A 71,815-nucleotide genomic window follows, 5' to 3' on the forward strand; every position below is an offset into this window, starting at 1 on the left:
TCCTACAGCTTTTTTCTAGGGATGTTTCCTCTTCAAAATGCAAGTGAGGGCACGTGGAGCTTGTTTAAGACTTGCTGCTGCACAGAAATTAAAAATAGCTGCACCAAGTTACCTGGGACTAGGAAAAAGGCACAGTGAGGTTTAATGCATTCTTGGGCAGTTGGTTTGTCCCTGTGCCCCTCAAGTGCCCTGAAGCACAAAGAGCTCTGACATTTACACCAGGATCTGGCCAGAACAAAAGTCCAGTCAGTGCTCCCTCAAATGAGCAGAAAATAAAGTAATTTTGCCTCAATTAGAAGCAGTTCAGGCCCTACAGTGTCCTTGGCAGTGAGATGGAGCACTGGCTATGAGCCTAATGGACAAACTAGATCTGATCTCAGCTATAAAAAACAGGAGTAGTCCTAGATTTACATATTTTTTCATGCATTTTATTTGTATGAATAATAAGTAGGTTCATTTATATAAATTACTCAAAGGAGTTTCTGAAGGTCAGAGGAATTTAATCCCAGGTTCTCTTAACTATTTAGTTTATCATCTCTTTGTATTTAAATTTTCAGAAGCTGAAACTTTAATGATGTTATGCAACTGTAAACAGATGAGTTCACCTGATATTGAGGAAGGCAAGGGTGTTAAATAACATAGCTCTTACCCAGGAAGGACCAAAACCTGCTGGCTTATTTTACAGAGCACATTGCCATTTTGCTGAGCATGGATCTACCTTGTTTCATGTGTCAAAGCAATTCAATGGAATTCAAAACAATTCATAGAATCAAAGAATAATTTAGGTCACAAAGGGATTTCTGGAGGTCATCAGTGGAACAGCAATGAAATACTGAATGCAAGGAAACAGTTCAAGCACTTGATATAAATTTCTGGTGTGCAAGGAACTCTGACCTAAACCTGGATTTTTTTTTTGTTTTGTTTTTTTGTTTTTGTTTGTGTGTGTGCATTAATTTTGTCAATAACACATGTTATGGTGCTGGGTGGCATTAGCTATGTGACTGTATTTTTATACAAATCTCAGATGAGTAAAGAGGGCTTTTGTGTGAACTCAGTGTTGTTCCAACCTCTAGCAGAGATTTCAGTAGCCCTAACACACACACAGGGTTCCTGCTGCCATCTGGTCAGGAGCTGTTCCTCGGCTGAGAACTTTGGAGTTTCTGTGAAGTATGCCCAAATTTTTGAGAGGCAGAAAACCTTCAAATCCAGGGCCTGAGGGCATGCTGGACCTATCTTAGCCTGGTGCAGGAGGAAAACATAGTTCAAACACTGGATGTAAATTTCTGGACACTGGAAAAAATATAAATGTATAAATTTCTGGACACTGTTTTGGAAAACTCTGCCAGTCCTGTCCTAGCCAGCATGGGTGACACAGGATCTTTAATGATATGTGAAGCTTTACTTCCTAATGGGATTTTCTGTTGTTTGCTCTGGAGAGCTCAGTTTGATGAGCACTGATCAGGGCAAAGACTGAGAAGGAGGTGAGTGGCCACTGTATCCTCACTAATACCTCATTAAGCAGGATGGTTAATTATACTCTCAGTGCTGCATCTATAAACAGTTTGCTTCTTATCTGCTTAGAGCACATTTAAATCCAGGATGGAAGAGCAGTGACAAGTACAGTCACTAACCTGTGCAATGTGGGGTGGTCAGTGGGAAAAGGCTCATGATCAGTGAAAAACTTGGGGATTGGGCTCTCAGGAGAGCTGTTAGCAGATCTGGGCTCAGTCTTCTTCAAAGTAGTGTCTTTCAAGAAAACAGCTTCAAATGAGTGAGCTTTGGTTTACTGTTGGAGTCCTAGAATTGATAATTTTAGACTTTCTGTGTTGAGAAACAAAGACCCTCAAGAAAACACTACATTTAACCTAAAACTGTAGAAAAAAACTTAAAAAATTGAATGATAGAACTAAGATCCTAAGTGTGTAGTTTCAATAAAAGTAACATGTAATATCATCATGTAGCAAAAACCTTACAGTTTAAAGTTTTAAAATATAATAAGATATATATAAAACTAAAATAGAAGTTTTAGGGTGGTAGCTAATCCTTCTTCTTCACCTTCTTCTTCATAAGTTTAAGCAGTATTTTAGAATTAGACGGGAAAATCCACATTACAAAACAAAAGTAATTAGGTATTAAATTTTAAAAAAATAATTTAAGTGTAATTTCTTGATTAAATAATTTTTCCTTAAAAAACCTTAGAAAGATAGATACGGGGCCATTTTATAACTTGTTAGTAAAATACTGTAAAAATCACAGCTTATAAAACTGTAATATAAATAAGAAATAATAAATATCTAAATCTGAACACAAAATAGTGTCTCAAATATTTTCAATCCCAACCCTGACCCAAAAAAAATGAAAAAAAAAATCCCCCACAGTTTACAAAAGCAGAGAGGCTGCTCTTGGTGCTGCTGAAATGTGCCCTTCCCTCTCTGTCCATGTTCTCCTTCCTCCCTCACGGCTGCAGTGTTCTAGATTGTGACCAAAACTATTTCCAGAATATGCTTTTTGCTGCTTTCTATTAATGTCAAGCAAAGAAATTTGCAAGAACATAAACACCCCAACAAAATTCCATTTCCATATTAGAGGTTTCTTCTCCCTGTTCCATTACACACTTTTCTAATTTGAAGGAGGACGTGACTGATGCCTGGAGAGCAGAGGAACCGCTGTGTCCTTTTGAGGTTTTGTGTTATAAATTATCTTTGCCATCAAGTAAATTAAAATTGTACTGTTCCAGGACCTGAAGGCAGCTTACAAGAAGGAGGGAGAGAGATTATTTACAAGGCCCTGGAGTGACAGGACAAGGGGAAATTGCTTCAAACTGACAGAGAGCTGGTTTGGATTGGATATTAGGAAAAAATCTTTACTGTGAGGGTGGTGAGGCCCTGGCACAGCTGGGGCTGCCCCTGGATCCCTGGCAGTGCCCAAGGCCAGGCTGGACACTGGGGCTGGAGCAGCCTGGCACAGTGGGAGGTGTCCCTGCCATGGCAGGGGTGGCACTGGATGGGCTTTGAGGTCCCTTCCAACGCAAACCATTCTGGGATTCTGTGGTTCCATTGGGAATGACCATGCCCAGCACACTGAAATGCCACTTCTAACCCAGGGGCTGGAATCATTAATTGGCTAATGAAATTGAAAGCATGATAATAGATTTATTACTTAAATTGCTGATTATGCCAATTGACCTTTTACTTAGGTCTTTAGGCCTTCACAAAATCTTCTTTTCCCTGACAGGGAAAAAAAAAAGAAAAAAGCAACAACCCTGTGCTATCAAATCTGTTCATTTGACAGCTGTGGCTGAGAAGCAGAAAACAGCAAATGGAGCAAGCTGAGTGCAGTGAACTCTTCCTTATGGAGTCTCCAGCATGGCATCAACTCAGGCAGTGTGGGCTGAACCCTGAGCTCTCTGCACCTGCAGCAGGAAAAGCAGCCACAGCCTGGCACTTCCATGGAAATTGTTGCAATTAGAGGCTGTTTAGCTGATGGTTTTAATTGCCTTGCTTGCTGACCCACGAGTGTGGCTGCAGGCAGTGTTCCCCTGGAGGGCAAGCACACAGAGGATGAGAGGTGCTGTGCCCTGTCCCTCACTTGCCCACGGTGAGCTTTGATCATCCAGCAGCTGCAAGAGGGCACAAAGGGCACGGGTGCTGCTTGGCAAACCCTGCTCCATGGCAAAGCTAACAAACACCAGCCAAGGAGTGACTGAAGTGTTGTAATGTGGGTAACCACAGCTTGTGGCTCTTCTTACAGTTTCCATTTCAAAGCACCATCCGCGCCTTCATAATCTTCTGACATTTATTGTATCCACCTCTGCCCTACCAAAAGGGATTAGCAGTGGGAATCAAGTAAACCAAGGCTTTGTAACTTATTAGCTGTAAGCTGCTGAGTGAAGCAATACAGCAAAAGAAAGAAAAGTTCCATGGTTTTAGTGGATGGTTTTCCCAATATGCATTAGAAAGTCTTCATTAATTATTTCTGATTGGGTTCATTGAAATAATTGAATCACCTCTGCAATGCAGGGCAGAATTTGTCAGCAGCCTGGCCAGTGAGGGGAAAGGATATAGATTTCCTTCCTTGTTTCTTCTGCAGAGGCATGTGGCTGGTTCCAGAGCTTGACAGCCAGCTGAGGAGTCGAGGCACCTGCTCTGAGGAATTTGGGCTCCTGATTAAACAAGTAAAGCTCTGAGAGCTGACAACAAATCGAGGGCAGAGGGGGAGAAAGGAAGCATCTGCAAAGAAGGGTGAGAAAGGAAACTTTCTGGAGGGAAATAAAACATGATTGGCATTAGTGCTGCATAGTTCAGCAGTGGTTTTGTTGCAGCAGGAAAGGAGTTGCAGTGAAAAGGTTTCTGAACACTGAAGCAATTTTCTTTGGGCATCTGCTTAGGGGTGACAGGGCTGAGTGGCCTCTGCATTGATACACTCAGGTGGCTCAGTGAACACACAGTGATGAAGGCAAAAGGCTCATCACCCTCTTCCAATGGGTCCATTGTTATGTGGCAAAGGGAGCTTTGCCCCCTCAAAAAAAAAGGAAAAAGCCCAACCTGTCCCTCTGGGTAAAGGACGTTCCCACCTGTGCCCTGTGAGTGATGCTGTGGTCGTTTCACAAGCAGCCCCCGTGTCAGGGACACAAGGAGCACAAACAGAATCCCCAGAGCATCACTTAGGTTGGACAAAGCCTCTAAAATCAGAGCCCAGCCTTTGCCTGAACCCCATCATCTCAGCCTGACCACAGCGCTGAGTGCCACGTCCAGCCATTTCTAGAACCCCTCCAGGGATGGTGATTTTCCCTCCCTGGGCAGCTCTTTTCAATGCTTGACCACCCTTTACAAGAAGAAATTCATCCTGTTGTCCAGCCTGAGCCTCCCCTGGCACAACCTGAGGTCATTTCCTGTTGTCCTGTTGTCTGGGAGAAGGGACCAGCCCTAAATTGCTGCAAACTGTCACCATGATATTTTCTGAAAAATCCCTTCGCCAGGATTTTTCTCCTGAGAAGCTGAAAAGCCTCAGAAAGAAATGTAAACAATGATTATGTGATTGCTTGGAATGTGGTCTGGAGGTTGCTCACCAACAGGTGCATCTTTGATTGGTTCCATGTGAATTGTTTATAATTAATGACCAATCCCAGTCCAGCTGTGTCAGACTCTCTGAGTCTGTCATGGGTTTTTATTATCATTCTTGTCTAGTCTTCTGATGTATCCTTTCTCTTTCTTCAGTATAGTTTTACAATATAATATAATATAATATAATATAATATAATATAATATAATATAATATAATATAATATAATATAATATAATATAATATAATATAATATAATATAATATAATATAATATAATATAATATAATATAATATAATATAATATAATATAATATAATATATCAGCCTTCTGAGAACTTGGAGTCAAATTCTCAACTCTCACCTCGTCCTGGGAACCCTCACAACACCACAACAAACTTCCTGTCAGGGAAATGCAGAGAGTGATGCTGTGGAAGGATTGCATTTAAATCTGGAAGTAATTCTGTCCCAGAATGGATGGGGGTTACTCATCATAATGTGCAACCAGTGGAAGCTACAGAAGGTGCATTAACCACTTAGTTTGTGTTGTCTGTAAAAATAACTTTTAAATCTGTCCCCAAAATAATCCTTCTTACAACCTGGGGAATTCCTACAGCCCTTTGCCAGGAAACAGAACTTTTCTGCAGCTCTCCAAGGGTCTGGCAGCAGCACACAGGGCCCAGGCCCCGCCAGGCAGGCACCAGAGGCCCAGGTGACCACATAGGTATAGAATAAATCACACAGGACTCCATTTTCTTCATGGTGGAGAAAGCCCCTTCTTTATTCACATAACTCCTTTTTATCCAGTTTTACAGACCTTGTGTGGGACTCCAATTGGTCAGTAATTATCTTGCCAGTTACTTTATTGGTTAGCAACAAGTTGTTATTCTGTATTGATTGGTCACTCAAACTCTCAGTGTGTGGTGGTGTTCCCAGGGGTCCCAGGACGAGGGAAGAGATGAGAATCTTGACTCCATGTTTCAGAAGGCTGATTTATTATTTTATGAGATATATTATATTTAAAGAAAATTATATATTAAAACTATACTAAAAGAAGAGAAGAAAGGATTTCATCAGAAGGCTAGCAAGGAAAGGAAGGAATAATAATAAAATCTTGTGACTGACCAAAGTCTGAGACAGCTGGACTGTAATTGGCCATTAATTAGAAACAACCACATGAGACCAATCACAGATCCACCTGTTGCATTCCACAGCAGCAGATAATCATTGGTTACATTTTGTTCCTGAGGCCTCTCAGCTTCTCAGGAGAAAAATCCTAGCAAAAGGATTTTTCATAAAATATGTCCGTGACACTCAGTGTATACTTGTAGGGAAGCTGTTTGTGAAAGATTATTTTCATTTTTCTATCTAACGGTGTAAAACCAGTTTATGCAGGTGCAAGTTGGTTTTTTGCCCAGGAATAGATTGTTATAACAAACTGCTCACAACAGGATTGGTTTCATATGGTAACTTGCAAAAAGCTAGCTTTGATAAGGCCAGCCACTGATTCCAGGAGGGCAGGCTTGATTTTATGATTATGATTTTTCATAAATCATTTCCCTTTCTTTATGATTTTTCTACCTTACTGCAAGCCCCAGGTGCAGAGGGACAGGCAGGTGCAAGGGCAGCGGGCAGGGGATCCAAGCTCCCTGCCAGGCACTGAGCAGAAGCCCTGGCTGAGGATTCTCTCTGCTCTTTCCCCCAGCTCAGCTGGGCTCACAGCAGAGTGAGGGAAGCTTACACAGCATCACCTCAAGCACTGGCAGCAAAGCCTTGGATGTGCAGGGTGGAATTCCCTGCAGAGGAGGATTACAGGGAAGGGTGGCTCCAGGGGCTGCTGGCATTCCCAGGGCCCTGAGGAGCTGCACTGAACACTCTCAAAATTGCATTTACAGCAGCTAAGTCATTTCAGCAGGACCCCAAGGCCTCAGCTCTCAGGTAACAGCTCAGAGCAGTGGAAATGTTTGTGTACCACAGCCACCTCCTCCCTTACCTTGTACTCTGCAGCCTTGCACCTCTCAATGTTCCATCCTCATCAGGACCTGCCTCTTGTAAACATATTTAATACACTCAGCTAACCTTTAAACGTTATGAAAAGAGGTAAAATACAAAAGCCTTGGAAAGAATACATTTATTTGTAACTCTGGATGGTCCTATTGCATAAGAGAGGTATTTTAGTTTTAAAAATAGACTCAACCCCACTGAGATCAGCAAAGGTTTTGCATGAGCAAAGGGAACAGAATTTTGACTTGTCATTTCATACAAAGTTCTAAAATGTCTTCAAATTTGGTTGCACAACAGAGTTTAGAATGTCACAATTCTTTTCAGGATCTCTAGGGAAAGGTAATCATGGAATCTTAGAACAGTTTGAAATGGACCTTAAAGATCACATCTTTCCACCCCCTGCCATGGCAAGGACACCATCCATCATCCCAGGATGCTCCAAACCCTGTCCAACCTGGCCTTGGGCACTGCAGGGATCCAGGGGCAGCCACAGCTGTGCCATGGCCTGCCCACCCTCCCAGGGAAGGGTAAACAATCAATAATTATTATTAGTACCAAGCAGCATCACAGAATCCACGATGTAACCATCAGCTATCATTTTAGGGGGAAGTGGTAGATTTTCTTTTCATCTGTGCAGCAGTTTCAGCTGCTCTCCCAGTCCTTTGCTCCCTTCCACCCAGCACAGCAGTGTGAGCTCTCCTGGTGAGCAGCACTCCCAAACCACTCTCTTGTCTTTGTTTCCTGCTCTGGCAATGGATAAAGGGAGTAGGGGAGAGTAATTGCTCCTCTGCCAGCTCAGATTCCTCTCCAGTGAGTCTTGAAGGCTGGCACAGGCACTGCTTCCCTCTTTGCTGCCTTTTAGTTGTCATTTTGCAAATGGAGACAGGGAAGCAGTGATCAAATTTAAAGTGGTTTCTGAGCTCAGGCAGCATCAGAGGGCTTGGCTGGTAGCTTTAGATCTTCATCAGGATGTTTTTAGAGGATCAGGGAATAGACTTGCAAATTTCCAAGATGAAGATCTCTACAAAAATTGGGGCTAAATTTGCTGTCATTTTAACAGAGCAGCCTCTGGTTTAGAATCATCAGATCACAAAATGGTTTGGGTTAGAAGGCACCTTGAGGATGACCCCATTCCATCCCCTGCCACCATCAGGGACACTTTCCACTGTCCCAAGCTGCTCCAAACCCCATCCAGCCTGGCCTGGGACACTTACAGGGATCCAGGGGCAGCCACAGCTTCTCTGGGCACCCTGTGCCAGTGTTTTGCAGGGTTTGAATGTGTCTAACTGCTTTATACTGGAAAACATCACAACAAAATGCTAATTTTCAAGCAGGAATTGTTTCCCCAACACAATTCCAGTGTGGGTCAGCAATTGTCAGGAAGATCAGGCTTCCCCATAGGTGCTGCAACATGAAAGAGGCAAACCCACAGAGAGCAGTGCTCATCAAGGGGCCGTGTGTCAGTGGGGTGACACTTAAATGGAACCCCATAGCATGGAATAATCCCAGCATCTGGTAGATTGTAGCCCCACATGAATCCTTGCTCTGCTGGGGAAGGAAGATCCATCCTGGCAGCTTCTCTGGAAGAGCTGTGGGGCAGCAGGGCTGAGCACAAGGCTCCATCCTTGCACAGGGGGTGTGAAATGGGTGCTGTTTGCAGAAAACACAGCCCAGGAAAGACCTGAGCCCACAGCATCAGCATCTGCTGGGAAGGGCACTGGGATTAAGGGAATCAGTAGCACAGATGAGCTGATCCAAGGTCAGGGCAGGCCCTGGGCCCATTTGATGGGAAGCTGATGAGTGGGAGGCAGGGCTGAGATGGATCTGGCTGACTTCTCTAATAAAAACCTCTCAGTATTGTTTTCCCTCCATTTTGGCATTCTTCCCCCAAAACAAAACCAAACAAAGCATTTTGCTGGAACATTTTTATTTTTTTAAAAGCACTTGGTGTAAGCCTCATTTGAGGGAGTGATCATAGCACAGGAGAAAATAAACAATATAAATAACATCTGTGTGACACGAGTTCTGCTATCAGAGCTAATGCCAAATGATGCTGGGAACTCCCAAACATTCATTCTCTCAGCTGGAAAGAAGTTGCAATATTCTTCAGAGCCTGCAAATATGCATCATTTAAATAACTGTCTGTGCTAATCTAGCATAAATAATCCATGGGATTATTCCCATTATTTTCAGGATAATGGGAAGGAGTTGATACCAACCTGCACCTCCCAAAGAACAGAGAGCAGGGCGAGGATGGGTAAGAGAAAACTGAACTCAGAAGGGCAGAAATGTCACACAGAGCTCCAAACTGCAGCAATATAGAACATTCCTGTCAAATTCTACCTCCACAACAACATGGAGAACTTTCCTGCTGGCTGAGGAGGTTTGGTGCAGACATATTAATGCAGACCTGGTTTGGCTCTTTGATTTTTTTATTCCCACCATCAGTTCAGGAAGGTCAGCTGAGATGGGCACAGTGCCCTCCTGAATCCTGGTAGATGGGATAATGGGAATAAACAGCCACCAGTGTGTGTTTTATGACATCAACTGGTATTGCTGGAAATATCAGGCAAACTCTCAGGTATGCAAGCCCTTGTTCAGGTCTGAAATAGAAGCAGCAATTTTCAGAGCTAAATACAAGCTGAGAACAAACGCTCAGATGTTAATTAGGTATGTATCAATTAGGCCTTTGTTTAAAGGAAATGTATTTGGGAGCTGCAGAGAAGAAAGGATGGGGAAGAGGGCGGAAAATGAGAGACACAGAAAGTTAAAGTTAAATGAAGCTGCTTGTCACCTGGGGGGAGGAAGAGGCAGGTAGTTTATAGCCTGGGGAACAAGAGTCAATCGTGCTGAGTGGGAGGAGAGTAATCATAAAAGTCACATCTGCCGAGTGCATGCTCCTCCAGATCAAGTGGCTTTATGAATTTCAATGCTCAGCCTCATCTTTAGGAAGGGTTTTGGAGGCTGTTGGGAAAAAAAGTACTGAGATGCCAAAGGTGTTTGGGGAGCTGTGCTCTCCCCCTGGCAGCTGAGGTTGGCTGGGTTTTGTTATAGCTTGAAAATATGAGCCCACTTTGGTCTATCCTGATTGCTCAATTTTACTTACACACTTACCATGAGGCCACTGGATTAATTATATGGTGTTGTTGGGAATGTGGGTGTCACTGTCATAAAAAATCCCTTTGCCAGGATTTCTTCTCCTGGGAAGCTGAGAAGCCTCAGAGAGGAATGAAAACAAGAATTATGTGATTGCTTCTCCTGTGTTTGCTGCTTTGGAATGTGGTCTGGAGATTGTTTACCAACTTGTCAGTGTTTGATTGGTTTCATGTGAATTGTTTTTACTTAATGACCAATCCCCATCAGCTGTGTTGGACTCTGAGGAGTCAGTCATGAGTTTTTCATTATCATTCTTGTTGCACCTTCTGTCTGCATCCTTTCTCTTTCTTTAGTATAGTTTTAGTATAGCATTCTTTAATAAAATATAATATCATAAAATAATAAATCAGCCTTCTGAGAACATGGAGTCAGATTCTCAATTCCTCCGTCCTGGGGACCTCACAAACTCAACATGTGGGTGTGGGATTTAGAGAAACTCAGAGAGAGGGAGAGTGGGCCTAATTTCCCCACTTTGGATGGGGAAAATCTGCTTGGGTAGAGAATGAGGGATGGGAAAATGAGATATCTCTGACACTTTAAGCAGACCATATTCCAGTTTTCCATGAGTTTTTGCTGGGGAATTTGGTAGGAAGCTGTGTTTTTCCTGCCTCATGCAGGATCCTTTGGAGGAAAGGGATGGTGAGCCTTGCAACCAAAGAGCTATTCCCATCTATGTCACTGGGAGGCCCAAATCCTCAAAAATGCTGCATTTTACCTCAGCAGCACCATATATCGTACATTCTACCAAATAAATATTGAAAATTGTGGCTCTGTTCAATCAGATCAGTAAGAAACCAAATGTTCAGTCAATATTGTGAGTACTCTTCAGTAAGAGTTCATTTGTTGATTCCACTCAGCCCACACAAACCTGAGGTGCATTCTGTTGAAACAAGAAACCTCCCTGTGAAGCCAAGTGTTATTTTTAAGTGGTTTTGTATTAAAGGTAGCCTGAGTTTTCTGTGAAACACTAAACTGGTGAGACAAGTTTAGGAAACCTTACTGTGGCATGAAATACTGTTTATCTTCAGTGCATTTTTTCCCTGTGTATACAAGCACGGAATTCAAATGAGAAGATTTTGTAAGGAAACAGGGAAGGGTTTTATATTATCAAACTGTGCACAGTCTGTGAGCTGTAAAAAGCTGGATACTTCTAGATTACTAAAATGTCCCTCAAGTCATAATTATAAATCAATATGCATGCATACAAAAGATTGGTGTCTCCATAAAGTGCCTGAAATTCAATATTTTTTAGTCTACTGTGCCCTCTGAAAGTGCCTGTATAGTTTATATTCCCTGTGAGCTGAAAATTGTCTCTGTATTTTATGTATTGTTATTTGTGGAGCTCTATTTGCAAACATAAGTAACAGCTAGTACTGGAGATGATATACAGGCTGTACAACATGCCCAAACAAACAAATCTGGAAGGAAATAAATGCCCCCAACCATAAATCCCAAGGACGCAATGAGAATTTTTTAACCTCGTCCCTGTGCTGTCAGGAGTGTTCCAGAGCTGTGTGGGATGCATTCCTTGAGCTGGCAGGGAGGGAAAAGAGCTCCAGACTCTGGTTAACGTGCAGTTTCCATGGCTGTGGTACCTGTTTGTGCAAAAAGCTTTGTTTGCTTGAGTGGCCGAGAGGTGCAGTCAGGGGCTGTTAATTCCTCCTGCTGCTGTGGGATGTTCAGGGGCATTTTCCTGGTGGCTCCTGAGGAGAGTGTGGCACCTTGGAGCACTTTTCCAGCTGCCAGGCAGGATGCACAGCTGGAGGGTGACCTGTCTGGGCTGTCCCTGATGTCTGACTGAGGCAGCTCAGAGCTGGCAGCAGGGAAGGGGCTCCCATGTGCTTCCCAGGTTTGGAGCCTCACAGAGAATCCTAAAATGGTTTGGGCTGGAGGGGACCTTAAGGCCCATCCAGTGCCACCCCTGCCATGGCAGGGACACCTTCCACTGTGCCAGGTTGCTCCAAGCCCCAGTGTCCAACCTGGCCTTGGGCACTGCCAGGGATCCAGGGGCAGCCCCAGCTTCTCCATTGCCCCTGCCATTTCTTTATCTGTATCATCAATATTTCTTGCTCTCTTAATCAAGAGTTCCAACCCTCCCATGAAACAATTCCTTCCCAATATCCCATCCAACCCTGCTCTCTGTCAGTTGGAAGCCATTCCTCCTTGTCCTGTCACTACAATTCCTGATGAAGGATCTCTTCCCAGACCCCTTGGGGCCCCTCTTCAGGTACTAAAAGGCTGGTATGAAGTCTCCAACTGATGCCTCAGGTTTGTACTTTTCTATTTTTCACATTCTGTGCTGCTTTAGTGTGTAGGCCTGGGCTTCATATTATGGGATGGTGAGCTCTGTGCACAGAGCAGGGAGACAAAACAATTCCTGCTCCAGCTGGGCACCAAGGACAAATGATCCAAATCTCAGCCCCAGAGCACAAACCCCGTGGGCTGGAGAGAGAAAAACAAGCAGGGTGGGACTGCAGGGGCTAAAGCTGCAATGGGACAATGAACTGCAAGATGCAAATGGAGCAGAACTGATCCCAGGGAGAGACCCCATGCCCAGTTGTCTGTTTTTGTGGCCATTTTTGGTTGTGCTGCCCAAGGTGCATCCATGGAGGCCTCTTAATAAATCCCTGCTTTATTCTTTAGCTCTGCCCAGCCTCTGCTCTTCACAAGGGCATCAGAACCTTCTCTTCTCAGACTGTTCACCCATCAGGAGTGCCAGGGAGCCCTTTGGCCCAGCCACAGCCTGCAAACCAATTTTGGGAGCTCTGCTGGTGTCCTCTGAAGAGCCTGGAGCACCTGGAAGCGCAGCCTGGGAATCTCAGTGGGGACTCCCAAGCACAGAAATCTCCTTGCTGCTGACACAGTCTGTGTCCTCTGGCCCATGGCATCAACACAGAAACGTGTTTGATTAATGTGGAAGGATTCAGATTAAGGGGAGAAAAGGTTTTCTTCAGTCCTAGGTTGGCTGCTTTGCTATGACACCAAATAATATCAAAGCTACACTTGAAAATAAGGGCCTGGAGATAAACAAAGGAGTACAGCTTGAACCCTTTGCAAAATATATCCCAATGAACCAACACTTCCTACTGGGAAACCACTTCTCCGTAGAGTTTAGAGATTATTTTTACTTTTCTGACAACCAGCAGGCCCTGTTAACAATGCACATGAACAGAAAGCCAAAGCTCCTTGAGGAGGTTTTTACCCCCTCAAGTCCCAGGCTGGTGTTACCCTGGGCCTCCCTCTCTCATGCAGTGGACATTCCTCTAATAAAGTGGATTTTTGATTGTGTTTAGATTGCTTTCAGCTGGAGTGGTAACAAGGAAATGTCAGCAATAGGAATCCTTGTATCAGAATAAGGTAGATGTTTTTCAACACGAGTGTTTAATTCAAAATAAGAATATTTTCAAGCACAATTTCAATATACCACAATGTAAATTGCTTATATTTTTGTCTGTGTAGCATTAAAAAATTCATTTCAAAGCTCTTCCTTAGGTAAATGAGATAGAAAGGCAGTAGATGGTCAGAATTTGAAACAGCTTTGTGAACAAACAGCACATGGCAGACCCTGCACTTGTTCTGACAGACTGGCTGAAAATGTCACCAGCACACAAAATCTGGCACGAATTAAGGAGATACCAAATGCTAAACATGCAAAACGACTTCTCCTTCCTGAGTTCAGGTTTCACATTCCTCAGTTTTGTGGCACAGAGTGTCACTGGAAGGGATTTGAAGCAAGGGCTTCTTTCAAGAGCACGTTTGTACCAAAGATTAACGTGAGACACACTGAATAATTCAGAATTCTTTGAGTGGGAAGGAAGAAGAGTACAAGTGAAAATATCTTGTTTTTCTGGAAGAAGTTTGCCTTTTTGTAAAAAAAAAAAAAAAAAAAAATTAAGATTGAACTTTTTTATTATGAAATAGAAAATTTCAGACAGAACATATCATCAGTTTTAGATATGGTCATGTGCTGGATCTGCTCTGCTGAGAAGCTTCTTTGTTAAAGTGCATTTCCCATGGTCATTATCAGCTCTATCCCTGAGGAAAAAACACTGTTCAGACTGAATTCCAGAAGCCACCATTGCTGTGACACAACTCAGCCCATAAGTAGAACAGAGACATAAAACATTCAAGCAACAACTCTTCAAAGTCAAGAGTTTCAAATCTACATTTTTCAGCTTAAGATATTTGAATTTCAATTTTTTTAAAAGGTTTTTTTTTGGCACATGGGTGATTGGATTTTATTTTGAAATGGAATTTTAAGGCAAATACGTCTCATAAAATAATGTGTTGAAATGGAGAAATGTCATTTCTGATCCAAAGATAGTTTTGTTAGAAATTTTGAAGCAGCCCCCATGAAAACTTCCCTTGATTTTATTACAGAATGGGAATGGGAAAATGTTGTTGATCTGAAAGCTCAAGATGATCATAGCTCAGGCTGTACATAAAATATGTTTAAAAGCATAGATATTGTATATTAACCATTATTATTATATTAACCAGTTTTTCTGAAATAATAAATATGTTGCATTTCCAGTCCTTGATCTTTCTGTAACACAACATTCCTGTCTGACAGTTTTGCTGATTTCTTGAGGACCCAAAATGTGGATTCTTCTTCCACAGTCCCATCAAACTCATTGTCTTGGAAATTGGGGCAGTCTATTTATATCATTTACGTCCATTATTTTGCTGTGATATCACGTGCTGTGTTATAAAGGTTGCAATTTTATTTCATTGCATGAGGGAAAAAAAAAAAAAAGAAAAATAACTTAAAAGTTAAACTGAGAGAACTGGTTTTAACTTTTCTGCATTGCATGAAGGCATCCAAACATGTGAAAAAGCAAGTTCTTGGAGAGGCACATCCTACACGAGTGTCACATTCCTGATTTTCTTTGGGCTGATGGGATAATCAGGACGCCTTTGAGGCCGCACCTAGGGGAGAGCAAAACCAGTGAGAGAGCTGAAAGAAATCCCAGAAAAGCAGTCCCACAAGGGCTCTCAGGAGGTTACCTGCCAACCCCTCACCCCAGAGCATGACAGCAAAACGAAATCTATCACCAGCAACCCACTCAAAATCCAAGCACAAAGGAAAGCACGAGAAGCAGAGTGAAACAAAAGCTCCACATGCACCACACTGCTGGCAGGTCTGGGAATTCATGATCTGCTCTCAGGCTGCCTGAGAACTTCTTGTGGCCTCTGCAGCCTGGGTGCTCTTAAGTAAAAGGTGATGTTGGGGGTTTCTCCCCTGGTTCTCTTAAAGGAACCTGTAAAGCTGTAAAAAATCTGAATATTTGCTTTCCAAATCCATCAGAAATCACAGCACAGCAGCATTTCACGTGGCTGGAAGATCACTGTCAGTGTTTATCCAAGCCAGGCTTTTTTTAAACTTCCCAAGACTGCCAGGATTCCACTGCCACTGGCTGCAGCCCATTCTCACACTGTCCCCGGTGGGATCAGAGCAGGGCAGATGGAAAAGCAGCCCTGGAAAGCTTCTCCTCCTTCACCTGAAACAAGTGCAGGTGCATCCCCAGTCCTAATTACTCCTGTGCTTTTACAAAATATCACTGCAGAGGAAAAGACAAGGAAAAACCCGCTCTCAAATGCGTCTGAATAACAAAAACTGTGGATTTTTGAATGTAGTAGCAGCACCTCCTCCCTGTAATTCCTCACCTGGTCTCAAGGCCTTGGAAATTAATGGAAATTTCAGTGTTTTTCTCAGTGAAATGTTTTATCAAGGCAAACTTGGCTCTCTAACTACTGACCAATTTTCCTGAGGTTTGTTCCTGGAGCATTAATCATGTACAGTCTGCATTGCTCTGGTATTCTTCCAGTATTAAACATCTTCAATAATGCATTTGGTACATATACATTATTGAATAACAGATGGAGGCAAATGTTAGATAACAAATGTGGACAACACAGCTCTGGTATTTAATGAGCCCCAGCACCACTGTGGGATAAATTTAACCATCCTAGGAGCATTTCATGAGACAGCTGCCTTCTGTTTTAAACACAACTCTCTTTCTCCACCCTCCCATCCCTTCTTGTAGCCAGAACATGCTGCTGTTTTCTAAATTTACCCTTCTTTACTGTTTATTTTTGGAGAGAGGAGAGGTACTTTGGGAAGTAACAGCATTGCCTGGCTCTGTTCAAGGACCTTTGCCAAGATCCCTCTGCTGCACTTAATTTCTTGCCCAAAGACCTCAGTGTTAAGCAGAGGAGCTCCCTACTTGCTCCCTCACCAAAATAACGAATTTTCAAATAGAATGGGGGAAAAAATCTGAAAAAAAAATGCCAAAGGCAAGTTTTATGTTTGTGGAAAGGAAATATTCCCACATACTGTGGTCTGTGAGAATAAAGGATACAGAACCAGTAGCATAGTGAGTAACCAGAAAGTTTCAGAGGGGGCCCAAGAACATCCTGTCTCTAAAACTCCCTGAAACAGGTCATGGTTTGTATCCCATGTTTAGCAAGATACTGAGGTGAGAATATTTCCCAGAACTTGCTGCAGAAAAATATTCTATTGCACCAGATTTGCTAAAGGAAAAAAGACATGAATTAGAAAGTTCATCCAGCAGTGTTGTGGAAGGAGACAGTTTTGGGGCAATTTGGGGGCAATGCTACAGGAGATTTAGGGAGGGGATTGTGTCCCTGTGCCCCTGTCCTCAGGTGATTTCCCACCTGCAGAGCTGGGCCCAGCCCAGGGAGGAGCTGGAGCTGCTGCAGAGAGCCCAGAGGAGGCTCCAGGATGAGCAGAGGGATGGAGCAGCTCTGCTGGGAGGAAAGGCTGGCACAGCTGGGATTGTTCACCTGCACAGGAGAAGCTTTGGGCTGAGCTCAGGGTGGCCTTGCAGGGCCTGGAGGAGCCCCAGGAAAGCTGGAGAGAGACAATTTCCAGGGCATGCAGGGACAGCACCCAGGGAATGGCTTCACACTGATAGAAGGAATGCTTCTATTGGATATTAGGAAGGAATTGTTCCCTGTGATGGAAATGAGGGGCTGGGATGGAATTCCCAGAGAAGCTGTGGGTGCCCCTGGATCCCTGGCAGTGCCCAAGGCCAGGTTGGACACTGGGGCTGGAGCAGCCTGGGACAGTGGAAGGTGTCCCTGCCATGGCAGGGGTGGAATTGTATGATTTTTTTTTAGATCCCTTCCAACCCCAACCATTCTGAGATTCTCTGATTTAGCTTTGTAGATGATCCTGAACAGCAGGATGGGCAGAGGATGAGCAGCAGCTGGATCCAGGCAGCCCCATGAGAGCACTGGGGAAAGGATAACCCCACCTGACCTATGTTTCTTTAAAAATCCCATCCTCAGGAATGGCCATCCAGCCCAGTCTGTCATGGCACTTCTCCTCTGCACCAAAGCAGGACCTGAGCAGAGTTTGCTCCCAGGGTGGGACTGACGTCCATGAGGGTCACCCTTGCCCTGCTGCATCTCTCAGAGTTATTTGCTTTGGAGTTGCTTTTACTTCGTGCTTACTGTGCTCTGGTATCAATTAATGAATAATTTCATGAATTTCAATCAGCTCATGCTGTGTGCTGGCCCATTTTCTGGGAAGCTTTCTCTGGAGCAGCAGAGCCTTCCTGAGGTTGCACTTCACTGCAATGGAGGCTGCTGGCTGCTGGTCACTGACCTAAAACTCATTTTCTGAATGCAATGCAAGATCTCATACAACACATTGCAAATAATAATGCAATGTAGTAATGCATTACAAATAATTATTGCAATTACAAATAATAATGCAGAGGAGCAGGACCACAACAACCACTTCCTATTAATACCCTGACCTGGTGGAGCTGCTGCAGCCCCTGATCAGTTTTGATTTCAAAGTTGTTTCCTCCTTAAATTAATTTAGTGCTTTACTACTCCTGCCAGTCCTAGTCTGAGGAAAAAGGGCTTCATAACTCATTATATCCTACAGATGGAAGGGGAAAAACCCATCTCCAGTGGCTTGCTGCACAGCACAGCATCATAGGAGTGAGTTCCTGAGGTGGTCCCCCCATCAGGAAGGATGTGCTAAATCAGCATTTCTTTTGGATAGTTTTAAATCTCTTTGTACTGTCAGCTTGGCATCCAGTTAACCATGGATATCTGACAGTCACATGCTTCAAAGCCTGCCTGTTGATTTATCATCTGCCTTGGGTGCCTTTTCACAGGGATTACTATAAAAGGATTATAATCCTGGGAAAAGCTTCACATAGTTTGTTGGTTTGGTTGGAGAAACAGACGCAGCACAGATCTTTTCATCTCCTCCAGCTCTTCAGCCAGACAAAAAGGGAGCTAGCAACACATGGATGAATCAGAAGGTAAACTGAGTGAGTATCAGCTGGTTTCAGGGCTGAATCCTTCCATGGTGTTTTGAATAGTGATCTTCAGTCAATGAAAGAAGGATTTCTGCTCTTGCAATCATGTTTCAGTCAGTTGTGCACCCTGTGTGATGTGATGTGAATGATGAGCGCACGTCTGGCCCTGTGGAGCAGGACCCTGCTCTCAGCACTGAGGGGAGGGATGGCAGCTCCTCAGACACTGATGCTGTGCCAGTGTGTGATAAACTCAAGGCTTGCTATCAGCCAGCCAAGAAACATTCAAGTCCAACTGCATGAGAACAAAGTCCTGACAGCAATGTGGTAGGAGGGCTCCCAAATGTATCTGCATGCATCACACACTGGGCTGACAAAAACAGAACAAAAAATCGGGGGGGGCAAAGCCACAGATTTCTGCTTCTGAAGGTTATTTCTCCCCCTGCCCTTAGTTTTCAATTTTGATTTGAAATAAATTCACTTCTTTTACAGGAACTCCCCCCATAAATTGTGGATACCCACAAAATAATTCAGATACATCATTACTTCAAGTAACAAACCAGTTCCATCCTGTCAACGTTTCAGACACTCAGCCCACATTTCCCTGCCCACCAATACAGCCTGGAAATTCCCCCTTGTTTCTTCATGGGTTAATCCCACCCATATGCCTTAACTCCTCCCCTTCTCCCACAGACATTTGGGAGGAAAAATCTTTAAACTCTTTAAACTGCCCCTGCCATTTCTTTATCTGTATCATCAATATTTATTGCTCTCTTAATCAAGATATGCTAACCAATGGATATCATAACATGACATATCTGCATCCCATTTCATCAGCAGGGGTAAAATTGTTTGCTTTCATCGATTTATTTTTCTATTTATTGACCTTTTAATTCAATTTTGATAGCTTAATTTTTCTTTCCAACAACCCTCAGAGTCAGAGCAGTTCTATATGGGGCAATAAATGGAGCTGCAATTCATCATTCATTTCCTTCTCAGGATGAAACCACAAGCACAGCTAAATAATATTTCCAGTTTATAGAGTGTCATTTGGAGTAGTTAAGAAGAAAAATAGATCCTTCCCCATTAAGGGAGCCATGACTCACTCTGGACTGGGAAGGAGGAGTAAGGCTGTGGAAGCTTCCTGGAGCTGTGCTGGAGTCACAGCAGGGATGAGTCCAGCCCACTGGAAATGAGCATTCCCTCCCTCATGGAATGGGCTCCTGATTTATCACAGAGACCTTTATGGCATATTAAATGAGCTCATGATGAAGCTCATCTAGGAGATTGTCCAGTCCTGCAAGTTGCTCAGTCCTCAGAGCTCCTTCTGTGGGAACTTGGAAAACAGAGCTCCTTGGAGGTGGCACTGTCCCAAAATCTGCAAAATCCCAGGCAGGGGATTCCCCTCACTGCTCTTGGGTTTTGGAAGGAGCACGGTGGGTCAGGCAATGAGGAACTGCTCCCTGAGTGGGATGTTGGTCCCTAAAACCATTTATCTGGTGCTGGGAGCAAGGATCACACTCACCCGTCCCTGACAGGAACTACATCTGCAATTAAACAGAGCCTGCACCTCTGCTCTCAGTTTGACCTTTTCTCAGTTAATATCATCCCAATGAAGACCTTCCAGCACCTCTGACTGATGCTCCTGGCCTCCTCTTCCAGTGCCTGGTCATTTTTCCCTCAGCTCAATAATTTGCTTCTTTACTCATCATTTTATAAACGTCTCACACACCTTTGATTTTCCTCCCTCGTTCTTTGCCAAACCTTTTGTTCAGGTTGTGAATTGATCAGTGCAATTACTGGGCAGCATTTATCTTCTGTGGACATTTTGCATTAGTTTCTGATTCAAAGAGTTTGAATGGCCAAAAGCTGAGCTCAGTGTTTTTCTGTTGTCACCCTTTATGACACACACCAGGGATTTCAGGTTTGTACCCAGCTGGGTCTATGGCTAACAAATCCTGAGGAAGCAAAACCTGTGATATGAAGTCTCCTTCAATCTCACAAATTGTTTAATATTTTAACTTTTTTACATATGGAACAGAAGGGATCACATTCGAAGCCCTTACCCTCAGAGACGTGGGAATAGATAAGGTTTTACATCTTCAATCTGCAATTTTTCCATCAGTAGATGGAATTCCTGCTCCTCAGGGAGGCCTTGGATTTTCCTTCCTTCTTCTTGACCTCTAAAGAAGCACTGCAAGGACTTTTGCTCATTTTTCCTGATTACCCACGGAGAGAGAAGTAATTTATTGGAGTCCACCCCTTCCTGACCTCCTTCACTATGGAAAACATCCTCAGGATAACTTTCCTTCCTCCTGTTGTTTTTTGGGTTTTTTACCCCCTACTTCTCCCTAAAAGGCCCTAGAGAATAAAGATGAAAATCTTTGGCAATGTTTCCAGTACTCAGGCAGGGAAAGCCAACTGAGAATCACAACTTTCTGTGCTTGGAAGATGGCAGGAAGGCAGGTGGTTTCTGAACAAATTGTTTGATTCAGCACTAGCCAGCAAACAGCTAAATGAGTGAACACCTGATTTCACCTGCTTGACAAGAAATAGAATGAAAGAGCCCTACAATGGTAATTAGGCAATATATTGGCATCAGTGGTGATGGAACTTTATTTGAATATATCCAGGAACACCTTTTGAGAGAAAACCTGTATTATGCAGTTAACAGGGAAGGTTATGAATGTAAAAGGAAAACACTTTTTGTCTGGGAAATGTTTTGCTCTGTTTGCATTTGTTGTGATAAAATTAAATCACAAACTGCAAATCCACAATTTAGGGTAAACCTTCAGCAGCCTTTTATCAGCTCCTGCATATACAAATGGGGCCATCACAATATACTTAACTATTTAGTGCAATACAACACAAACTGACAAAGAGTTTGTCTTCACCAAGCCATTTTTAGATTGCTAAATATTCCTCTAGCATATGGAAAATAGTTATAAATAACTTTCACCTCTTGATTCTCTCTTGGTGTTTTTCAAGCATGTGTGTGCAGCTATTGATGCAGGTAGAAGCCACTGTGACAGAGGGTTTATATTGTCCAGGTAGAACTGGTTTGAAAATCATAAATATTTCAATGTTATGCTGTGTTCCTGTGATGCATTCAAAGTTTCCCTGGCCACTTGAACTCCCAGGCCACCTAAGCCAGGATTTCATGTGGAGGCTGCACCTTTCATGTCTCACATTGAATCAGGACAGTGAACCCTCATGGTCCCCACTCACATCATTTTTGTTCTCACAGTGGATGGAGCTGCCTGAGAACACCCAAATCTGATGCCTTTCAGATGTCACCAAATGCCTTAATGCCACCACCACAGAGCCCAACCAGTGCCCATGAACCATCAATGATCACCCAGGCACTGGGAAATGCCCAAATGCATCCCAGAGCCACCCAATCCCAGAGGCATCGAGGCTGGCAGAGACCTCCAGATCATCCAGTCCCATCATCAACCATCACCACCATCATCACCCCTAAACCATGTCCCCAGGTGCCACATCCAGACACCTCCTGGGGTCAATATCCTGCCCTGAAACGTGTCCAGGGTGCTCAGCACATCCTCTCCTGGCTGTCAGAGCGGACACACATCCCACATGCATGGAAGCACAGCTTCTGTTCACTGTCCTGATTCAATCTGAGACATGAAAGGTGCAGCCTCCACATGAAATCCTGGGTTAGGTGGCCTGGGAGTTCAAGTGGCCAGGGAAACTTTGAATGCATCACAGGAACACAGCATAACATTGAAATATTTATGATTTTCAAACCAGTTCTACCTGGACAATATAAACCCTCTGTCACAGTGGCTTCTACCTGCATCAATAGCTGCACACACATGCTTGAAAAACACCAAGAGAGAATCAAGAGGTGAAAGTTATTTATAACTATTTTCCATGTGTTAGAGGAATATTTAGCAATCTAAAAATGGCTTGGTGAAGACAAACTATTTGTCAGTTTTGAACAGGGCTTCTCAGTATATTGTGATGGCCCCATTTGTGTATGCAGGAGCTGATAAAAGCCCCATAATCCTGTTCACAAGCACTCCAAACTCTGTCTGAAAGTGTTGCTTGGGATTGTAGATCCACACTGATGCCTCCACTGTTTTGTGCAGACTTTTCAGCTTTCCTTTAAAAGTATTTTGTTTGACAAGTAATTCATGTCAACTATCATAACTACCAGGCACAAATGCATCAGTGTCATTGCTGTTATTTTGTACTGGTATTATGTGATCATTGTTTTAATTGTTGATTGAGTGCTTCCTAAATTTCATTGTGTGCCAAGAGAAGTTGACACACTCTGCTATGATTTATGTGCAGTGTCATCCCCAAGACAGATTTCTTCATTGTACATGTTGAAGCAGCTCTTCAGAAATAAATGAGTTATCACTGTGTTGAGGAGTGAACTCAGTACCACATCACCACCACTTTCTCAAGAGAATATTGGAAAAAAAACCATCCTGGAGGTGCTAAATGGATCTTATAAAAATACGGCATAAATTAAGATTCACGTTGCTCTTGTGCTGGAAGCTAAGAGAGAGCAGCACCAGCCTTCAGAAAGAGGCCACTGAGAATGGAACCAGTGGAGGAGCAAACAGTGAGCTCTTCTTTTTACATTTCATCCACAAGGAAAGGGGGCAAAGCTCTGGGGGCACTGGGTGTTGGGTGTTTGCTTTCCCTCCCAGCTCTTACTGCTGAGACACCAAAGGTTCCAAGACCATGACTGAAGCAATTTCTAGAATATTGGAAAATATAGTCAGAAATGATCCACAGAAAATGCAAAATTTATTTACTCTCTCTACACTGGATTTTGTTTGCAAAGGAACCTCAAACCTCACCTTCTCAGTGCCTCCATCTTAGACCCACATCTCCTTCAAGTCTGAAGGAAAACGCACTCAAGAATGCTGAGGGGACATTCCACTTACCCAATTACAGCTGTAATTGACTTCTAATTGTCTGCCTCCCCAAAATCTATGTTTGGCTCTAGCACAACACACACTCTGTGAGAAAGCAAAAAGAAAAAAAGGTCGAGATATTCAAGAAATCAGCATTACCTTTGGTACAGAGCTGATGTGCAAATTGTCATCAGGGCCAGCAAACTTGGGAAACACTGGGGGAAGAGAGGAAAGTCCTGCAACAAGAATGTAAAAGATTAATGTTACTCAGTGTCCATCATGGCAGGAACTACAACGGCTAATATTAATTATTAATTAATAATCTTAATTATTAATATTGTGAGCAAAACTAAGGCTGATTTTTTGGGCTAACATGACCAAATTTTTGTACTGAGGGAGTTTGCAGGGGTGATTTCTGTGAGGTGACACCAGGAGCTGCCCCCGGTGTCAGACAGAGGCAGTTCCAGGTGGGTCTTGCCTGAGCCATGACATTGGTGGCACCATAACTTATTTAAGGAAAGGTAAAAAAGCCCAGCACAGCAGGACCTGGGAAAGAGGAGAGAGAAAGTGTGAAGGAAACAATCCTGGAGACACCCAGGTCAGTGGAGAAGGGAGGTGACCAGCCATGGTCAACCCAGAACACCAACAAATATGAACAAAGCCAGTCTAGAACTCTGTGGACTCAATTTGTCCAGATCCACTTAATTTCCCTTTTACTTTTTATTACTGCTGCATTTTATAATACTAAATATTCTCAAAATCTTTCCCCTGTACTTATTTCTTCACCACTTATTTGTCAGAGAGGAAAGGATGTGTGCCTGGATTGTAGACTCTGCACAATAATTTCATGCCATTAAGTGTTTGATTAAATGTTTTGAGAATAATGTGGTTAAAAAGGCAAGTGGCGGGTAACGATTTGGTGGGGATTTACATTTGCTTTTGAAGAGTCTTTGTGCTTAAGGACAAGAATTTATAATGCTAACTTAGTCATTTATCAGTAAAATAATAGTTCACTAACTGCCTTTATTCTTTCCTTCTTCTCTTTCTTTCCTTTTTGTTGCTTTAAATTTGTGTGTGTGTGTGTGCATGTGTGTGTTGGCAGAGGTGGATTTTCTTTTGTTTTCACAGGCCAACTGCAAAATATTGCCTAAATTGCTGCTTGTATGAAAATCCAGTCCTCCCACATCTGGCCCCAGAAGACAATTAGAAGAACAAAGGCATTAAAAAAACCAAGCCCAGGACTAAATCTAAATTTAATTGCACAGAACTTGGGTGTTTCCACAATATTTTTGGAGGATCTTCCTCTGAAACATCAAAAATGTTCTGGAGAAGTCCAGAAAAAACACAAGTCCTTCACTAAATGTTGTGAAACCTCCTAGTTTTAATTGTCTGACCTGTTGTCCAAAAGGCCCATGTTGAGAAGCAATTTCCAATTCAGCAGCTTAGACTCACCTGAGCTGTGCTCTGTGTTCCACAATTCCTCTGGAATGTATCCCAGATTTTCACTGCCACTCCTCTGCCTGTCTTCCAAACCACCTTCTTTTTTCTTCTCAGCTGAAACTTTTCTAGAAAACAAAAAAGTGTCATTAGAAGTTCTTCATGGCGGGAGAACTCTTGTTCAAGTAAATGTCTCACATCCCAAAAAATAGTATTTTTACACCTAAAAAAATTTTAAAAATTTTACACCTAAATTTTTTACACCTCATATTTTTACACCTAATTTTTTTTAGGTGTAAAACTTGTTCCAAGCAATTAGCATGGAAGTATTGCCCATGGAATTCTGTTTGGAAAGTTTCCATCAGCTGCAATGTCAAAACCTATGAAAATAAGGCAAACATTCAAAAGTGTGGACTCTGTGCCAGATCATAGGTTTTGCAGAAAATTAATTTTGATCTCTGATTCTGAATTGTAGGGTATTTATGTGCCCAATAGTGGAACACCAGCCAGGTCAGTTATGACAGGTGATCATTTTGGTGCCCAGCTGCAAACCCAAAGCGTGTCCTCTCACATCCCCACAGTCAAGGACTCATCTGTACTCTCTGAAATTAATCTTTCACTCTGAAATTTACTTTACATGAGAGAGAAATTCCTTGGTTAAAGTAACACATCTCTGAATTTGCAGAACAGTGCCCTCATAGCTGCACAGGGAGAGAATGGTGCTTTTTCACCCCAAATTCTGATGCCAGAAAAGATGCTACTATTGATCTGTTGCTACCATGGACCCATCTCCAGGACACTCCCAGGTCCACTTCTGCCTGGGTTTGAGGTGTGGCAAACACAAATCCACCATGGAAAACCAGGAATTTTTGGTGGGTGATCTAAGTCAGCGATGTTTGTGGAAACTGCTGCGTGTCCTTGTACAACAGCTGTAGTGAGGGTCGGGCTCTGCTCCCAGGGAACAGGGACAGGAGCAGAGGGAACGGCCTCAGGCTGGGCCAGGGCAGGCTCAGCTTGGACAGCAGCAGCAATTTGCCCATGGAAAGGGAGCTCAGGCCTTGGCAGGGGCTGCCCAGGGAGCTTTGCAGTGCCCAGCCCTGCAGGTGTCCCCTGCAGGTGGCACTGAGAGCTCTGGGCTGGGGACAAGGTGCCCATGGGGCACAGCTTGGCCTCAATGACCTTGCAGGTCCTTTGCAGCCTCAATGATTCCATAATTCTGTAATTCTACTTCTTTTATATTTAGCAGGAATCACTTTGCAGGCCCCCAGAGCTTCAGAGGGTGTCACTAATGCACACACAAATCTGGTGAGCCAGTCCTCAGCTATGGGGCTTTTTTAGGAGATAAGAAGGTTGGATACCACAAAGAGCCCTGCCATGGTTGTTTAGAAGACAAAAGCAATTGTTTAGGGCTACCACCCCCACATGTTACATGACACTGTGCTGTCTCTTTTATCTGAGCCTTAGATCCCAACAAACTCGGTGGAGTAGCCAAATAAAAAGCAGCTCCAAAAAAAAAAATTAAAAAAAGAAAAGGTGTGTGGGAGGCATGGGAAGATAGCCTGCCAAGTTAAAAATAAAGGTGGGAAATAAACCAGTGCATGTTTGGTCTCACTACTTCTTTGCTACCACAGCAGCTTCCAAAATCTGGACAAGCATCATTCTTTTTACTGCAGGGAAGTTCCCCCAAGGAAAAAACCACCGAGCCTACAAAATCTGTGATTGTTAATAATCCTTCCTGTGATTTCAGGGTCATTGTTTTTCAAACCTTGAAATCAACACTGAATCTTCAAGTCCAAACTGGGCCTCAGAGCCTAAACTCATCCCAATTTTTTTTTAAGTTGAAATTATAAGCAAGGTTTGTGAACACAGTGAGACAACCCATCTTTAATGGAGAAATAGTAACTTTGTAGTACGGAGAGCTAAAACCACATTTCTGCCACGAAGGTAGAATTGTTTCTGCCCAGATCAGATGCAAAAGCTTTCCTTTCCTGAGGGAAAGGAAAGTTATGCCCTGTTCTGGACCTGTTCAGGTTGTCTGAAAGAAGCACAGCAGAGCCACAAGAGCAAGGCCACAGACACAACACAGGCCCAACTGCTGGGCAGGTCCTTCCCTGCACGTTCAGCTGCTTTTGCCTTTGTAGGGTTTATCCTTGTGGAAGGTTTTGGGGTTCTGAATCAAATCAGAATCCATGCAATCCCTGCTGATTTAATCCTGTCCTATTTATAGAGCTGCACTTGGCAAAATGATGAATTTAGCCCCACAAAGTAAGAAATCACAAAGTTTACACGTATGGCATGGCATAATAAGCATCATTTCCTTGGGAGAAAACAGAGGCTATCGAATTTCCTTATTTTGTTTCCCATCAATAAAGTGCTTTACAAATGGAAATCTGTCAACAGACCTGCACAAACTTTCCCCACAAGGGGCTGCTAATGAAACTGGGAATTGCTGACGTGCCAGGCAGCGGGGTGGAACATTCTGCACACTCATTAAGGGACGGGGACTTAAAACCCCACAGGCGTAGGCAGTGAATGAATTCACAATGCTGCCTAAATATAAATAATAATATTAATAACCCCACTGCCACGGCTGGCACAGATGCTGATAAAAAGGATCTTAATGCTGAGAGCCACCAGTTAATGATTTCTAAAGTTTTCCATCTCAGTGCAATAATAGAACAACAGCTTTGTGCTGAAACACATCTGAAAAGCACTGGATGAGGTGCTGATACTCACCCATGGGCCAGCTTTAGTAATTTTTATAGATTTATTATTATTATTATTATTATTATTATTATTATTATTATTATTATTATTATTATTTAATTATATAATCATATAATATTATTATATATTATATTAATTTTTATTATAGAATAGCTTGGCTTGGAAGAAACCTTAAAGATCATCTTGTTCCAAGCAGCTTTATTCATTTTTTAAATTAAAAATCCATGGGGCAGCTTTATTAATTTTTTTACTTTTTAATTATTATATATTATATACTTATATAATATTACATTTTTTTAATTATAGAATAGTTTGGCTCGGAAGAAACCTTAAAGATCATCTCACTCCAAGCCCCTTCCATGGGCATGGACACCTTCCACTATCCCAGGCTGCTCCAATGAACACCCCCAGGGATGGAGAGTCACATCATCCCTGGACAACCTGTACCAGTGCCTCCCAGTCAAGAATTTCTTAATATTTAATATATAATGTAATTATATTATATATGTTATATATTATATATATTTTATATTTATATATTATATTTTTGTACATTCTGTATAATAATTTTTATATCATATATAATAGTATATAATGATATAAATTATATATTCATATATATATATCTTCCTCTTAAAATCTAATCCAAGCCTTCCCTATATATACTATATTATATATATTATGTATACCATATATAATAATATATATAATATGTAATATATAATGTATAATATATATTATATATATATTCATATATAATATTTAATTTCTTCCTCTTAATAGCCAATTGAAACCTTCCCTATATATACTATATTATAAATATAGTATATATTTATTATAATATATAATATATGATATATAATATATAATATATGATATATAATCTATAATCTATAATCTATAATCTATAATCTATAATATATAATATATAATATGTAATATATAATATATAATATATAATATATAATATATAATTTCTTCCTCTTAATATCCAATCGAAACCTTCCCTATATATACACTATATTATAAATATATATATTTATTATAATATATATAATATTAGATATAGATATAGATATATAAAATATATATTATATGTAATATATACTCATATATAATATTTAATTTCTTCCTCTTAATATCCAATCGAAACCGGCCCTCTGAACCCTCTTTTCCCCGTTCATCCGGTGGAATTTGCCGGCCGCGCTCCGGCTCCCGGTGCCAGGCGCGCTGCCGGTGCGGCAGTGCCATCCTGTGGCGGCGGCGGCGGCCATCGCCCGCCGGGCTCGGGTCCTGCCCTGCCATCCTCCCTCCCCTGCCTTCCCCGGCACTCCTGGGGGCACAGCCGGCTCCGGGGAATTCGCTTTGTCCTCCAGCTTTAACCGAGCTGGGTTTGCCCGCTCTCCGTCGCATCAGCACTCTGGGGTTTCCGAGGGGTTTTCAGCACTGTGGGATCGGAGTTCACAGCCTGCTGCGAGCCTGGGGCTCTCCTTTCATCCCTAAATCAGTGCCCTTCCCTGGATGCTGTCCCCCATCCCTAAATCAGTGCCCATATCTGGATGCTGTCCCCCATCCCTAAATCAGTGCCCTTCCCTGGGTGCTGGCCCCATCCCTAAGTCAGTGTTTGTCACGGACATCTTTCATGAAAAATCTTTTTTTTTAGGATTTTTTTCTCTTGAGAAGCTGAGAGACCTCAGGAACAAAATGTAACCAATGGTTATCTGCTGCTGTGGAATGCATCAGGTGCATCTGTGATTGGTCTCATGGGGTTGTTTTTAGTTAATGGCCAATCACAGCCCAGCTGGCTCGGACTCTCTGTCCGAGACAGAAGCTTTTGTTATCATTCTTTCTTTTTCTATTCTTAGCTGGCCTTCTGATGAAATCTTTTCTTCTATTCTTTTAGTATAGTTTTAATATAGTATATATCATAAAATAATAAATCAAGCCTTCTGAAACATGGAGTCAGATCCTCATCTCTTCCCTCATCCTGAGACCCCTGTGAACACGGTCACAACTGTCCTTCCCTGGATGCTGTCCCCCATCCCTAAGTCAGTGCCCATCCCTGGATGCTGTCCCCCATCCCTGTGCTGTCCCACAAGCTCACACAGCTTGGCAGTTCTGGGATGATGGATGCCAGGACAAGGACACTGGCACGTCCCTCTTGCCACCCTGCAGCAGCCTCAGAGTCCAGCAAACACCGCAAGAAGTTCTCCATCATCTTATTTACCTTATTTCATTTTGATAGGTAGATCCTAAAAATGAAAAAAAAAAAGTGTTTAAAATGCAGGAAATTAAAATTTAAAACTTCTCTAAGTTCTCTAAGAGCATGGCCTGAGTTCCAGCTACCTCAGGAGCATCTCTCCACCCTGTCTGAAAAATTGGGCAGCCCTGTAGAGCATCTTACTCAGAAACTTGAATTAGGCACACAGCACTGAAAATATTCTTCAATAAAGAACCTTTAAATGTCTTTAAAAGTCAAAACTCCCAAAAAAACATGATCCCCTGGGAGTTAATGTGAAGGGCTGACACTGATTGGAATAAATCCATGAGAGAAACATGATGGTGAAATTAAGGAGGACCTTAAACAGGTCATGGTTAAGAGCAGGATCTGCCTGCTCAGTCTTCCGCTTACAGAAGTAAAATTACAGGTCTTTGTGCAGCATCAGAGCTGACACAAGAAGATTTATGCCTGATCAAAACCCCTTTTTAATGTTTAGACCAGCTGTGAGGGTTCACTCACCTCTCCTCTTCAGGCAGCAGCGCACAGCAACCACAACAATAACGACCAGGAGAACAATGCCAAGAAATGAAAGCACAACTGCAAGTACAATAACCCACGTGCTCCTGTTGTCTTCACTGTAATAATTTTCTGTTAAATTAAAGGGAGAAACATTGGACTATCAGAGCCTCACAACATCCTTTTCAGCATGTTTGCCTTTTCTGGCAACTGCTATTAAGTGTTTGGTGAATATTTAACAAGGAGGCTGTGTTTTCCAAATGACAGACTCCGTATTTATGGATGGCACCCAAGAATTTAAAATATTCCTCAATTCAAATCCTTTATTGCAGTTGTAGCTTCTCCCACTGCTAATTCTCTTCTGAAAAGCACAGAGTTGAAACCATCAAACTTTTTATTTTATAATTATGCTGGGCATCCCAGAGTCCTTTGGAGACATTTTGGGGAAAGGTGTTAAGATTCAATTTAGGTGTTCATACTGCAAATATTGAGTGTCTTGCCTGGCTGCTCTTGTCGGTGGAGAGAAAATAGGTATTTTGGGTTACCATTAATTTGATCAAATGTGTATGTGTCCCTTTTAATAAGGTGAACTGCTTTGAAAAAAATGTCCATTTCTCCCCACAAACCACAGCAACAGTTGTAGGTGATTAGTACAGTTGGTGATCTCTAGCCTGGAAAAAATATTTTCTAATCCGTTCCATCTTGGGACTTCTCTCAATGATTTCAACAAGTGTTTGATTTTGGGATGTGCTGGGTGGGACTCCTGTTCCCCACTTAAAGAGCACCAAGAGCAAAACCATGAAGAACACAGAGCTACTGACCCATCTTCTCTGCAGCATGCTCACATTTAACTGATTCCTTCATCTTTGCTGTAATCTACAGGGTTAAATGAGGGGATTTAAAGATAATTGAATGTCTTGCAGAAATCAGTTGCTATGACCAAACAGCTCCCACGTGCACAGAATTTTAAAAATATCTTGCATTTAGAATTATAGAATCATGGAATAATTTGGGTTGGAATGGACCCCAAAGATCACTCAGTTCCACCCCCTGCCATGGGCAGGGACACCTTCCACCATCCCAGGTTTATTCAAGCCCTGGGCTTGGACACTTCCAGGGCTGGGGAATATTTCTCAGGAGGTACAAGGAAGATGCCAGTTCTGCTTGTCACATCATCCTGCCCCTTGGTTTGACCAAATATTCCAGAAGCACCTCACATTTGGTTTCCCTTTGGAAAGCAGCCCCCAAACACTTTGACAGTTGTTAGAAACAATCTTCCAATCCCAATTACAGGTGTGAGGCACGTGCAGATTTGGCACAGTCCCGTCCCATGGGTCTGCGATTGCCTTTTCCTCATTTGAGGTCCCAATTAACAACTCCATGGCCACACTTGGCTGTCAGCCTCTGGAAAAGGCACCACAGGAATGAGGGTGACTGGGAGCTGCTCAAGGACAGGGCAATTGATGAAATTCCCTGATGTGGGAACCAGGTTTACCTGTGGCAGGGAATAAACTAAATTCTTTCTATCTACAGATTTTCCTGGGTGCATGTTTGGGGTTTGGAGGTTTCAGACTGAAAAGACACACTACCAAAACCTCCTACAAAAGCTTGAACCTCTGCCAGGAACCTGCATTCTTCAAAGCTCAGGTCACTATCATTAAGCAATTTGTTCCAGTCTTCTCTAATCCTAATGCTCAACCAGCATGTTTGGAATTTCTTCTATTAGGAAAAAAGAAAACAAGCACTCAGCTTTACTGAAAAAAAAAAAAATTACAGGATTTACTGCTGAAAATTAGCAGTAAATCCTGTAGGCTGCCATCAATTGATGATAAACTTGTTCATAGTATTTTTATCTAGAAGTACTGCAACAGATATCTACATTTTAGTACATTTTGTTCTATAGAGATGCCACGGGGATTTCAAGATGACTAAAATATGAATGACATCTATTTAGCTAGAGGGGAAAGCTTAACCCTGGTGAGAAGGGAGGAGCTAAACACACCTGCAGCAGCCCATTCCTGCAGGCTGGCTGCCACACCAGGGTGTTTCACTCCCTGCCAGGGTCAGGTTATCTCCAAGAGATTTATGGAGGTGAAGCCAGAAGGACAGGGTACAACACAAACACTCCCAGAGCTTCAGCATTTTTGTGTCTCTGCAGTTTTGGAGGATGCAGAAAGAAACTGGAGCTGGGTGTGAATGAGGAGCTGCCAGGTGAACACACAAGCAGGGCTGCAAGGGAGGGGCACGAAGGGGTGAAGGAGTTAAATCCCTTTGAGTCCCTTAGGAAATCCAAACCAAGCTCCATGGAGGGTTTAGTGCGGACAGAGCTACTTCCTCATTCCACAGGGCCCATCCTCTGCTGCCATCCCCACCTCTGGCTCCTCCCTTAGCTGTCTAAACATTGACAAAGTGTCTGCAGAAAAGGGGATTTTCCCAGGCAGGTGCTGGTGACCAGTGAGGAATGAGAGACTGGAAAAACCTGCGCGTGGCTCCTTGGACACTTTGGAGCTTTCAGGTTGAGCTCAAAAGCAAAGGACATCCAGGCTCATGGGAGACTCTCTGCCCTCAACTTCTGCAGGTCCAAAAGCCTGCAGGAATTCAACACCAAAACCAAAGACAGCTTGGACCCAGCTAAGGAACTGCCCCATGGATCCCATTCCAAGGAACAGCTCTGTGAATGCATCTCCTGGGATAATTCTGTAGGAGTTCCCAAATTTCAGGCACAGCCAAACACCCCTGTAGGAAAGAGTGAATGACATGAAAATGCATCATTTTGTATGGAAAGACTGACCCAGAGGTGCAGGAAGGAGGGACATTCCCTCCCCATGTGGCCAGAGAGGGCCCGGGTTTTCTGTAGTTAATACAGAAATACAAGTTCTTGTATTGCTTAAAAGGAGCAAGGAGGAATTTAATCCCCCCAGCTTTTAAATGAAGAGGAAAATTGAAATTTCAGTAGTTTTGGGAAGGATTTTCTTACATGTTTGAAGCTGGTTGTGCTCTTTCCCAAGAGCCAGCTAAGGCTGAGCCCATGTATGAAAACTGGGACAAGCTCTTAGATTTTGAGTGTGATATATACATTATAGACCTTCCTGTGTCATAAATGCTTTTATTTCATCCTGATCATTTAAAGACTTCAGATTCTCCTATCCTGTCAAATTTTGAGTGCCTGCTGCTGCTGCACAATGGTATTTCCAAGGAGAAATGAATGATGGTCCTGTACAATCACTAATCATACACTAATAGTGCTTCATGACATCTCTTTTTCTCCTCTTCTGATTTGCAGGGAGTAGCTATGGAAACATCACAAATGAGTGGGCAGGGGAATTTATTAATTTCCTCAGGATAGTCCTATTTTGCTTAGTCAGTAATTAAGATCAATGTGACTACAAAAGGCCATATTAGGGATGGTAAAATGACCTTTTCCAACTGCATTACCAAGCAAGCACTTCTGAAAAAGGCCTGCTAATAATGATTCATACGGGAAACAAAGGGCACAGCTACTCAATCTTCTCAGTTGTTTATGTGTCAAAATGTCTGTACCAAACCCCTCATTGGTACCCTGTAAGGATATTTTGTGTGTGCCTTGTTCACCCATTGCAGAAAAAGAATCAGTTCATCAAGAGAAGCTGTCACCATGATTACAGCCTTAGCAAAAATATTTAGAGTTATCAAAGGCCTTGCTAACTGCTCTGGAGAGATTTGCATGACATCCCACTTTGGATTAAAGCAACTTTGAATTTCTTTAAGGGAAAGCCAGTAAAAAGCAACCTAATGCCCAAAAAATTCATATATGTTGAGACAGAATTTATTCTGGGTAGTGTGCAGAAACTGGGAGGAGTTTTTTCCCAAATCAGGGGTAAAATTGGTATTGGATATTACAGAGAACAATTTCACATGAGGGTTTGGCTTTGTAAGAAATTAAGTTAATATGGCTGGCATGCTCTGATCAAGGATATTTAAGATCTAAATTCAATTCCTTGGGTGTTTTCTTGGTCAAGGAGCAAAGACTGGTTTTCCTAGCAGTGAATCCATAGGAGTCAGAGGCAGGTATTTGTCAGAGGCTTTGTCGTGCTCAGTTCTACCTTGGGCTTCATGGTTCATTAGACTGCTAAAAGTACATTTAACCCTACCCATACATCATGCTGTGACTCCTGGCCCTGAATCCCACACCCCAGAGGATTTCACTGGCAAATAAACAACTTTCTAAAGCAAAACCAAGCAGAACAAAACGCACAACCCTGAGCACGGGTGGTACAGGACGGGAAAAGCACAACAAACATTCACTTACCCGTGGCAGAGTTGTCAAAAATAAGAGTTACAGTTGCATTCTGAGGGCTGGGGAGTGCTTCTATGTCAGCTAAACAAGTCAAAACCTCAGTGTCCCTCGGAGTCAGAGTTAAGGTGCTCAGGGCATTGTGGAGGCCATGAGATCCTGGGCTTTGCTGGGTAACATAGCTCGATTTATCAACCAAAGAGTCATTTGTCATCCAGGCAATGTCTGGAGCTGGAGCCCATCCTAAGGCTTCACAAACAATCTCAATTGTTTGGTTGTCTTTTACTGTTAAGGTGCTATTTTTGATGAGTAAAGATCCATTAACTGTGGGAGGGAAAAGATGTTTTTGTTCCTTCAGAACGTTTCGCTGCATTGCTTTCCTGCTGCTGGTTTTTAAATCTTATCTCGCTACCCAGAAATAGCTATGCCTTGAGATATGAAGTGGAAAACAATTATTAATACAGATCTACCATATGCATGATGGAAACATGCAGATACTTCAGCTACACGGGCCCATTACCCAATAGGTTAAAGCACAAGTCTCAACTTTCAGTACCTTTCCAATAAAAAGCAGGAAATTGCACTTTTTGGACATCTTGACACATATCCAGCTGGAGGACAACATAGTGAAATAACAGTGTTTCTCTCTAAGTTTTAAATATGCTCAGGTCATCTAAGAAGAGGTTTACAGGTAGGTGATGAGATGTCATCACTGCACCAAGCCCCTCCTTGACAAATGGATGGTGCCTGGTGCTGAGATCCTGCGTTCCTGGCTGCAGGATGATAAGGAACAAGAGATGGAGCAGGAAAAAACAGGGGCAGTTATAACCTCTGCTATTGGCACCCCGCATGTGACTCTAAAACCCTCTCAGTAAAATGAGGGTGAGGAGGGCAGGAGGCAAAGGATGGTAAATGGGAGCATGTGCTCCTTCCCAGGAATAACCTGAGAAATTCCTCAGAGGATTCCCTTAAGTGCAGCACAATAAAACAGCTTTTTGCTGGTGGCTATGATGCCTCAGGTTTGAACTTTTCCATTTTTCACATTCTGTGCTGCTTTAGTGTGTGGGGCTGGGCTTCGTATTCTGGGATGGTGAGCTCTGTGCACAGAGCAGGGAGACAAAACAATTCCTGCTCCAGCTGGGCACCAAGGACAAATGATCCAAATCTCAGCCCCAGAGCACAAACCCCGTGGGCTGGAGAGAGAAAAACAAGCAGGGTGGGACTGCAGGGGCTAAAGCTGGAATGGGACAATGAACTGCAAGATGCAAATGGAGCAGAACTGATCCCAGGGAGAGACCCCGTGCCCGGCCGTGCATTTTGGGGCCATTTTGGTTCATCTTGGGTGCAGCCCTGGCTGGGCTCTGGTGCTGCCCAAGGTGCATCCATGGAGGCCTTTTCATAAATCCTTGCTTTATTCTGTAACTCTGCTCTAGGTCAGCCTGCCCAAGGCATCAGCCATACACACCTTGAACAGAGAGAAAGGCAAAGTTGTTCTGGCTGGGTTGCTGGATGCTGCACTCAATCCTGCCAGAGTCACTCAGCTGGGTGTTGTGGATGATCAGCTCCGAGGTGAACTCATCCCCAGTGCTGTAGTTCCTGGAGGTGAAGCGTTCTGTGGTCTCCACAGAGCCCTGGGAGCTGAGGACAGTGAGGACAGGGCTGCCCTGGGAGAGCCAGATGAGGACTTTCCATCCTGCAGACACCGTGCAGTTGAACCTGGCCTCTGAGCCAGCCAGCACTGTGGCGTTCTCAGGGCCTTTTGTGATGGAGTAACAAAAGCCCAGACCTGTGAGGGAACCAAAATCAGTCCATAAACACATATACAACACCAGCGGAGGTGGTTGGATAGTGTCAAACATCTTAACCGGTTCAGAGATGGAGGTGTGCAATCTATTCTTTCAGATCCTGCTTAGATTAAGTGGTTTTCTTTAAAAATGCCTTTAATTATTTCGTCTCCTTCTCCCACTCCAAAATCACCTGTTTCTCTTCAGTAATTCACTGACTACCATTTTGCTGACAGAAAAAATCCCACTTTTAAGTAGGAAAATACATGAGTTGCCCACACTTTTAATAATTGAAGGAGTGTGTAACCAGTTCCTTTTCCATATCTTGGATTGCCACTGATTTTTTGCAGCCCCATCATTTATCCTTCAGTGCTCCTTCCCCTGTTCCTCAATTATTCATCACATACATTGTGATGTACTTTTTCTAAAGCCTTCCTCAGGCTTTCTGATATCCAAGGTGTGCTTAAACTCATTAGTTTTAACTCCCTGAAAGGCAGTGTGAATTCTGGCCAGTATTTTTCAGAGCTGAAAGCTCCTAACAAAGTCGTTTTGTTTTCCTTTCCTCCTCATAGACCCAGGGCCTCCCATTGCCAACTCCACCAATTGCACAGGAATATTTTGAGTCCCAGCAAGGACATTTCCCTCCTGCAGACCCAACAGTCCTGCCAGGGGGATCTGCCTCCCCAGGGAACAATCCTGCTGTGGTGCCCCAATGCTCCCAGCTGGGCTCTGCATGATGGCAGCAATTAGACACTGCAGTCCATGGCAGTCTAATTAAAACCTCACGCCAGCAAATTTGGCCTGAGAATAAGTCTTCAATTATGTTCCAGGAGAAAGGAAGCCTGAAATGGTCATCACTCCCTTGCTAAGAGTATTCAGGGCAATGAAGTAATTTTTAAGGGTTTTGTTCACACCAAGTTTGTTTTTAGGTAATATATTCATTAATGGATTAGCTATAAATTATTGAAAGAAAAAATTATTTCAGTCAGCAGCTGATGTGAGAAGGACACACTGTATTTTTCACACAACAGGGGTGTTTGGTGTTTGTATAAATGGAACCAGAGCCCAGTCTCAGTGAGGACATTGCAACCAGTGCCTCAGTGAGCTGCTCCCAGGACTGGGGTCTGGAACCTCATTGCTCCATTGCCCAGAGCCTTTTGCAGTTCCCAGCTGTCACCGTGATATTTTCTGAAAAGTCCCTTTGCCAGGATTTCTTCTCCTGGGAAGATGAGAAGCCCCAGCTTCTCCATGTTTTGCTGCTCTGGAATGTGGTCTGGAGATTGTTTATCCAAACATGTGAATTGTTTTTAATTAATGACCAATCACCATCAGCTGTGTCAGACTCTGAAGAGTCAGTCACAGGTTTTTATTATTCATTCCTGTTAAACCTTTGGATGTATTCTTTCTCTTTCTTTAGTATAGTTTTATTATAGTATTAATATAATATAATATAATATAATATAATATAATATAATATAATATAATATAATATAATATAATATAATATAATATATTTACATAATATATTTTATATATTTACATAATATATTCTATAATATATATTTTATATATAAAATATATATTGTAAAATATTATATAGTATAAATTGTATTTTATTATACAATATTATATATATTTATATATTATAAAATATATAATATATTTTATTTTATATAAATCTATTCATATAATATGTATAAATATATATTATATCTAAATTTATATATTATATTTTATTTTATTATATAATATAATAATAAATCAGCCTTCTGAGAACATGGAGTCAAGATTCTCATCTCTCACCTCATGCTGGGGACCGCACCCAGCCCACATTTAACCACTGTACATCCAACCAGGCTGGTGCCAGGAATTGTTCTTTAATATAAATATCTCCTCTCTTTCCTCCCACCTGCTGCAAGCATTTACAGACTTCTTTGTTTTGCAGGATTGTGCAAATCTTGCTCTCCCTGGCTCTGTGTATGGCTGATTCTGATTTCTGTCATGTTTACAAAAACCTTCACAAAAATTTTCCACCTTCCTGGGTTATGTTACCTCTGCCATGCACCTCAGTCTGCAGAGTATATCTGTGTGTGAGCAACAAAACATGAAATGAAAAGCAAACTTTACCTACTGTGATAATTAATAAAGCCAGATAAGATTAAGTAAATCATATTTCTGTTCAAATTAAAACTTACCCACTCTGCCCCTCTTAATGCAAACTGTTCTCTGTGCACTTGGAATTTATTTCTATGCCTGTGCAAACACTCTGCTTTTTCGAGGAGCTGTGATCTGCCAGGGCTCTGAATAAATGGTTCAACTTTCAGGACAATCCTTGCTGTTAATTAATCTTTGAAATTTATTCCTAAACAGGAATAATCAGTGATCACTGGCTCTAAAAATAATTGGCTATGTTGCTTTTGCTTTCTTTAGTGCAGTGTAGGCAGGCAGGTATGAGTTAATCATTTATCTGTGATAATTATTTTTTATCGGTCCATAGGTAAGGAAGGATCTACATCTTCCAGCAACCATGTCTGCTGGAGCAATAAATGACATTTCCCTGATTGCTGCCCCATGGGGAAAGGTCCCTGAGCCCTGCATGGGGATCCTTTGGGAGGCAGAAGGGCTGAGGAGTGGGACACAACCTCTCCTCCATTTAGCTCCCGGCCCATCAAGGAGTTTCATCAGCTTTCTCCACCTGTGGCCTGAATGGTTTCGGTGATTTCTCCTTTGCCTCTTTATCTTCTTGCTTTTATTGTTTGTTCTGCACGTGGAGTCCTGAACCAACAGCATGTTCCATTGTCCAACCCATGCACAAACAGTGACAAAGTCACCTGTGTGAGGTCACAGAGGACATTCATGGCACAAATGGGATCTAAACCCAGCTACCAATGCCTCCAGCCAGTGCTGGACCTTGCCTCATGCACTGGGGAGAAAAAGTGTTAGTGCTGCTTTCATTTGCATCCTGCTTCAAAAATACCTTGCAGATGGTTGCTTTTAAACAAATTAAGGGCTAGATTTTCATTGCACTTTACAGGAATTACATGTTCAGCTTTTAACAGCTGCTTTAACATCTGCTTCCCCCCACTCCAGCAGGGAGACATCCCACCCAGGCAAAGAGCAGGGAAATGCTGGGCTGAGTGAGGGCACCTTCTCTGAGGGACATCACTAAATGTTTAGAGAGCAGTCAGCAGGGGTGAAAATTTGCTTAAATGAAGTGTTTCTGGCGTCCCAGGTGCCTCCCAGCAACACACACAGCACAAACCAACTCCTTTGTGAGCTGGGGTTTTCCCTCCTCTGCCGCACAAATTCACCGTCACACCACTGCAGGTCGTGAAGAAATGGAAATGCATCTTGTGCAGGATGATGCCTGCACTGAGGGAAACTCATTTGCCAAAGAGCCACCCTTGCCCATCATCAGCAATGTTTTTTATTCAACACTTGAATGAACCCCAAAGGCCCACTATTCAACACTGGATTTTCAACAACAAGGGCATTGAGACCTGGCTACCTTCTCTTCCTTGCCTCCTCTCCTCTGCTGGCTCTGCCTTTCCTCTTTTGTAAGTGACCTATTTGGATGCAGCACAGGGAAGGACAGGCTGAGCTTATCCTTTTGCCATAATGATTCCTCTTTTTTTCAGCCTCATTATCGTATTTCAAAATAATCTCCCCCTCTCTACCCATATTGCCCTTCCACAAACACTGCTTTTCATCCTTCATTTTTTGTATCCAATATCTGTCTTTCTCCCTTCCCTCTTTGCTCTGTTTGAATTTCTATATCTTTTTTTTCCCTTCCAGTCTCTTTGAAATTCCTTTTTCTCTTCACTTTTTCTTCATTCTCCTGCTCATCCCACCTTGCCTTCTACCTCCCCTTCCTCACCACTGGCCCACTGTTCCAGCCACAGCTCTGCTATCACAGCTGTTGAATACACAACAATAAATAAATAAATAAATAAATAAATAAATAAATAAATAAATGAGTTTGTCTCAAAACCCAACAGCCCTGCAGCTGAGCTTTTTGAAAACCAAAGTAGGTTAGAGCTTGTCAAAGCCTGCAGCGAGGCACTGGCTTGTTCACTTGTGTTAACAAGGATTTTTAAATGCTTACAGGATGTTTCTGTCAAGTAATACCAGACTCCTGATGCTCAGCAAGTCTTTATTTCCTCCCACCTGCACACAAACCTCTCCACAGCCCCCAGGCGTGTCTTCCTCTCTCCTCTCACTCAATGTTTGACTGGCAGTCCCCAGTGCCCAAAAAGAAAAGAGATCCAGGGATTTCCTGAGCCAAAAATTGCTTTTTTGTGGTATTTTCTGGGGTCTCCATCATTGGAAAGAAATGATGAATCTGACTCCATGTTCTTAGAAGGATATTATATATTATATTATATTATATCTATACTAAAGAATAGAGAAAGGATACAGACAAAAGGCTTAACAAGATCCTAATTAAAAACTCCTGACTTTCTCCTCAGAGTCCAACACAGCCTGACAATGATTGGTCATTAAGTAAAAACAATTCACAGGTTGGGTAAACAATCTCCAAACCACATTCCAAAGCAGCAAAACACAGGAGAAGCAAATGAGATAATATTGTTTTCCTTTTTCCCTGAGGCTTCTCAGCTTCCCAGGAAAAGAAATCCTGGTGAAGGGATTTTTCAGAAAATATGATGGTGACACTTCTGCACCTATGGATCTACCCTTTATGATATTTGTTTCCAGGTTTTTTCAGCCTGTTTATAATTTGATATCCCCCACAGCCAGTGACCATGAGCTTTACAATTTAATTACATACTCTGAGAAAAGAACAGGCTTTGGTTAGCCCTAAATCTGATACTTTTAGTGGTTACCACAAATTCATTTTGTTATGAGAAATTGTGGATAATCATTTCACCATTCACTTCCATCTAATTAATCATTTTAGTACATTTTTACCATTTATTCTTCTTCACAAGCAGGAATAAGATACCCCAGTCTAATGAAGCCTCCTCATCCTTCCCTCCTAGACAAGAGGGGCTTTGGATGCCCCATCCTGGAAGTGTTCAGGGCTGATGGAGCACTAAAGAACCTGGTCTGGTGAAAGGTGCCCCTGCCATGGCAGGGAAGTGGAAACTGGAAGATTTTTAAGGTCCTTTCCAACCCCAACCCTCCAATGATTCCTTGTTCTCTACCTTAGAACAGCTCCATCACACTTTGTAGCTTTCTCAGACCTGTCCTGTTTGTGATGGAAGGGTTAACAAAACAGCCAATATCTGAGATGAAACCTTTCTGTGGATTTACATCATGCCAGGTTTCATTTTATCTGCCCTTGCTGAAGACATGAAATGGTGAAATTTTCTCTCTTTTTCAGCAATTTACTCTCTTTCCAAGACATCTATTATTTTTGCCACTTGACACTGCATTTGAGAGATGCTTTGCATCAAATGCTTTCTGTGCCTTTCTTACTTTCTCATCTGACATCAGGACATTTTCTGGCAAATCTTCCCTGTCTCTTTTTGGATTTGGCTGCCCTAAGTAATTCTGCACTGCTTGCAAAGTCTGCCACCTCACAGCTCCCTCCTCTTCACCAGGTTCTTCAAGAGCTTGTTGAGTACCACACATCCCTGTGCAGCTCCCCTGCTCAGAACACTCAGTGTTTATTCCTGCATTGTGTTTCCTTTCACTATTAATCCATGACAACAGCTTTCCCCTCATCCCACTGCAGTTCATTCCTGTCAGAGCCTCTTAAAACTCCAGCTAGACTGTAATTAAAAAAAAAAAAAAAAAAATCAGCCTTGTCTCTGTTACCCAACTAGTCACTTAATATTCACTTTTCCTCTAAAGCTTTGCCACAAAGACACTTTTAATCTGCATTGACTTTAAGACTCAGGCATGTGAAGTGTGAATTGGTGGTAAACCAGCAATGTGATAATTTGCATTTACTTCTGGAAGTAAAAACCAGCTGCTGGTACTGAGGTTTCTACAGATGCACCCTCAAAAGCAGTCCCAATCGGGAGGAAGAGAAAAACGAGGAAACTGAGAGAGGGCAGCCCTCCCACCTCCTCCCCACCCCACACTCTGCTCAGCCCTTCACCCTCAAGCACACTTTAGATGGTTCAGGCTTGAAAGACAAACATCTCCTTCCAAGCAGTTGAAATAATCCCACTCTGTGGCTGAGTGCTCAGCCTGAGCTCGTCCCCAAGGCCATTTTCACCACCTGGAATGAGTGCCCACATCTTGTCCACGCTGGTTCATCTCAGGGGTCATGAACAGGTCCTACCTGGCAGCGAGGCAGTCAGGATGAGGGGGAGCAAAATGCATTTCTGGAAGCTTTCCATTGGAGCATTCTCTCCTGCTCCCTGAGGCAGGAAGCCACCAGTGGTCACTGCATGCTTGAGAAGGAGCTGAAGGACAGAACTCCTGGAGAAACTCGGGAATGAGCTTGGGTCCTGTGACAGGGGTGACTTCGTGCGACCTGTTCCACCAACAAGGGGAAAAGGTTAAATGAGGGAGGGTTTGGAAGCAGAGCAGAACCTTTCCTCAAATAATTGTTTTTAAAGACACAGAGGACTTTTTTTTCAGCAGAGAAACCTCCTCCTGCAGATGTCCCATTCCTCAGCCCCTCCTGCTCAGCACGGACAGGGCCAGGGCAGCTCCAGCTGCATCATTAAAGTTACTCCTGAGCAACTGGGGAAAATAATTCTCTGAGCTGCTGCACTTGTGAGAATGAGAAGCATCAAACCTCCCCCCAGCTGCCCAGACTGAGCCCTCAGAAAGGCTGAGAGTGCAAAAAAGGTCCCCAGAGTTATTCCTCAGAACCTGAGAGTGCCTCCTATACCCCACAATAAACCACCTGCAGCTCTCCACTGTGGTCAGAAATAATGCACAGATTCTGGGTGTGAGACACCACCTTACTCACATATTTTCTGCTTTTTCAGTGTTTGTGATTCACTTGTGAGATATTCTCCTCCTCCCCCTCAAAATATGTGGGAGAGGCTTTGACTGGGCTTGGCTTACCAATTCCTCATCTGGGCCACTGAAGCTTGCCTTTGTGAAAGGGACCTGGGCCAGAGGATGTGGTTTTGTGGCCAGACCAAATTTCTTGTCAGGAAAGTGACTTTCTGACTCCTGGGGTGCTCTTTGTGGCAGCTCTGTGCAGTGCATGAGAATTGAGTGTCACCACAGGGACACCCTGGGTTTCCTGCAGCACCAGGAGGTACCAGAGCTCCGTTCCCTGCTGGAATCTGGCAGGCTCAGCTTTCATTTTCATCCACATTTTCCCATTTTTCAAGCTTTCTCTTTACCCTGGGAACCTACAGGACAGCCCTGACAACTTAATCAACATTTTCAGCCAAACCTGTGGGTTGGTTTCTTCACCTCTTTGTTCAAAGGCTGGTTCAGGTTTTCCTAGTGTGTTTTAAAAGGTTTGGGGTCTTTTTTATCTCCATATTTTCTGTGTGGAGGAGTCCCCAGCAGGCAGGTGGGGAGGGAGGGTCACTGTGCAGAGCCTGGAGGGATTTCTCTGTGCTCTGTCACTGTGACAGCTCTTGGCTGTCACACACAAACCAGTCAGGATTACAGGAGCTGGCATCATCTGTCACACCAAGTGAAACAGCCCGAGTAAAGCATCAGGAAACAAATCCAAAACACAGGGCTGGGTCCTTTTCCAGGAAGCTGTGACACCAAGCAGGATTTCCAAGCAGAACAGCAGCCTTCATACCCCCCCTGACAAATCCAAAGCAATCTGAGCTGGGCAAAGTTTTACACGGTGAAGAATAAACTGGCAAGAACATTGTGCCAAATCCAGGACAAAAATCAGTAAACAGCTTGGGGTGAAGCAGAGCAAGGTAGGAAAGGGAGGGATCTATAATATTTTGTTTTACTTGGTTTCAAAATGGACTTTCAAAGGGCTGGGAAATATTATCTGATCCCCAGATGAAACAGGATATTTTGGCTGAGGATGAATTAAATGCCTGGGTTTGTTTTGGGCTGCTTTTCCCCTCCTCTGCCGGTGCATGGGTGACTCAGGTTGCCAGTGCTGCTCTGAGCCTGCTCCCTCCCTCATCCACGACACAGCCAGGGAATAATCACAATAATTATCCCCTCCAGGAACGGCAGCTGGACCCAGAGAGGGGCTCAGAGGCTTTGGGCACCCCACGACAGCCACCAACCCCAAATGCCAGGAAGCAGAACAGCAGACAGAGCCACAACCCACTCCAGCCAGCCCAGGGCAGGCTCCCTGCTGAGGCAGGAGCAGGGCAAAGGGCTAAAAGGGCTGAATTCTCTTCCATCCCCGGCTCTGTCAGCCGGGAAGCAAATCCAGGGCTTTACCTGGATCACATCCCTGGCGCTGAGCTCTGCCACCGCTTCCCTCTGACGACAGCTCCGGCTCACGCTGCCCACGCAGGGGCTGGAGGGGATCCAGGTGAGGATCCCGGGCCAGCCCGCACCTGCTGTCCCCAGGAAACGTCCCGCAGGTGTTGGGGACACTGTCTGCGAGGGAAGGGAGGCTGCTCCGAGCTGTCCCTCAGCCGCAGGCCGTGCCTGGCACTGTGACACGCAGGGATGGCCTCTGCCTTCCTCCGCCCTGTGCCTGTCAATGTTTAACCGGCCCGGAGGAAGTGACACGGCCGGTGACACACGGAGCCAACCCTGCACGGTGACACACAGAGCGAATTGTTATTCCGCATGGTGACACACGGAGCCAACAATTCCGCACGGTGACACACGGAGCGAACTGAGCCAGCCCCGCACGGTGACACACGGAGCCACCACTCCATGGTGACACACGGAGTGAGCCCCGCACGGTGACACACAGAGCCAACAACTCTGCACCGTGACACACGGAGCCAGCTCTGCATGGTGACACACGGAGCGAGCTCTGCACGGTGACACATGGAGTGAACCCCGCATGGTGACACACGGAGTGAGCCCCGCATGGTGACACACGGAGTGAACCCCGCACGGTGACACATGGAGCCAACAACTCCGCACGGTGACACACGGAGCCAGCTCTGCACAGTGACACACGGAGCGAGCTCTGCACGGTGACACATGGAGTGAACCCCGCACGGTGACACACGGAGCGAACTGAGCTCCGCACGGTGACACACGGAGCCACCACTCCATGGTGACACACGGAGCGAACTGAGCTCCGCACGGTGACACACGGAGCCAACTCAACCGTGCAGCGTGACACATGGAGTGAACACCCCTGCACGGTGACACACGGAGCCACCACTCCATGGTGACACACGGAGCGAACTGAGCTCCGCATGGTGACATATGGAGCCAGCCCCGCACGGTGACACAGGGAGGTGGCTTTGCATGGTGACACACAGAGCCAACAGCCCCGCACGGTGACACAGGGAGGTGGCTTTTCATGGTGACACACAGAGCCAACAGCCCCGCACGGTGACACGCGGAGGTGGCTTTGCATGGTGACACACGGAGTGAGCCCCGCATGGTGACACACGGAGCCAACAACTCTGGACCGTGACACACGGAGCCAGCTCTGCATGGTGACACATGGAGTGAACCCCGCACGGTGACACACGGAGCTGGCTCCGCGCGGTGACACACAGAGTCAGCCCCGCACGGTGACACACGGAGCCAGTTCTGCATGGTGACACACGGAGCTGGCTCCGCATGGTGACACATGGAGCAAACTGAGCCCCGCATGGTGACACATGGAGCCAACTCAACCATGCACCGTGACACACGGAGCGACCAACCCCACACGGTGACACACGGAGCCACCACTCCATGGTGACACACGGAGTGAACTCAACCCCACACGGTGACACACGGAGTCAACCCCACACGGTGACACACAGAGCCAGCTCTGCATGGTGACACACGGAGCAAACCCCGCACGGTGACACATGGAGCTGGCTCTGCACAGTGACCCACAGAGTCAGCCCCGCATGGTGACACACGGAGCCAACAACTCTGGACCATGACACACGGAGCCAGCTCTGCATGGTGACACATGGAGTGAACCCTGCACGGTGACACACGGAGCTGGCTCCGCATGGTGACACATGGAGCGAACTGAGCCCCGCATGGTGACACATGGAGCCACCACTCCATGGTGACACACGGAGTGAACTCAACCCCACACAGTGACACACGGAGCCAACCCCGCACGGTGGCACACAGAGCGAGCTCTGCATGGTGACACACGGAGCAAACCCCGCACGGTGACACATGGAGCTGGCTCTGCACAGTGACCCACAGAGTCAGCCCCGCATGGTGACACAAGGAGTGAACAGCCCCGCACGGTGACACACAGAGCTGGCTCTGCACGGTGACACACGGAGCGAACTGAGCCCCACATGGTGACACACAGAGCCAACTCAACCCCGCACGGTGACACACGGAGCACCGTGGGACAGCTGGATCAGACACGGGCACAGCTGGGGACAGGGCTCGGGGTGGCCAGGGATGCAACTGGCACAGGACAGGGTTGGCCTGGGACAGGTGACCCTGTCACAGTGACACAGGTGAGAGCCATGGTGCCAATTTCCCGTTACATTGACACAGGTGAGAGCCATGGTACCAATTTCCCATTACACTGACACAGGTGAGCCCCATGGTACCAATTTCCCCTGTCACAGTGACACAGGTGAGCCCCATGGTACCAATTTCCCCTGTCACAGTGACACAGGTGAGTGTCATGGTGCCAATTTTCCCTGTTACAGTGACACAAGTGAGCACCATGGTCTCTGGAGTTACAGTGACACAGGTGAGAGCCATGGTCCCTGGGATGGGTGTCCCCTGTCACAGTGACACAGGTGAGTGTGATGGTGCCTGGGACAGGTATCCCCTGTCACAGTGACACACGTAAGAGCCATGGTGCCAACTTACCCTGTTACAGTGACACAAGTGAGAGCCATGGTGCCTGGGATGGGTGTCCCCTGTCACAGTGACACAGGTGAGAGCAGTGATGCCAATTTCCCCCGTTATAATGACACAGGTGTGTGCAGTGGTGCTGATGTCCTGTTACAATGGCACAGGTGAGCATGATGTGCCTGTGTTACAATGGCACAGGTGAGTGTGATGAGGCTGGAGCACATCCCTCTGGTAAAATGCCCCAGGCAGGGTGGCAGGGAGCAGAAGTGCCTGTGCCAGCCATGGCTCTGCCAGTGGTCACTGTCACCCCAGCTGGGGGTGCTGAGGTCCACCAGCAGCCCTCGACAGGGTGAGGGGCTGGGCCAGGGAGCATCCAGGGGGATCATTTGCAGCTGAAGGAGATGGGGCAGGGCTGCAGGTAAGGCTTTGGAAGAGCTGGGGTGTAAAACTTTTCAGGTAAATCTTTTGCGTGTAAAACCAAGGTGCCCATCCGGGATCAGGCTGTGGCAGCACTGGGGAACGTCACAGAATCAATGCGGGTGGAAAAGACCTCTGAGATCATCAAGTCCAACCTTTGACCGAACATCACCTTGTCAAGCCGACCGGAGCACTCAGTGCCACACCCTTAAACGCCTCCAGGGACAGTAACTGCACCTCCCTGGGAGTGCTTTCCAGTGTTTAATCACCCTTTCCGTCATGGAATTCCTCCTGATGGCCCCGGGAGACTGAGGGGGTTGTGTGTGTGAGATGTTCTTACAGCCTTTGTCTTCTTCCAAGAACTGCATCCTGCATTTTATGCCGTTGTTGGTCAGTGAGTTGAACTGATGTGACACGTCTGGGGATTTTTATGATGAGCTTAAATTGTCAAAAAGGGACATAAAACTTCCCTAAACTGTATTTCCTATAAGCACAGTAACAGGGGCAAGTAGAAATTAGTGCCACAGGGACTCAAAATGGAAAGGTTCAGCAAAGAGAAATTAATCATTCAGTTTGGAGAATAGTGAGAAAATTCATTTCAATTTTTAAAATTCATTTCAATTTCTGAAAAAGAATTTTAAAAATTTTGCTTTATTAGAAAAAAGTATTGCCCAAATTTGTTAAAAAAAAAAAAAAGCCATGAAAGCTGCAGGAAGAGGTTTTTTTGACCAGTTATAATTTTTTGTTACTATTTCCTTGACTTTACAAACCTTCTTTTTTAAAGTCTAGAATGTCACACTCTTGTTCCACCTACTCAAATAACAGTATTGTTGAAATGCTTTCCATACAGGTGTGTCTAAATAAAGCTAGAGCAAAAAAAAAGGGTTAAATAACATCTAATGAGCACATTCCATCTCTGGTTGCCCGAGCAGGAGAAGTGCAGAAGGTTAAAATGAATTTTCAACTTGAATTAATCAAGATAACCCTTCATAAAAATGCTTTGGAAAGGATAATTGCTGCTTTTAGAACTTTTACAAAGCTATCATTTGGCACTGCTGATTGGGATTGTCCTCCCTGCTCTGAGGGGATGGGCAGGAACCAATGAAGAGCAATTAGAGAGATGGCAGAGCCAAAATCAGCTGTGTTAGAAAAGACCAGCACGTGCATTGACATTTTATTAATTATTAATTACTGCCCTTGTCAGCTCCTTCCTTCCTTTGGCCTTCCTAATGAACCATGGTGTTGGGATGAGTAACACCTTGGGTGAGGATGGAGAGGGACAGGATGGAGTGAGATGAGATGTGGTCCCCAGTGTGCATGCACAAGGTTACCCATGCTCATGATGTTTAAAAGACCAGGCCCTTGCTTTTCCAGCCTGATTTCAATGGAAAAGCATCTTGGTCACTCTGTGAATCACCAGGCAAGTCCTGCCTCCCACTCCACTTCCCCAAGACTCTTCTTCCCAATTTTTCCTTTTTCTTCTGCTGGTGAGTAGGAGGATTTTCACCCTTTTTTTTTTTTCCCCCCAGCCTTTCCAAACCCATTTCTGGATGGTGCGTACACTGTGAACTCCTTAAGGAACCCCCCACACTTCTGTTCTGGGGTGTGTGAGGATGGAACATATGTCTGCACAGCTTGCTGTGCCATCCCACACAAGGAGCTCTGAGGGAAATGGGCTTCCTGGGATTCACTCAGGGAAACCTTCTGTCACTGCCACTGGGGCCACAAGTGTAATTTCTGTGTTCCCTGCAGGAGAATGGGACAAATTGTCACGATGGGAATTGCTTCAGACTGAAAGAGTTGGTTTAAATGGGATATTGGGAATAAATTCTTCCCTGTGAGGGTGGGCAGGCCCTGGCACAGGGTGCCCAGAGAAGCTGTGGCTGCCCCTGTGTGGGAAATTTGTAGAAATTCTCAGAGACAGAAGGCTCACACAATGTGCATCTGTGTGCAAACTTCAGGATTAGAAATACTGACTTAAAAATACCATGGAATAAGACAGACATTGTTGAAAGAGAAATAGAACTAGAAACAAGTTTCAAAGGATGGCCTTTACAAATAAGACTAGATACTTAAGAGAAATAGAACTATGAAAGATGCATTGTAGTGGGAGCCACAAGGGGTAATTTTAGATTATTGGCTTTCAGGCATTTACAGCATGGTGTGCCTAAAGCTAATAAGCCAAGAAATGCTGATAATGTATTGTAATTAATAAATAGTTGGCTTCTGATTGTGATTTATAACATCTCTATTGACTCACCCTTCACATGAGACTGAAAATAAAACAAAAGTTTTTAAAATGCCACTCAGTTACCCCATCTCTAAGTCAGAAAAAAAACTTCATCCAACACCCCTGGATCCCTGGCAGTGCCCAAGGCCAGGCTGGACACTGGGGCTGGAGCAGCCTGGGACAGTGGGAGGTGTCCCTGCCATGGCAGAGGAGATGGAATCAGATGATCTTTAAGGTCCCTTCCAGCCCAAACCATTCTGTGATAGAAAATGAACAGCATTTAGACACCTTCATCTGTAAAATCACCAGGCCCTACAGTTCCATGCTGTATTTCAGCTTATTTAGCTGAGTCAAAGAAAATATGATCAGATTGTGTGAGCACTAAAACAGCAGAGCAAAGCCACTTTCTGATTAAAGCTGATTTGAGGATGGTGCTACAAACAGAAATAAGATTCTTCATTTCTTAATGAAAATGGGCTTGAAAGGAGATTGGACCATTATGAGGATTTTGAGAAATGGCTCCCTATCCAAGAAATAAACGTTGTTTTCTCTCATGAAGAGCAAGGGAATTGAAACCCCTAGAAAAGACAAAGGCAGGAAAAAAGCTGCCCATGATGGGGCTGGATTAGTTATCTCTATCTTGCCTACAGGATGCTGCTCTCCAGTAGCAACTCAGGCCAGAGAGATGCTCAGCCATAACTTTTCCAACTCTGCCTCTGGTTTTTTACTCTCTTTTTATGCTCTTCCTCCTTTCCTCTACTGTTCTCAAAAATACCTGGTGCTCTGCAAGGTGTTTCTCATTCAAAACAGGTTTTATTAGTGTTAGCTGTAGAAGTCTAAGTGAGACACACAGATCCCTCTCTGTCTCTAACAAGTTTTTTTTAAATCTTATAATTAGTCTGTTAGTTTAGTCACATTTTTCCTTAATCAGAAGCTTAGAGGAAAAAAAAGCTCTGGAAATAACAGGGCTGGGCCATTTCCTCTTTGTGTCTCCTTTGTAAACATTGAGATTCATTTTCCCCCATTGTCTCCCTCCTTATTTTCACTCCAGAGGAGTCTGAAAGGCTGGACTGGACTTTCTGGTTTAGATTGAAAAAGTAGCTGAGACCAATCCCACCAGGTTGCTTCCCAGTGGTCTGAGGAATCCTGCTTTGTCTCTTTCCAAGGAAGTCAGGTAATCTTTGCCTTGATGTAAAGATTCATGAAATTATGCTGCAATGAATCTGGGCCAGGAAAAATTCTCAAAAACCTTGTAACACCTAATTTAACCCCTCTGATTTTTTTCTTTGATTTCATTTTTTCCTTTTTTTCCTTGCTGATTATTATTATTATTTCCTGATTATAATAAAGCCACAGCTCTTTGCAGAATTGCTGTGGGCCCTTAATAAGGAAAGCTTTGGACATAATCTTATTCCAGACTTTCACACCCAGGAGGCCACGGGATTAAACACTTTTTTTTTTTTTTTTGGCACAAATACCCTCACAGTTTTTATTTGCCCTGAATAAATCTGCACAACTGGAATGCTGTGCTCCAGTCCTCTCCTGCCAGCACTCCTTGGGAACCACATTCCATGCTTCTCCTTTGCCAGGAGCATTTCTCCTCTCCAGCCCTAAAACCAGTGAGTTGTAGCTGGAAAAATGAAAAATGTCATCATTCAGGGCAGGTAGATGAAGACATTTATCGTGGAGCTCAGGCAAGATGAAGTAAGAAAGTTTATCACACAGTGACAGGAGATGCAGCTCTGGTGCTGTCAGAGGGAGTGTAAATCCGAGAGGGAAATTTTTTAATACATCAGTTCCCCTGGCAACATTTTCTTTAGCTTTAGAAATGCTTTGTCTCTGATTCAAACAGCTTTAATTGCTCTGGTTATATCCTTCAGTTTATTCTAAAGAACTTCTCAATGCATGGTAATGTGCCAAGAAAAGGGAAACATCATTCTCTACACTCATAATCGTGATTGCAGTTTTTCTTATTGCTTAAGGTCATGCTTCTTAGGCTCTTCCTGAGGCTTACATGGAAAACCAGATTCTTCAAGGAGTTCAAACAAAGTGCAAATCTGTCCAGAACTCCTTTAAAACTGGTGCTCACCACCTCTCTCTAGCAAGCACAGTGAGTCCAGCTCTGGGCACACCAGAGGAACAAAGATTTGTCAGAGGAATGCACAGACACTGAGTCCAGGGCTCCAAATCCCATAGGAATTCCCAGGAAAATTACCGTGGGACCATGGAATTAAACCCCTTTTCACACAGAATCCCACAGAATTTATAGGATTGGAAGGGACCTCTGAAGTTCATCTTGTTCAACATCCCCAGGCCTTTCTTATTTTCCTGATGATTTTGCAAGGGCTGCCAGTTATGAGAAATGTTCATGCTCACACCTCTGAAAATAGAATACTAATGAATATTCCCCAAGTGCCCCATGGGGGTACCAGCTGTGGGTTTCTCTGGGTCTGGATTGAAGGCACTTGAGATGGTGTTTCATGTTCAGACTCAGGTGTTTATTATTTCTTATCAGTAAAACAGTCTCACTGCTGTGAGTTCAGCAGCTTTTCATTAGAAGGCACAAAATGGCAACAATCTCTTGTTCCAAGGTCTTTTAAGACTGAACTCTGCAATGAAGAACTGACACCTGGATTATTTTCCCTTTTAACCCCAATAACTGATCCCAAAGAGCTGCAATGGGGACTTTTCTGCCCAATTACAAAATGCCACCCGAACCCATGGAGAAGAAGGAAGAAGCAGCATGAAGAAGAAACCCAGGACCACACCCTGTGCCCTCCATCTTGCTGCCATCCACAACACACTAAAAACCCCAAAACCTCAATTTCTCACCAAGTGATGCACCTACATTTCACACTTTTGTGGATTCCAGTCTATCTTGAAATCTAGACAACTTTCGCCATGGATGAGGGTCAAAGTCAGTGCTCCCCTGGGGCTCAGGGCAACCCAGAGCAGACAGAGAAATATTCCCAGTGCCCTGGGTTTCCACAGTGCCTCACAGGCATGATCCACACTGCACTGCCATGATGAGAGAGCAGAGTGGCACCAGCACAGTGGGTGCGATGTTGGGAGAGCTGTCTGTCTGCCTTTTGCATTTTCACGAAGCACATCCATCTCCGTGACTGACATCTTGCTGGCCCCTTTGGGCATTCAGTTAAGATCACCAGTAGAAATGGCAGAGGTTTTTTTGGAAATCAATGTTTCCTCTGCACTGTTTGTGGTACCAGGTCTGTGACTGAAAGCTGCCCTTTTGCAGTAGGACGCTGTAAGGCTCTGGAGAGATGGTTTCAGATACTCAATTTCTCTTCATGTGGCAGAATCACTGCTGTGTTTGGGCTTTCTCCTGTAGAGGAGCAGTGAATTTCTTTTGATATTCAGGCTGAGAGAGCTGGGGCTGTTCACACCAGAGAAATCTCCAAGGAGACCTTACTGCACTTTTCCATTATCTGAAGGGGCTGCAAGAGAGCTGGAGAGGGATTTTTTACAAGGCCTTGGACTGATAAGACAAGGAGTAATGGCTTTAAGCTGAAGGAGGGTCAGTTTAAACTAGATATGAGAAAGAATTTTTTTACAATGAGAGTGAGGGAAACCACAGCAGGTTGTCCAGAGAGGTGCTGGATTTCCAATCCTTGGAAAACTTCAAGGCCAGGCTGGACAGGGCTCTGAGTTGAAAATGTCACTGCCCACAGCAGAGGGGGTTGGACTGGATGAACTTTAAAGGGTCCTTTCAACCCAACCACACAGATTTCATGATTCTGTTGGGTCATTTCCTTTGAAACACTTGCAGACAAATTGAGATCTAAAAGCTGAGGGAACTGGTGAGTACTCAAAGATCTCAAGAATACAGTAAAGACTGACATTTTAAAGGATAAATCTTCCAGTCCTTTCCTCTTCCATCTCCCATGCACCTGAAGGTGGTGTGGCTCAGGAAACCTCCTGCCAGAGTCTCACCCACAGGGCTTGGCCTCAGAATAAGGGCCTGACATCCCCAAAATGGGCTGAGGTGCCTGTCCTGGATTGCCAAGCAGATTGTGTTCTCTTTGCCATCTGGATGGCAGTTGTCTGTCACTGTGATATTTTATGAAAACCCCTTTGCCAGGATTTCTTCTCCTGGGAAGCTTCAGTTTCTCCCTGTTTTGCTGCTTTGGAATGTGATTTGGGGAATTGTTTACCCAGCATGTGAATTGTTTTAACTTAATGACCAATCACAGCCAGCTGTGTCGGGACTCTGGTCAGTCATAGGTTTTTGGAATTCATTCTTGCTTAGCCTTCTGATGTAGCCTATCTCTTTCTTTAGTATAGTTTTAGTCTATAATTTCTCTTAATGTAATATAATGTAATAATAAATCAGCCTTCTGAGAACATGGAGTCAAATTCTCATCTCTCACCTCATCCTGGGGACCTCAAACACCACAGGTGTCTTCTGTTCATTGGGCAGCTTTCCTTATCTCTTCCACAATCACTCCTCCCTCAGGAGGGGACATCTGCTGATAACAGCCATTGAATGTCCCTGCATGGCTGATAAGAACTGCAGCATCCCATTGGGAGATGTGAGCCCAGAGGGAGGAGCCAAGCATTCCTGCCTGGATATAATCTGGAGATTCTGGAACACCAGCACAGCTTCTGCACTGGATTGCCCAGAGGAACAGCAGCTGCCTCTTCTCCCACTGGATCTTCAGAGGAAGAGACTGCACCTTTCTCCAGGATCCCTGCTCCAGCAGAGCCACCCCTGACACTGCAGGAGGGCTGAGCCACAATTCCAATGGTTCTGCTGCCAGCACCCTGACCCACAGGGTGTCAGGCTGTGTTCTGACTCTGGCAGTGTTGTTTTGGTTTACTTCATTGTTTATTTTATCCTTTTTTACTTTCTTCCCTAATACAGAACTGTTGTTCCTGCTCCCATATTTTTGCCCAAGAGCCCCTTATTTATAATTTATAATTAAAATCTATAACAATTCAAAATTGTTATAACAATTTAAAATTTAAACAATTTATAACAATTATAAAATTTATAACAATTAAAAATTTATAGCAACTCGGCGGGAGGGGGTTTACACTTTCCATTTCAGGGGAGGCTCCTGCCTTCCTTAGCAGTCACCTGGCTTTCCAAACCTAGACAGTGCCTCACAGCCCCTCACCCTGAGCTGTCCCACCCCTCCTCACCCTGTCAGCAGCCAGCAGCATCACTCCCACTCCACGTCCTGCTCCCAGCTCAGCTCTCTCTGCTCTCTCATTCCCCTCTGCACCTTGACAAGCAGCAGCTCAGGGTGGAAAAGCCGCAAGTCCCTTTGTGTACCCGAGTCAAACATTTACTTACAACTGCTGTTTCAGCAGGAATAATTAAATTAAACACGAAGGGATTAGAGCTGCCTGGCAGATCCAGGAGCTGGAGGTGCAAATCACAGCACATCACTAATTTATGGCATTCCGTGCACGGGAGCTTGTGGGGTGGAATTGTGTAACTGGAAATGGAGCTGGGATTCCTCAGGAGGTGATTGCAGACCTCTGTCCCTGCACCCAAAGTCATAAATTAAACAAGGTCAGGTTAGGTCAGTAGCTGAATGCAAGGAATGTTGTGTACATGGTTCACTTGGGCAGATTCTAAGAAGGGACATGGATTTATTTCTTTTTTCCTGCAAAAAATAATGCATCTTTGAAGATGTGAAACATTATTTTTCAACCCTTAAAATAATCCAATTACATTTTTCGGTGAAAATGTAGTTAAGTGAATTTTTTAGAAGAACAGCCTCAAATTCATTGTATTACAAGGCTTTGGAAAAAGTCTCTTGTTTGCTCAGCCAGAACATGTGCAAATTCAATTCTGCTTTTTCAGGCTGGATCTCCTATGTGCTGCATATGTCTAAGTTTCTGGGAATATATTGCTGTCGTGAACTAATGAATTGGAGTCCAGCTGTAAAAAAAAAAAAAAAAAACAAGCAAAATGCATCAGAAATGTAAGGAAGATAAAATAAAAGATAAAGGCAGTAAGGGAGGACTTTTATGGGTTTTTTTTGTTCATAACTGCTTGTGTTTGAAAATCAATCTGACAGTCTTCAGTTATTTCACATTTCTCTTTCAAGTGATAAGAGAATAGCCCTGTACTTCCAGGTCCCAGAAGGACCCTGGCAGCCATCCTCAGGCACACAGTGGGGCAGAAATCACTTCAGTTTGGGCTCTTCTTCCCAAAGGTATCAGCTGTGGTTAAATTTCTCTTTTTCTTTCAATTCCATCACTATTTCCTAAATAATTTTTGAGGAAGGGAGAAAATTCAACAGTTTCAAATTCAGATTTAGGAAGACCAAGTGTTGAGTGCTGCCTTTGGGTCACAACAACCCCAGGGAGCTCCAGGCTGGGCAGAGGGGCTGGGAAATGCCCTGGGGGTGCTGGTGGCAGGGGCTGGACACGAGCCCAGGGGTGCCCAGGGGGGCAAGAGGCCCCTGGCAGCTGGGCTGGATGAGGAATTGTGTGTGCAGCAGGAGCAGGGCAGGGATTGTGTGGTGATCACAGATCCTCTGAACAGACAGAGGCACAGTTCTCTGCCAGGATTTTCCTGGGAAGCTGTGAGAAAGTTCAGAGAAGAGAATGAGAAACAATTCTTATCTCCATTTGCTGCACCTGTTGTTGTGGACATGTAGAATGTGTTATGGAGATTATTTACCAAAGAGTGATTTCTTAATTAGACACTGGATGGTGTTTAGAGGGATTGACCAATTAGGTCAAAGCTGTATCAGACTGTCAGTAAGGGTTACAAACTTCTTAGTAAGATAGTATAGTATAATAATATAGTATAGCTTAATGAAACAATTGATCAGCCTTCTGAAGTCATAGAGTCAATACTAATTATTCCCTGTTCAGGGGACCATAACCACAATAGGATTGTCCCTCTGTGCTGGCTCTGAGAGCCCCTCCAGGGCTGGGCCCAGTTCTGCTCCTGCAGGAGAGCCCTGGAGGGGCTGGAGCGTGTCCAGGGCAGGGAACGGAGCTGGGCAGGGGCTGGAGCCCCAGGAGGGGCTGAGGGAGCTGGGCAGGGGCTGGGGCTGGAGCAAAGGAGGCTCAGGGGCCCTTGTGGCTCTGCACAAGTCCCTGCCAGGAGGGCACAGCCGGGGGGGTCGGGCTCTGCTCCCAGGGAACAGGGACAGGAGCAGAGGGAACGGCCTCAGGCTGGGCCAGGGCAGGCTCAGCTTGGACAGCAGCAGCAATTTGCCCATGGAAAGGGAGCTCAGGCCTTGGCAGGGGCTGCCCAGGGAGCTTTGCAGTGCCCAGCCCTGGGGGGATTTGAGAGCTGTGCAGATGTGGCACTTGGGGACATGGGGACTGCTGGACTCAGCATTGCTGGGTCCAGGGTTGACTCGATGACCTTCAATGTCACTTCCAACCCAAATGATTCTCAGATTCTACTGATTTTAACTGGAAAAGGAAGCCGCCCCCTGACACATCAAAACATTGATACATTCACAACCAGAAAGGCAAGCAAACACACAAAACTAAAATAGCAAAATTCTTTACTAATAAAATATCAAACATGGAACTGCTGGCTCAACACTCTCATGTTTTATGCAAATAATACAAACATTGTCACGCCTTTGAAATGAACATTGCATTGTCACCTGCACACATCCAGGAGGAGCAGCATCCCTGTCACATCCAGCACACCCCAGGAGCCCTTTTGTCCCCTTCCACTCTGAAAAAAGGCCAAACTTCCATTGCAAAAATCCACCTCTGTATTTTCAGAAGTGCCTGGGAGGGTTGTGCCTCCTCAATAAGTCTGAGTCAGAGGAGCTGTGAGACCAAATCCTTTGTGCACAGATTTGAAAACCCTAATTTAAACTGAGAATGTGTTAGTTGATGAATTAGGGTTGTGGGGAAAAAAAATGTATTAATTTTTATGCATCCAACAACTGGTCTTGGAAGAAATAGAGTGTGCTGAAATGCAACCAACTCTAAGACACTGCCAGCTCTGCTGATTTCTGCACTCCTCCCCACTTAGAAGGAGTGCAGTAACTTTTAGATGACCTTTTCAAAGCTATTCATTAAAAAAAAATAAACATTTAATGAACTTTTAACCCAGAATGCAAAAAAACATTGGAGTACTGCTCAACTTCTGCAGACAAACTGCCCCCAAATTGCCTGAATTCTTTTATCAGCCTATACAAAATTTAAAAAATAATTATATGTACACTGCAGTATTGTGTTTACAGTTCTACTTACATTTCTGATCGTTTTGTGATGGCCTTTCATAGGAAAATGAATCTAATTTTGCAAAAGGCCACTAATACTGTTTTGATTGTTTTAAAATTCATGATCTGAGGCCTCAGCTGCAAAAGCTAATTTAATTTAGCTGATACATATAAACTCACTAGCACAGTGGTTTTGTTTAAACAAATGGATTTGCCTTAGATGCAATCATCTGCTTTTTCTTAAATCACATTTTCCAGCAGGGTAACTTTATGTTTTAAGTAATTAATTACTCAATTAATATATTCTTATTCAAAGCAGCCTAGGGAGCAGGGGAAGGGTTTAGTCTGGAGAAAAGGAGGCTCAGGGGGGATTTCACTGCCCTCCATGGAGGAGTGCAGTGAGGGTGTGCTGGGATGGGGCTTGGTCTCTTCTCCCAAGTGAAAAGCAACAGGACAAGAAATGGCTTCAAGTTGCACCAGGGGAGGTTTAGATTGAATTTATGAAAAATTTCTTCACAGAAAGGGTGGTAAAGCACAGGAACAGGCAGCCCAAGTGGTGGAATCACTGTCCCTGAAAGTGTTAAAAAATGTGTAGATGTGGTGCTTAGGGACATCTTTTGGGGTTAATGGTTGGACTCAGGGAACTTGCAGGTTTTTTTCCCAACCCAAACAATTCTATGATCCTGTGAATTACAAGATCAGTTTCTCATTTACACAAAGAAAATCATTACACTGAGGACAATTCTGTGCAGCAACTGAATGCATTGACTTGGGAAACCACTCTGCAAAGAGGAGAGGAACAGAAAAATCCCTGAAAATCTGAATCCCTCACACTGCAACCCAAACTCATCTGCTCCTCAGCAGAGCTTCAGCAGGGACAAATGAAATAGTTCTGGACAGTCAGGGGACAAAACATCCTGAAGGCAGCAACAGAGGCATCCTGCACAGGTCACTGGAAATGACAATTCCACCTCCCTGGGTGGTTTCAGCACCTCGTGTCAGGTCCTTGTTCCCAATCCAGCAGAGATGGGATTCATGGAGCCACAGAATGGTTGGGGTTGGGGTTGGGGTTGGGTTTGGGGTGGAGGGAGCCTTAAAGAACATCCATTCCCACCCCCTTACCACAGGCAGGGACATCTTCCACTGGAATTTAACCCCAAAAACTCAGAGGTTGAGTCTGCAGAAGAACAGTCAGCAGCTGGATTCAAGTAATTTGGAATATTCCTGGACTCAAATAAAAGCCCCAGCCAAGAGGTCAAGCCACTGATGCAAAGCCACAAACTGCTGGCACCAGGCACAGAGGTGAGACCTGCAATTGCCTGCAGGATTATTTCATTCTTATATTATTATTTTTATGACTGTATTATTACCTGTGAGAACAAGAACAGAACATCAGGCTGATGATGCTGTCCCAGCTGACAGAGTTCTGCCCCTCAAGACAAGGAGCTAGCAGTGACCAGGGTAAATTCCTTTGTGCTCACCAATTTTCCATAAATTAAAGGAATAACCAGCTTGCACCTCGGGCACAACAGCAATGAATGGCACACGATATTTCTGCATTTTACATGGAAAGAATAGTGAGTAAAAGGATGTTGGCTTGGCTTTATCAGTCTGACCCATCATGCCTTCTGAAGGCAGAAAAAGTATTCAAAAATAGCTGAATTTTAAGCAAAATGCAGCTATTTAAATATTTTAATTTGTTAAATAAAATATTAAAATTTTATTGAAGAAGCTTAAAATGCAAAAGACCATTCTTCTGACAAACAAATTAACATTGTTTCTTTCATCATCAGTGGTCAAAAATAAGTGTGTGATCTCAGGTTACACCAGAGGAAAAGAAATTAGATATTATGACCATTATTAAACACTTCTCAGGATCTTCCTGCTGAAAATATTTACCCTGCTCTTCAGACACAGACAAGTAAAATGAGGTACTTGGAAAATCCTTGCCAAGAAGGAAAGGAAAGGAAAGGAAAGGAAAGGAAAGGAAAGGAAAGGAAAGGAAAGGAAAGGAAAGGAAAGGAAAGGAAAGGAAAGGAAAGGAAAGGAAAGGAAAGGAAAGGAAAGGAAAGGAAAGGAAAGGAAAGGAAAGGAAAGGAAAGGAAAGGAAAGGAAAGGAAAGGAAAGGAAAGGAAAAGGGAAAGGGAAAGGAAAGGAAAGGAAAGGAAAGGAAAGGAAAGGAAAGGAAAGGAGGAAGTGGCGGAAGTGGCGGAAGTGGCGGAAGTGGCGGAAGTGGCGGAAGTGGCGGAAGGAAGGAAGGAAGGAAGGAAGGAAGGAAGGAAGGAAGGAAGAAAGAAAGAAAGAAAGAAAGAAAGAAAGAAAGAAAGAAAGAAAGAAAGAAAGAAAGAAAGAAAGAAAGAAAGAAAGAAAGAAAGAAAGAAAGAAAGAAAGAAAGAAAGAAAGAAAGAAAGAAAGAAAGAAAGAAAGAAAGAAAGAAAGAAAGAAAGAAAGAAAAAGAAAGAGAAAGAAAGAAAGAAAAGAATCCTTCTTTTCAATGAAAAGAAAAGAAACAATAAAAATAAATAATTCCAAAATAATAAAATCTGTTTTCCTGCCTTTCTTCCAAGCTTTTACCGTGCTGGATGTTGGATCCCCTCAGCTCCCCTTGGGAACAGCTCCACTTTCACTGCTTTTTAGAAAAAACCCTTCCCACAGACATTACAGGCATTCCATGCTGATAACACTGACCCGTGTTATCAGGTCTAACTGTGCCTGCAGGAAAATCAAACAGGACCGTTGCATAAGGGAGGAGTTCTCAGCTCCTTTCTCCTCAGAGCCCTGAAGGATTTTTCAGCATCTGCTGTAAAGACCCCTCTCCTTATCTCTGAAATTTATAATCATCCCAGGGATTTCATGAGGCCTTCCCTGGGAATGAAATAAGAAATAGGGCTCCCAGCCTGAATGATTACTTGAGCACATTTTCCACTAGGTCTTGTTATAAAAAGGGAAAAATCCTCCTCTCTTCTCCCTCACACAGCCAGTTTCTCTTTGGGAAAAAAAAAAAAAAAAAAAAGTCTAAATCACTGTAAGTGACTCTGGTTTAGCCTTGGCAAACCATTCACAGCAGCTCTCAGGCAATCAAAGTGAGACACAAATATAAAAGATGTCTCCAGGGTCTATTTCAATAGGAAGAGCAGGCGCCCTGCACTGGCTCCATCACTGGATTATTTTCAGCAGGAAGCACACACAAGGAAACAGCTGCAGCAGCTTTTACACCTCCACCAGGTGACCTGCAGTGCCCAAGGTTGTCCTGAGAGTGTTGCATGGGCAAATTCTACCATCTCTGAAAAAATAAAAAATAAAATAAAAAAAAATTGGTGTAGACTGAAGGAGGGATCTGTGCCAGGATGCAGCTCAGCCCACTCAGAGCTGGCTGCAAGGGCAGGGCTGCAGCTCCCTATGCCAGGAGGGAGCATCCTGACAGCTACAAATATCATCCCTTAAGTGCCTGCACAGATGGGTGCAGTAATTCATCCAGAAGATGCTGCAGATTTTATTCCCTGAACAAAAGTGCTTTGACTTTTTTTCTTTTTGTGTTTGGCACAGCAGAAATGTTCCCAGGCCTCTGGCAGCAAGATTTGGAGTATGGGTTAGCAGGCCTGGATGTTTCAGGAAAAAAAAATTGTAACTTGTGTAGAGAAGGGATGCACAGAGGTGGGAGTGAATGGAGAGAAGGAGGTTTGCAGGTTCTTGGGCAGAAATAGGGAATTTTTTCACAGAAAGGGTGGTTGAGCACTGGAAGGGGCTGCCCAGGGAGGTATTCAAGATTTGAAAAGAAAAGAAAAGGAAGGAAAGGAAGGAAAGGAATGACTGGATGTGGGAAATCATTGCCAAGAAAGATTTGAAAAGAAAAGGGAAGGAAAGGAAGGAAAGGAATGACTGGATTGGGAAATCATTGGGCACTGGAAGGGGCTGCCCAGGGAGGTATTCAAGGAATGACTGGATGTGGCACCCAGTGCTCTGGTTTAGCTGACCAGATGGTGTTTAGTCAAAGGTTTGACTCAATGATCTTGGAGATCTTTTCCCACCTTAACAATTCTCTGATCCTGTGATTAAAACAACCATTTCTAAAGCCTTTAACGTGACGGAGCTGGAGTTAATTGGGATTTTGCTGGAGTGGGGAGCAGCCCTGGAAAAGCAGAGAATTTCAGTCTGTTCAGTGGGGCAAGGTAGGTGCTAGAGCACTCCTCCTTGAGTGGCTGCCACCAAGTGGTTCCAGTAGCTCAGCTGCTCGGCTGGTTTGATTCCATGGCACGTCACGATTTTCCTGAAGCGAGGAACAGAGAACCTGATCCTTTCTGGGAAAAACGTCTGCTCCGAGTGAAGCTCCTGCAGCTGAATTTTCAATTTGTCCAGGCACAGCCCTATGAACACATCCTCCAGTTTAATGAAGGGAACACTCTCAGAAATGTTGTAGATCTGGCTGGCAACGTCGCTGGATAAAACATATCCAGTCCCGGAACAAAAGGGTGGGTAGGTTGCTCCTGGATACTCTTCCCTACTCACATACCACTTACTCCTTCTTGTCCTGATGGGGTACTCGTGCAGTTTTAAAAAGCCTGTGAAGAGCCCAGTGCTCTTCTTTTTCCTCAGGAGCAGCTCAGTGAGGTAAAACACATTGACAAACACGTCCGTGTCGGTTTTCATGGCGAAGCTGGCCTGGGAACAAAACCTGTGGATCCACTCCATCCCCATCATGGTCTTCAGGGTCAGGTTGTAGTAGGTGTCAGTGAAGTTCTTCTGGATGATGTCTCTGTAGCTCTGGCTCTCAGCAGCCAGGCCAGCCTGCTGGCTGGGGTCCCCAGGGCTCCCCAGCAGGAACAAGGTCACCACGCGCTTCCCCGCCACCGTCCTCTCCCTGCCCCAGCTGTGCCTGATGGCCATCCTGGCATCCAGCTGCTGGAACGAGCACGCCACCAGCAGCACAAGGAAAGGAGGGTTCTTGTGGCAGTCCACACCTGGGAGCTGGGAGAAGTTCCCTTCCATCCTCCTGAAGGTCTCCGTGGGGAGCAGGTAACCCTGGCTGCTCTCACAGAACAGGCAGAAGTCGGTCCAGGTGTGGAAAAGCCAGAGGCTGGCACTGCTGAGCCCCACCAGGCAGACAAACAGCCTGAACTTTCTGGAATCCATCTGAAAAAGGAACAAGAAGGAGCAGCACATCCATAAAAATAATCTCTGGTTCCTCTCAGTGCTCTGCTGCCAAGTCCCCGCACGCGGGGGATTTAAAGCCAGGTCAGCTCTAAAGGGAAGCTGCTGTTTGAGGGCACTCAGCCACCTGCATTTCTCCTCCTGTCACCCCCAGGAGATGTTCTGCTGGCAGATTCACACTTGGGCCTAACCTGAATCTGCCCTCCAGGCCAGTGTGTCCTCAGAAACCCACACAAGGATGTCCCCTGAGACACCAGGTTACCCAGGCTGGTCCTTCAAACCCTTCCCCATTTTCAGCATCCTACAAACCAGGTTTAGACCCACCAGGGCCAGAGAAGGAGCAGATTTATGTATCCATTTCAGAGGGCAGAGAATAACAATGACAGTCTTTTGGTTTGTTGGGTTTTTGGGGGGGTTTGGGTTTTTTTTGTTTTATTGCGGGGGTTTGGGGGTTTTTTATTGTTTTTTGTGGGGTTTTGGGGTTTTTTGTTTGTTTTGGTTTGGTTTTGTTTTTTGGTTTGGTTTGGTTTGGTTTGGTTTTTTGGGTTTTTTTGGGTTTTTTTTGTTTAAATACCATGTTTTTCCATTTGTGCCTGTGTCCCAGAGCCAGCAGCTGTCCCAGGGTCACACCCAGCCAGGTTCCTCTCATCTTCATCACCTTTGCCTCCCGTGGGGCTCTTGCACCAACCCAGAAACTGCTCCTGATCCTTTTGCTGGAGGGGCCATGAGTCACATTTCTGCAGTTGGGTCAGCTGCTCTGAAAAAGAGAAAAGAACCAAAACAGCAGTGGGTCATTATTTGGATGTTTCAGCCTGTGCAGAGTTTGAGTGACTCACCAGGACCTGCTGAGGTGAGGAGGGGCTTCTCCTATTCCCCTTCCTTTTTTAAGGGAGAAAGATCCAAACAGCAACAATGCTCACTCCTCCTTTAACTTTGTAAGAGATTAATGAGCTGGACATCTGGCTATAAATCTAATAGAAATTTTGAGTGAGAGAAAAACTATCAAAGCAACCCCCAAATCCTTCCAGTGCTGAAAATATGACACATCTCCATGAATTAACCTGGTGAGAGGAGTTTAAGGCTTGAGTTGCTCATTCCAGTAAGCCCCAGGCTCTCCTACTGCTGTTCTAGAGCACTAGGATGGGGCAGTTTTCACCAAGGCAAGGGCAGCCCTTCCACCTTCCCCCTTCTCAACAAGGAATTGTATCTGGCTCCCCACCTGAAAACACAGCAAACCAAGTTAACCATGCCCAGAGCTGCAGATTTCATGGAAATATTATCTCTGCCTTCTGACCAGGAATGTTCTGTGGAGACTCCCCCAAATCACCCCAGTGCCTTCCTTTTGCTCAAATTCCCCTTGCCAGGCAATAAAAGGTTTTGCATTGCAGGATTTAAACTCATTTGAAAGTCCAGCCAGGTGTCCCTGGAACCAAATCCTACTCATTTTACCCCCAAGAATAATCCCATTGACTTCAGTGGGGATTCTCAAAGCATGAAACAAGGAGAACTGGAGTCTTGGTTCACTGGAACTGCTCCCACAGTAAAGTGCATTTTTTCAATGATTCACTAATGAATTTTGACAATATTTCAAAAGTTCACATTTCTTCTGGCACTTAAATTTTAATTCATTTTATCCCTAAATAGAGTATTCCTCAGATCTGATTTTTCCTTGTATCTATAGCTCACAGTAGTTTTGTAATTAACTTTACAACTGCTTTAGTTAAATGCATATGTAAAATTGTGTGAGATTATACCTATGCAGTTATATTATATGTACATGCAAAAAATTGAACAAAAATCTGCTCTGCATCTGTTCTCACATTTTTCAATGGCCTGGGAGGAAGCACATGAATTACCTGAATTGTGTTTTTAGGACAGGAAGGTGTTTTGAGGTTGACAATGGAGATGTAGAGAGGTTTTTTTCCTGTCACCAGCTCACAGAAGACTGTTTAAAAGTCTGATATTTCTCTGTTACAGAAATTCCAGAACATGTACAAACCAAACACTGAAATAAGGAAACAATGGAGAGCAACATTCTGTTAAAACCCATTAAAACCTTTCCACAAATGTGCAAGGTGCCATAACACACAGCAACCATTTTACAAGATTTCAGTAGAATCAGACTGATGTAACATGACCATTACTTACTTTTGTTTCCAGCACTAGTAACAGATCTAAAAAATATTTGTAAATGTCCTTGTTTTGGACAGCTGGGTGAGCAGCCTCCCACCTTTACCATTTTTTCTTTCCAGAACCAGATTGCCTTCCCCTCTCCAGAATCACAGAGTCACAGAATTTCTAGGTTGGAAGAGACCTTCAAGATCATCGAGTCCAACCCGTGTTCTAACACCTCAGCTGGATCATGGCACCCAGTGCCACATCCAGGCTTTTTTTAAACACATCGAGGGATGGTGACTCCACCACCTCCCTGGGTGGATGATTCCAGTATTTGACCGCTCTTTCTGTGAAAAACTTCCTCCTTAATTCCAGCCTGTGTCTCCCTTGGCACAGTTTGAGACTGTGTCCTCTTGCTCTGTCGGTTGTTGCCCGGAGAAAGAGACCGAGCCCCAGCTCAGCCCACGTATGAAGGAGCACAGCTTATACACACACAAAACCACACAAACACACACGGCTGGGCAATGCAAATGCTGCCAAAGGCATGCAAATTTTGACTCTTTTATTTTAGAAGCTTTGCAAGTGGCACAGGTATCCATGGATCCTCTCCCAGCAGGTTCCTGCGTGGGGATCAAGGGGTGGGCAGTGGCCTTGATAAGAAGAACCATGGAATGGTTTGGGTTGGAAAGGACCTTAAAGCCCACCCAGTGCCACCCCTGCCATGGCAGGGACACCTCCCACTGTGCCAGGCTGCTCCAGCCCCAGTGTCCAACCTGGCATTCACTGGGAGAACTCCAAGGGAAAGGGGTGACACACAACCAAGCTGCTTCCTCCTCTAGCCAAGGCCATTTTTCTTCAAAAACCATCCATTCAATCCTTGTTTTCAGATGAGCAGGGACGTTTCTGAACTCTAAAATTGTTCCTGAACACTAAAACCATTTTATATTAATGCAGTCAGGGCATTAACAGTTCCTTGGAGCACTGAAGTTTCTCTCTCAGGGAATTAAATCACCCTGGTGCTGTCTCCTTACCCCTGAGATGCTGAGCCCCCCTCCCATCCCCATTTTGCATCAAAACAAATATTTCTGGTAATATAATAAAACATTTTGCATCAAAACAAATATTTCTGGTAAACTTTATATAAAAAGTCCTTTTGCATGACGAAATATTTGATTTTTATCCGCGCTCTCAGTCAGAAATCAGGGGTTTTAATTATCTCAATGCTATTTCCATCTCTTGTTGCTCCAACTGCAAAATATTTGCCAAAAATTTGCCTGTTTCATATCCTAGAGACTTTTCTTAGACTGACTGGCACTTCATGGGTCTCTGCAGCTGTGGCTTGCATGGAATCCTGGCACCAAACATGTGGGAGCTGCAGCCTCTTCTCACACTCACCTGAAATGAACACATAAAAAAAGACTCTGCTCTCTCTCAGCAGCTTAAGGGGAGCTGAAATGTTTTATTCTCTTTGTTATTTACCAAATCCTTCCTTTTTCTTGAGACTGCCTCTTTTAGGCAAGTCACAACACTTCATTTTTCAGCACCAAGTGTTACAACAAGTAAACACAAACAAGTGAACACTCTGCAGTGATTACAGATGACTCCACAAATGCATTTTGTAGCAGTTCCCAGCTTGGTAGCCATGAATTAAGCCAACCTCATCCAAGAGTTTTCTTCTTTCTGCCCCTCTTGTTTTGCTTTTTCGACCCATTTTTATCTGCTGGGCTTCAAACTCATCCCTGATGTAAGGGCAACATTCTTGTCCTAGAAAAGCAAATTTTTCCTTAAGGCCATGTGGTTGTGTGGAGCCTCAACATGCCTTGAGAACATATCCAGCAATTAGTTACATTTAATATTTTAGCTACTTGAAATTCTCATCGGAATTTTCATGCCAAATCCCTCAGTGAAACTCCAAAGGTGTTTTTGGCGAGCAAAGGTTTTGGTGAACTCTGGAGATACACTTACAGATATGAGTAATACTCCAGTTGCAAGGCTGTTCATTCTTTATCCTCAATTTCATTCTGGCTGGGGATAATAATTTAAGTTTAATAGTGTAATTCATTCTTTGTGCCTTTCTTGTGGCCAGCATGGAGGGTGTAAATCCCACTGGATTCCCAAGGCCTTGCTAATTTGTCCCACAATTCCTGCTATAATACAAGACCCTCTGTCAGATGGCATTCCTAGAGGAGCTCCAAAGCATGGAAATAATTGATTTAGAAATATTCCCACTACTTCTTTTGCCATGCTGGTGCAACAGGGAAATGCTTCAGGCCACCCAGAACAGGGATCCACTAAAGGAAATTTACAGCTCTCTTTGCATGGAAGTTCTGTAAAGCCAATTTGCCAATAATCTCCAGGAGAGTTTCTACATTTGATGGCCTCTATCCCTACTTTATCCCCTCAGAAACTATTCCTTGTCCAGCAGGGGTGACTGCCCATACCTCAGGGTGAAATTTAGAATATAATACTCTGATTAACTGAATTTTTGTGCTATATTCTGGTTAAACATCTCTGCAGCTCTGTGGCTGTGACTGCTCACAAACAGCTGGGCCAGCCTTGGCATGAGGGAATAAATCAAAAGATTTCACAGGATTTAGTAAACCCAAAGCTGGACACCTCATCAGGGCTTTTTAAGTCATTTGAAAGCAGCCTGAGTACCAGCAGGCCATATAATAAAGTATTTCTGTATTTAAGAGTATTTCTGTATTTAAAAGTATTCGTGGCTCCAAACTCTGTTTGGCTATTACCATATAAAATACTTGAAAGTCCATACAAAGGGTGGACCAATAATCCAAAATTCCTTTAAATCTATTACAGTGAGCCATTCCAAATTTATTTATTTATTTATTTATTTATTTATTTATTTGCCTTTTTTCAGTGTGATTATGACTGTCTTGGGTAATTTAGCAATTTTTGGGTTTGTTAACCATTTTATTAAACCATAGTTAGCCATTTTTATTAACCCAAAAATGCTCTTGAGTCTTGTACTAACTGAAAATCTTCACAATTCCTATTTTTGTCTGGCAAAATTGGAGTTCACCAACAACCTGTACCTTAAAATTTTCTTAATCTTAAGTAATGAGCCTTTTCAATGCTTTAATTTTAAAGGACATTGGTTTTGTCTTACCAGGCCATTGGTTCTCACAGGTTCTGCTCTTTGATTTTCCAGGAATCTCCCTGGCCCACACAAAGGGGATTATTGCATTCTTAATTCTCTTTGGGATAGGTTCAGATGGGGAAGTCAGTGTAATATCAAAATTGAAGTTTACCTTGAATTGAAGTATTTAGAATCAGGGATTTGAATGTCTCCTTCCTGAAACTTGATTTTTGCACTCAATTGTCTCAGTAAGTTTTTCCTTAATAACAGTTTTGGAGATTTAGGCAGGTACAAAAACTGATGGGTTATTTATAATTTTTCTAGCTTGAACTTCACTGGTTTGGAAAAGGGGCAGAGTTCACAAGGTCCAGTGGCACCAGCACTTGTGATGGAGGCAGCCCTAAACTTCCCTTGCATTTAATACTGACTAATTGATATTTAATACTGAGTAATTGGTTCCTGTGCCTTCTAAAAATTCCAGGTTTTCATTTCTTGGGGCGGCTGTTACCAGAGGCTCTGCTGCTGCCATGAGAGGCTTTGGAGGAGTCCTGGGTTTTACCTGAGCATACTCCTACTTCCAATATTTATATTTATTTTGTAATTTGTGTCTTGATTAATTCCCAATCTTCCTAATGAAGATTGAGGAACTGAACCACTTCCCTTGTTACAGGACTCCTCCTTGGGGTTAAGAATTTTTGCTGTTTTCTTAATAATTGCTCTCATTTTCTGCTTACTTTTTTCCCCTTTCCTTTCCTTTCCTTTCCTTTCCTTTCCTTTCCTTTCCTTTCCTTTCCTTTCCTTTCCTTTCCTTTCCTTTCCTTTCCTTTCCTTTCCTTTCCTTTCCTTTCCTTTCCTTTCCTTTCCTTTCCTTTCCTTTCCTTTCCTTTCCTTTCCTTTCCTTGAAATTTCCTTTCCTTTCCTTTCCTTTCCTTTCCTTGAAATTTCCTTTCCTTTCCTTTCCTTGAAATTTCCTTTCCTTTCCTTTCCTTGAAATTTCCTTTCCTTGAAATTTCCTTTCCTGGATTTGCACATTTTGAGACACTGCCCATGCAACATCAAGTAGTTTACCTGTATTAAAACGATCCATTTCTTGGATTTTTGGTAGTTTTATTCTAATATCATCTGAGCATTGTCCTATGAAAATAAGAGCCAGGCAACTTTTTCCTTCCTCCCAAATGTTTTCTTATCTTTATTTCTCTCTTATCCGTGCCTGCAGCTGCCCTTTTCAGTTCTCCATGCACAGGATTTTACAGCTAAGTGTTAAACTTTCATTTTTCATTTACAATCTAAATGCTGGTTGCTGTTTCACCAAAATATTAGAAAACCAGGTTTCAAAATCTCTGTTTTAAAATACCAGAATGCCAAGTTTTAAAATACCAAAGTAACACATATTTAAAATATTCGAATACTACATCCCAAAATACCAAAGCAACCCAGTTTCAAAATATTAAAATACCAAGTTCCAAAATACTAAAATAATTCTGCCTCAAAACGCCAGAAAATCAAGCTTCAAAATATCAAATTAACCCAAGATATTAAAGATATTAAATACTGAAATACCCAATTCCAAAATACCAATTGTCAGGTGTCTTATGTGGGCAGGATTCCCAAACTCAAGAGAATGCCTCAATGTCACAGTGGGATCCTACCTGTGTCCCAAAGGAATCTGGGGGAATCTGGGATTTTCTCCAGGAAAGTGCCAGCATGGAAAATCCCAGAGCCTCAGGGGACACCAGGCAGTTGTCCCGTGTGGGTTCACCAGAAACGGCACCAAAATTGGCAGGAACAAACTTTTCTAACTTTCTTTCTGTTGCTTCTTTTTACATAATTTGCCAAAAACCCACTGGAGGTCTCTTTATCTGTTCCTCCACTGTCCTAGACATGTTTAGCATCCTCTGGGCACGCCTCCACATCATTTTATACAGAAAACACTTCATTTTAGTTAGCTTTTTGTTTGCCAGTCAGTCTTTAAGCTCTCTTCAGCAGCTGCAGGGGAGGTGGAAATGTTTGTTCTCTGTGTTATTTATTATTGGGATTCTATGAAGAAGGTGGCCAAGGTCTGGGATCCCAATCCCAAACAGCAACACTCTGTATTTTGCAAGTTCCTATTTCCACCAGATTCATCCCTCCTCCACCCTGCCATGGGTTGGTTTTGGGGTCCCTCTGTTCACACCTCTGACCCTGGTGGAAATCCTTTGTGTTTCCCAGACATCAAGCCATGGTTACTCCTATGCCAAAACCGAATGACTGCATCAGAATTAACCTGACATCTCCTTTAATGAGTGTAATTATCTGAAGAGCTCCAGGAGATGAGGGCTGTGTGCCAGAGAGCTCAGGGAAATCAGCCTGGCCTGAGGCAGAGGCAGGGAAGTAGGTCTGGAGTCCCCCTGGAAATACCAATTTTAAAAAGGAACTTTTCTCACCTTTTCTGGGGCAGAGCTGCTGTCAGGCTCAGCTGCTGATGTTCTGCACCCAGGTCACACACATCAGCCAGGGAAAAACCCAAACCACAAATGAGCAAAACTGCTTTGGGCCACCTGCAAAAGTCCTTGCTTTGTAAAAGGACTCAGCTGCAGCCCCAAAATCAGAGGCACAACTCAAGAGTGGGACCAGGAGCTCCAAACTCAGATCCTGCACAGTTAAAGTCAGCAGGGCTATTCCCTTTTGCCTTTCCTAATCACTGAGTGGAACATATGCCCTGCTATAAGGACTGGTAAAAGCTGCTAACTCCCAATTTTCCCTGGAATAAAGCCCCTAAATTGCTTTTTTCATAAGCTCAGCATGACACAGAGAAGGATTAAGCACACATAGATAATAAGAAAATGTCAAGAACAGCAGGAAACTTTTTTTTTTTTTTTTCCTAAATGCAAGAGTTTCAGAGGAGCAGGGGCCAGTCTGGAGCTCTCAAAAATGACATTTCTGCTGATGCAGTGGCTTCAGCAGTGCCTGGCTCACCAGCTTTATGAATTAACAGTGTGCTCACCCAAACTGGCAGGCAAAAAGGGTGGAAACCCAAAAAAAAAAAAAGTGCAGGACAAAGGGAAAAACTTTTTATGCTGTATTTTCTGAACCTTTTTCCCTTTGATACCTCTCACCAGCCTCTTCACACACACCAGTTTCTATCATTTCAACACTGAGTTGCTGGGGTCATTTTTTATGGCCAAATCCTCTCCTTTTTTCCTTTTTTTTCTCCTTTTTATTTGTTTTTTTGTTTGTTTGTTTGTTTGTTTGGGGTTTTTGGGGGGTTTTTGTTGTTGTTGGTTGTTTTTTTTGCTATTGTCTTGTTTTGTTTGGTTGCTTCGGTTTTGGTTGTTTGGTTTTTAACTTTTGGGGGTTTTTTTGTTTTGTATTTTTGGTTTTTTTCTTTGTTTTTTTTTTTTTGCTTGGGATTTTGTTTTGTTGTTTGTTTTGTTGCAGGTTTGTTTTTGTCTCGA

At 43.8% G+C, this 71,815-nt stretch overlaps 2 protein-coding genes across 2 annotated transcripts in view; both read right to left on the reverse strand.

Moving 5' to 3' along the window:
* Positions 1-15,047: 15,047 nt before the first annotated feature.
* Positions 15,048-44,820, reverse strand: IGSF5 (immunoglobulin superfamily member 5). Its single transcript, XM_066571692.1, has 9 exons — positions 44,675-44,820; positions 42,624-42,818; positions 36,052-36,372; positions 34,602-34,910; positions 30,317-30,445; positions 29,804-29,828; positions 24,865-24,977; positions 23,572-23,648; positions 15,048-15,149 (listed from the first exon to the last, which is right to left on the reverse strand). The coding sequence occupies exons 2-9, from the start codon at positions 42,679-42,681 to the stop codon at positions 15,081-15,083; spliced, it is 1,101 nt and encodes a 366-aa protein (XP_066427789.1). The 5' UTR covers positions 42,682-42,818; positions 44,675-44,820; the 3' UTR covers positions 15,048-15,080.
* Positions 44,821-61,141: 16,321 nt separating this feature from the next.
* The window catches only part of B3GALT5 (beta-1,3-galactosyltransferase 5), a 14,900-nt gene continuing 4,226 nt past the window's right edge, over positions 61,142-71,815 (reverse strand). Inside the window, exons 2-3 of the mRNA XM_066571694.1 lie at positions 63,744-63,926; positions 61,142-63,151 (exon numbers count right to left, since the gene is read on the reverse strand). Of these exons, the coding sequence (XP_066427791.1) occupies positions 62,198-63,151; positions 63,744-63,824 (1,035 nt within the window). The 5' untranslated portion in view covers positions 63,825-63,926 and the 3' untranslated portion in view covers positions 61,142-62,197. The remainder of the gene's footprint in view (positions 63,152-63,743; positions 63,927-71,815) is intronic.

The sequence above is a fragment of the Molothrus aeneus genome, chromosome 2, assembly GCF_037042795.1.
Source record: "Molothrus aeneus isolate 106 chromosome 2, BPBGC_Maene_1.0, whole genome shotgun sequence".
Taxonomy (NCBI): domain Eukaryota; kingdom Metazoa; phylum Chordata; class Aves; order Passeriformes; family Icteridae; genus Molothrus; species Molothrus aeneus.

Coding starts and splice junctions, on each gene's coding strand:
- IGSF5 (XM_066571692.1), bottom strand. CDS start 42,681: ATGGAAAGCTTCCAGAAATGCATTTTGCTCCCCCTCATCCTGACTGCC. Junction 30,446..34,601: donor TTTTGACAACTCTGCCACGG/GTAAGTGAATGT, acceptor TTAATTTAACAG/AAAATTATTACAGTGAAGAC. Junction 24,978..29,803: donor ACCTATCAAAATGAAATAAG/GTAAATAAGATG, acceptor TTTGTTTTCTAG/AAAAGTTTCAGCTGAGAAGA.